The sequence below is a fragment of the Polypterus senegalus genome, chromosome 18 (assembly GCF_016835505.1).
Source record: "Polypterus senegalus isolate Bchr_013 chromosome 18, ASM1683550v1, whole genome shotgun sequence".
Lineage (NCBI taxonomy): Eukaryota > Metazoa > Chordata > Cladistia > Polypteriformes > Polypteridae > Polypterus > Polypterus senegalus.
The window spans coordinates 47,346,499-47,418,587 of NC_053171.1; the positions used below are offsets into that span (position 1 = coordinate 47,346,499).

At 38.2% G+C, this 72,089-nt stretch overlaps 2 protein-coding genes across 4 annotated transcripts; one reads left to right on the forward strand and one right to left on the reverse strand.

Moving 5' to 3' along the window:
- The first annotated feature begins 370 nt into the window (after positions 1-370).
- On the forward strand, positions 371-27,088 carry styx (serine/threonine/tyrosine interacting protein). 3 transcript variants are annotated; one of them, XR_005631266.1, is made up of 11 exons: positions 371-604; positions 1,015-1,047; positions 6,933-6,961; positions 10,691-10,788; positions 11,274-11,334; positions 11,499-11,535; positions 11,675-11,714; positions 12,348-12,352; positions 12,441-12,513; positions 22,262-22,355; positions 26,113-27,088. XR_005631266.1 is itself a non-coding variant. In XM_039741518.1 (11 exons), the coding sequence occupies exons 1-11, from the start codon at positions 436-438 to the stop codon at positions 26,184-26,186; spliced, it is 759 nt and encodes a 252-aa protein (XP_039597452.1). In that variant the 5' UTR covers positions 375-435; the 3' UTR covers positions 26,187-27,088. The 3 variants fall into 3 exon arrangements, 2 of the variants coding, with proteins under 2 accessions (XP_039597452.1, XP_039597453.1); XM_039741518.1 differs by having other exon boundaries at positions 375-604; positions 12,302-12,352; XM_039741519.1 differs by having other exon boundaries at positions 429-604; positions 6,908-6,961; positions 12,302-12,352.
- A 3,128-nt stretch (positions 27,089-30,216) lies between these two features.
- Positions 30,217-44,852, reverse strand: gnpnat1 (glucosamine-phosphate N-acetyltransferase 1). Its single transcript, XM_039741283.1, has 6 exons — positions 44,705-44,852; positions 40,297-40,463; positions 38,608-38,670; positions 37,781-37,908; positions 33,185-33,246; positions 30,217-31,807 (listed from the first exon to the last, which is right to left on the reverse strand). The coding sequence occupies exons 2-6, from the start codon at positions 40,448-40,450 to the stop codon at positions 31,660-31,662; spliced, it is 555 nt and encodes a 184-aa protein (XP_039597217.1). The 5' UTR covers positions 40,451-40,463; positions 44,705-44,852; the 3' UTR covers positions 30,217-31,659.
- Positions 44,853-72,089: the final 27,237 nt, after the last annotated feature.

Sequence of the window (72,089 nt, forward strand, 5' to 3'; positions counted from 1 at the left end):
TTCCATAAAAGACAACACCTCCTCACTAAAGGAAATAAACACACTCTAAATTTCGGCATTAACTAATATTTATAATATTTTAAAAAACGAATGTCGCTGGCGGGACGCCTGTCCATTATTTAGCCAGGAGAAGCGTTAACTTTTTTCAGATATTTGGCACGCAAACTAACCAAGCTGTATATGCGTACGATATGATGAGTTGCTTTTATCATTAAAAATCGCTGACAAAGTAGCTTTTCCAGCCTCACCTATTTCAAGGCATCTCCAGAAGACTGTCAAGCTGTTAATGTCCAAGCATGCACCACATACATGCATTCAGTTTCAATCAGGCGAGCGGCTGTAGGTCCCGAATCCACGCGACACTACGAAGTCGTGAAAGAAGGGACCGGGGGTGTCACGTGACATCGCTGATCGGAAGCAACATGGCGGCGATGCATGTGGAGCCGAAACAACTCGGACAAGAGTACCGCTTTCTGCTGCGCTTCGAATAACGGCACTCACCTGGCCGTGAAAAGCCGGCCCCGGGTCGGCCACGCGCCGTGCCATGGAGGACGAACTCAGGTTGGCGTTCCCATCCCTGCCAGCCCCGAGGGAGGACGCACTGGTGAGGAGCCGAAACCGGGAATATGAAGTGAGGGCTTCGCCGCTAGTTACACGGGGGGACTCGTCTTTTAGTGTATTCTAATCAGTACTTTTATTACCTCCTCCTTTAAAGAAAATTGGACACCCATGAAAAAAATATAAAGTTTCTCTCAGGGCATCGTCGTAGTTCTCAATGCAACATAAAGAACTTGACATGGATTCCTCAAATTAGAGAGTAGCTTGGACATTAAATCTAACGCCCGATCTTACCGAGACACATCACTGAGAACTCCCGGCCGCGGTAGCGGGCAGTTATTTGTCTTGGTCACGGTATTGTAAAAACCACGGGCAGCTGGCATTCTTGGTATGGTGCCTTTTGCAAATGACCTGTTGTCATTTCACAAGTTTTACTAGTGTTTTATTTCTTTTTAGGACTGGGCGTACCCCATGAGGAGGGAAATGCAGGTATGGCGAACACTTGAGCTCCTTCCCATGCGCATCGTTTAATTAGAACAACAACCTCTTCTTGCCTTATGATTTTTGGAATGATTTTATAATAACAAAAGAACATAATGTAAAGCAAAGTATAAATGTCATTAGTTTTAAAGTTACAGTTTTAAGGACTTCATGACATCAGGCGCCAATTACACTTATCCTACCTGTGGATTTGCTGGTTCTTAAGTTTGTATTTATAAATATGACATTTTGGTATAAGAGATGTAAAATCGAATGTACAGTGCATCCGGAAAGTATTCACAGCGCATCACTTTTTCCACATTTTGTTATGTTATAGCCTTATTCCAAAATTGATTAAATTCATTTTTTCCTCAGAATTCTACACACAACACCCCATAATGACATGAAAAAAGTTTACTTGAGATTTTTGCAAATTTATTAAAAATAAAAAAATTGAGAAAGCATATGTACATAAGTATTTACAGCCTTTGCCATGAAGCTCAAAATTGAGCTCAGGTGCATCCTGTTTCCTCTGATCATCCTTGAGATGTTTCTGCAGCTTAATTGGAGTCCACCTGTGGTAAATTCAGTTGATTGGACATGATTTGGAAAGGCACACACCTGTCTATATAAGGTCTCACAGTTGACAGTTCATGTCAGAGCACAAATCAAGCATGAAGTCAAAGGAATTGTCTGTAGACCTCTGAGACAGGATTGTCTCGAGGCACAAATCTGGGAAAGATTACAGAAACATTTCTGCTGCTTTGAAGGTCCCAATGAGCACAGTGGTCTCCATCATCCATAAGTGGACGACATTCAAAACCACCAGGACTCTTCCTAGAGCTGGCCGGCTATCTAAATTGAGCAATCGGGGGAGTAGGGCCTTAGTCAGGGAGGTGACCAAGAACCCAATGGTCATTCTGTCAGAGGTCCTCTGTGGAGAGAGGAGAACCTTCCAGAAGGACAACCATCTCTGCAGCAATCCACCAATCAGGCCTGTATGGTAGAGTGGCCAGACGGAAGCCACTCCTTAGTAAAAGGCACATGGCAGCCTGTCTGGAGTTTGCCAAAAGGCACCAGAAGGACTCTCAAACCATAAGAAACAAAATCCTCTGGTCTGGTGAGACAAAGATTAAACTCTTTGGTGTGAATGCCAAGCGTCACGTTTGGAGGAAACCAGGCCCCGCTCATCACCAGTCCAATATCATCCCTATAGTGAAGCATGGTGGTGGCAGCATCATGCTGTGGGGATGTTTTTCAGCGGCAGGAACTGGGAGTCTAGTCAGGATAAAGGAAAAGATGACTGTAGCAATGTACAGAGACATCCTGGATGAAAACCTGCTCCAGAGCGCTCTTGACCTCAGACTGGGGTGACGGTTCATCTTTCACCAGGACAACGACCCTAAGCACACAGCCAAGATATCAAAGGAGTGGCTTCAGGACAACTCTGTGAATGTCCTTGAGTGGCCCAGCCAGAGCCCAGACTTGAATCTGATTGCACATCTCTGGAGAGATCTTAAAATGGCTGTGCACCGACGCTTCCCATCCAACCTGATGGAGCTTGAGAGATGCTGCAAAGAGGAATGGGCGAAACTGGCCAAGGATAGGTGTGCCAAGCTTGTGGCATCAAAAGACGAGGCTGTAATTGCTGCCAAAGGTACATCGACAAAGTATTGAGCAAAGGCTGTGAATACTTATGTACATGTGATTTCTCCGTTTTTTTATTTTTAATAAATTTGCAAAAACCTCAAGTAAACGTTTTTCACGTTGTCATTATGAGGTGTTGTGTGTAAAATTCTGAAGAAAAAAATGAATTTAATCCATTTTGGAATAAGGCTGTAACGTAACAATCTGGAAAAAGTGATGTGCTGTGAATATTTTCTGGATGCACTGTATGTCTGATTGGTAGCTTAGTAGTTCCCCATGTTTTTAAAGACATGAAATACATTCCCACCGTGACACTTTTTGTGGAACACTGAAATTAATTTTAGTTAAGACATCATACATAGGTTTACAGTTTTCCAGTTCACATGTGTGATTGCATATATATTTCTTATATATTAAAAGTAGCAGTATAATTTAAATATTGAAACAAAGCAGCTATAGAGAAAATACTATCTAGAACTACATAGCGACCAGAAATAGTGCTGGAGATGAGGTTGATGAGAAAGTAAGCACAAACGCCTTCAATCCGTTTGCTGCATTTGACATTGTATAAAGACATACATTGGAAGTATAGTTTCACTAGGCTAACTGGTAGAGAAAAAAATCCAAGTGAACTTGATTAACGTTTGATGTAAAACTACAATCCACTTTTAACCAGAGAGAGAGTGAGAGGTTGGGAACGTGCGCCCAGAAATGGGTCAAATTAAATAACTGCTTGAGTGTACAATTTATATTTGATTACCTCAAAACTCAGGAGTGGAAACATTACACAGATTTCAAATGAAGCAACAACAAATGAGTCGCTGATGGAAGTCCTCATATGCCATCATAATTTTAAGCTTCACAGTACCATTGGTCCAGTGTTACATTTCATAGATCAAACATTAGTTGTCCCCAGGGGCAAATTAGTCTTTATTCAGAAGCTCTTTAAATAAATACATAAATAGATAAAGAAATATATGAACACACACACACACACAATGGTCTGAAAACACAACAGAATGACTAAAATGCAGGAAAATTAAAAATAAATAAAACTTGTGAGTTGGCTGTCACAGTCTCAGTGAGGCATTATGCAGATGTATTGCTATTGGTGTTTAGGAGTAGCATTCCCTGACACATTTCTGCTGAGTGATTCTGTGGCTCACTAGTTGGGAGCACATTTAAAATTTATGTAAATTTCACCATCATCACTCCTAAAGTAGTTTAGGGTTTGTGATATGTTTTTTTTCATGAAGTTGAAGACAAAGGAAATTATAATTTATCAACTGAGATTATTATCTTTATACTTCACGAATAGTCAACACAGTACCCTAGTTTTGTTTGATGGAGGAACATTTGGCTTCTGTTTTGTTACTTCTTTGCTTTGCACCACACAAGGCTTAAGGAAGTTATTTGAACTTTGTCTGCCTCTTTTCTCTGGCCCCAAAATGAACCATCCATCAATTTTAAAAGCTTCTTTATCCAATTCAGGAAGAAAGGGAACTGAATCCTATCCTAGTAGCATCTGGTGCACAAGCCACGAATCAGCATTGAACAGTGTGACATTCTCTTTCAGGATACATTCATGTGCACACTAAGACTCACTCAGACAGCACCATTTAACCTCAGTTTGGCCTCCACCCAAAGTCTAGAAATGATTCTTCCATTAATTTGTCATATAAAATTGTTTTTGAGTGGATGAATTCTTGTTTTTTGTCACTCTCATTCACAGAGCTAAGATGAAAGAAAGTGTCTTCTTTGCCAATATAATTTGCAATCACTCATTTTTTAGACCAAGTCTATTGCTGGGACCTCAAACAATCAGCAAGAAGTACTTTTGTTATGGTGATAAATTGATTATTGTAACATTGCTTGCTTGTTTTAGCTATACAGAAATGGGCTAAGTTGTTGTTAGCACCTTCTGGAGGTAGAATGGGTGTATTTGATAGCAGGCTAACATGCCAAAGTGCACTTCCTAGTAAGGATTACAAAGAAATAGATTGGTCAGTGTTTTAACTAAAAACAAACTTGTACTTTAGCAATTCTGAAATAAAAGTTCAATTACTTTGTAGTTATAGCTTTTTTTTAACTTCCTCCCACATATATATATATATTTTTTTAATGGCAATTACTGTTGGAAATGACTGGTTTTTAATTTATTATTCACATGTGACTGCAAAGCCCTATTTTCAACAGCCACTCATTCAGCATCCTAATGGCCATATACTTTACCTTATCTTTTTTTTAGTCATGTATAAAGTAAGTAATTATTATAGAAACCTTCATGATTGCATTAGTACCACTAACACATTATTCTTTTCAATTGGGTTGAATGTAACTGGCATTACTAAAGTAAAAAATGAATTCTCAAGTTATTTACAAAATGAAGAATATTACATGCTACTGATTCCCTAAAACTGAAGGTTTCATGCAAAGGTGTCTACTGTGTTGGAAAGAAGTGGGCAAACTGGATCTAATGGAAAGTTGAAGGCTCAGATGCACAAAAGGATAGATACATCAGAGTCTGTAGTTTGGTGTGTACTTAAAGAAGAAGCCAACTGAGGACCTATATGGTACTTGTTTCTCAAATACCTGTCATCTGCAGCAGGATTAAGATGACTCCAGGATGCTGACCATAATCATTTTTCCAGTTATCTTCTATCCAATGTCTATTATTTTTACTCATTTTAACCTTTTCTTTTTATTTGTAAGTTTCAGATACAAATTGTTTGAAACACTGCCTATATAAGACCAGCATTCTGGAGTTGTATTTTCTTTGTTGCAGAATGTACTGTAATTTGACTGCATGTGTGTTTAAGGAAGAAGCAAACCTGTAAGGCATTTGTTTCTCAAACTACAGATTCTGATACCCTTATCATCTAATGCAGTTGTTCATCTGGGCTTTCCCCTTCTTTTACTATCCTGGTTAGATGTAGTTTTCCCTTTTCTCTCAAGACAATAATAGAAACCTTTGTATAAAGTTTTCTGTGCCTTGGCAGTTTGTCACATGGAATAAACTTCATTCAGAATAAAAAAAATGGATGTTTCTTGACAAAAGATGTTTAATTTTGGCCATTTTTGAACCCAGAACTCCAGAAATACCAGTATCTTGCAACCTGATGAACAGAATAACAGGTTTCCACGTTGCTATTGCAATGTCAAAGGTTTCTGTATCAACTAATTAGCATTTATACATGACTAATTACAGATGAACTTAGGGAGTTCAGCATTGGAAAACTGAAAGAATGGCTGCTAAAAATGGGGCTTTGCAGTCACACGTGAATAATAAATTAAAAACTAGTAATTTCAAGCAAAATGGTCATTAGAAGCACTAGTAATGTCTTGGCTGTATTTTTGAATTAATTTACTGATGTCTTGGTTAACAAATTGTATCAATTTCTATGAAAAACATCACAGTTTCTGGGTGTGTCCAGATTTTGACTGGTAGTGTATAGGAGTTTTCATAAGGCTTTCCTGAGTGAGAAAAATCTGGGTCAATGAAGTTCAATTTGAGAAAAGTACAATAAATTTAGAACCAGAATCAAGAGTTATGAGCATTTGTTAAAAAATAGGACTTATTAAGGTTGGTGTAGTTTTGACATTATATGTTAAAAGATAAGAGCTGAATGCTGCACGTGTGGTGAGGTTGCCAGTATAGTCCCTTGGGATCTGTCCTTGGATCACTGGTTTTTAAAATTTACATTAATGACACACATTCTGGTGAAGTTAGTAAACTTGTGACATTCATAATTAATACACAAATTGGAGAGACAGCACCTGGAAAATGCGGTTTAACATAGAAGAGTGCAAATTTTTCCACATGGGCAAAAATAAACTTTGGTTGTAAATGCAAGATGGGAGACACTCTCATACAGGGAGCAACCTCTAAAAAGGATTTAAGATTCTGCATTGACAAAACATTCTCATCATTTAAAAGCTATGTGCAAAATACTGTAATTAGAAAGGCAACTGTTAGGTTATATCTTATATAGGTTTACAGAGTCATTATTGTCACATGTACAGAGCTTTAGAGTGAAATTTTTCCTAAGTTGCATTAACTCTGTAACAAAGACTCAGCGTGGACACCACCAGGGCATTAATATACCATCACAGACATTGTTTCCTGTCAGTTTAACTAAGTTGCAACCCCAGTGTACACTTTAGAAACCCTTTCTGTGTAATGCATGTAGCAAGCTATTTTTATTTTTCTTTATTGTTCAAGGAAATTCTACCTGGCCTCTTTTTAGGTCCTTATTCATCAGCAATGAAAAGTAAGGTATGGTAATTTTTTATTTACATAATTGTTTCTTTTTGATTAATGTGCATGTTTACTTTCCTGTGTTGCTGGAAACATCAATATAAATGTAGCAAAACTGTTTTGTAGTCTAATTTTGTCTACTAATCACTAATAATGTAGGTAGGTAAATGCATCTTCTTTTCATAGTTTGCCAGTTGTTTTTCTTTTTTTTAAATTTCCTCTACCTGCCTAATACTGCCATGTTATATTAGTGCATCACCTTCAAACTATTCAAAGTGATTAGTTAAAATCTTAAAACGTAAAGGCATCTAAAGTTGACTGTCTCTACCAGCCAGTATAAGAGGGGGAAAAAGGCAGGCAGAGTGTTAAATATGAGCTCCCAGAGCTATTTTTGAACATGGACACCTTACTCTGCTCAGATGTCATATATATTTGGGGCAAAAGAAAGTGTATGTGTGTCAGATTGGGGCTGGTTGATTATAGGGTGAGAATGTTATTTTTAAATTTTAATAAAAGTAATTATTATTTTTTTCCCTTATTGTAATAGACAGTATTTCTTTTTAAAGGTGAATAAAAGTTTGAGTTTGTTCATTTCAGCCTTTACATCAAGCAAAATCATGAATTTTATTAATATGCATGTTTGTGTATGTATTTGACTGTGTAAGTTTGTATTTAATGATATAAATTCTGTATCCTTTTCATTTTTCTAATGGAATGGAAACACAGTTATGATATAGTGCATATAGGAACAGAGAAATTAATAGAATACTAATGACATATATATAGACGAGTGATAATTTTAAACTACCAACTAAGTAATTGTGCTGGAGTAAGACATATGTGAACTAATAAAAAAAACAGTTCAGGATAGGACAATCTTTTATTTTTATTTTTTTTAAATAATGGTGAACCGATAGATAGTGGCAGCACCCCTCTTGTCCTGGAGTGATGTCGCTTACTTTTGCTGAGCCAGGAAAATGATGCCCAGACACATATGTGTGACACAGCTACCCTACTTAGCTCATTCCAAGAGGAGCAGGTGGACCTAGCTGAGAGTTTGTATGCCCAGGAGAGATTGTTAGCGTTAGCATGGAGTGTTCCCCACTGGTGTTTGACCACATACTTGTATTGCTGTAGACTCAGCAACTAGAGGGTTGGAGACCCTATTGGAGCACAGCCACTATAGGTTGGCATGGTTATTTACCAAGATAAACTCCTACCCCAGCAAGAAGTACTTGAGCTGTGTTAGTGCCCATTTGATTGTTAAGGCCTCTTGCTCACTGTACAGTATACCCTTTCTTCTCGTCCAGAAGATTCCGTCTGAGGTACATGATGGGATATTCAGCTCATCTATGACATTGGCTGGTGTCTGAGATGTTGGTCTGGAAGAAAACGGGCAAAACACAGCCCAGAATAACACTTCTTGGGGTTGATCTGCAAACCAATGTAGCAAATAGCTTGGGGAACAACCGTGAACCATCCTGAAATAGATGACCTTGTCGTTGAGATAGGCAGTACTACTATCTGTCCATCAGATGCTTAATGGGTGCCTAAGCCCCGTGTATGCCAAAGGGTAGGATGCGAAACTGCCAGTGTCCACTGAGGGTTCTAAATGTGGTCTTTTCCTTTACTGAGTTTGTCAGGGGGATCTGTCAGTAGCCCTAGTCGCCTGGTGGACAGAAACTAGGCACAATCTAGTAGCCCTGGGAGGTCATCCACTCTCAGCATGGGATATGTGTCAAAATGGGAGACCTGTTTAAGCCAATGGAAATCTCCATCTTCCATCGGGCGTGGGAACTAAAACAGTAGGGCTAGATCAGAGGCTGTGGTTATCGTCATTGACCCAAACGTCTTGCATGTACTTTATTTTCAGCTCCATCTCTGCTTTATTTGCTTCTAGGAGGCAGTACGACCATTTCCTAACTATGAGCCCTGTTTGGTTGTGTATGTCGTGGGTAATGAACAATGTTTGGCCCAGCTTGGTGTCAACCACCACTGATTCTACAAGTGGGGGTGCCACTGATGCAGCTGGCATGATGGGCATACACCTTTCTGAAGTCAGCCTCATCATACTGCGTGGCCATGCCCTTCCCTGCTCTCTTGCTTAACAGGGAATTACCTTGGAGTGGCGGGGCACTATCCAGGACCAGGCCCAGTTCCCCCCTGGTATCAGGTCATAGTGGGTCCTCAGTGTATTTCCTTTGTGACCAGACTCTGCTCAGTTTGATGGCGTAAGGAGACAGTGGCAATACCACCACCCTCAACCTGTGGAGCTCTCCCTGAGAGCAAACCCAGCATGCTGCAGTGGAATACGACAGAATGTAGTGGCAGTCTACAAAAGTGGCATTGCTGGTAGAATCATTCAGGAAAAGTGAGAGGGTTAGGAGTGGCCGCATAACAATACCTTTTTCCATAGATCCACCCACACTGAATGGCTTCATCCTGCCCAGAACAATTGGTGAGCAGATGTCCTGGTTCCTCACACTTTTAACATCAGGTGAGGGGGACTGACTGGTCTCTTCTTCTTGGCCTGGCATCCATCTACTTGCTGACGGGTTCTAATTTTGGAGGCCATGTCACTCTGGACCATCTCCTTTCCTTTGGCCTGTCTGTCTGCTTGGCAGTCTGGTGACTTTTTATTCTTTCCATCAGACCCACCATGTTGACCCAGGATTCCCAATGGATTGGATGGGCCAGGTGTTTGTGTAGCATATGGAAAAGAAAATGGCTAACCCTCATCTCGACCACAAGCTCAACCATGTTCTTTCTGGTGTGGAGCCATCAAGCTATCTTCCCCCAAATTTCAAAGGCTTGCGCTCAGGCAGCTCATTTAGGTCTGACCGATCTGACAGGTCATACGGATGCAGTGAGAAGTATTGGGGCACCAGTAAGGCAGCCCCTCTTAATAAGCAACCAAAAACACAAGGGTGCACAGTAGCACAATGGAAAAGATGGTTGAAAAACCTGCCTAAACAAAAGATTCTCTGACTGGAGTATGCTATCAAGGTTCACAGATGCTCTTTCTGATTCTTGATCTGGGCCAAAATTAGATGTCACCTTGTATGGCTTTCTGTTTTCAAAAATATCTGACCAGAGTTGTTGAGGTCTGCTCTGAGTGCCCTGGGTGAGGTTAGGATGCCCTCAGTGGGTGTCTTCTCAGAGCAGTGGGATAATGAAAACTTACTAAACTACTGATTTGTTGTTTTTTTACATTGATCTAGACATTTGTGTCCAGCTACAGTTGATCTAATTTAGCTTCATGTTCAACAGAAAATATCAAATGTATTTTGTTGCATTTTCCCAGAATGATTTTACAGGACATCACTGGAAAGTGTCTGTTTAGTTGCACTTTGCATGTGTCATCTCTGTGCTAGTTTTGATCTTCTACAAATAAATGGCTAACCTGTGTATGGAATGACACTGAAACATCATATGGTGTTTTGTAGCTCAGTTCATGTATGTAGTTTATTGGAAATGGTTTTGATTATGAAGCTGGCAGTGGTACTTTGTTTATGCAGCATAATAGTTTCATGCTCATGGTAGATGGCCTGTTTACACAGTTAGTTACTGCAGCATAGCAAGATGTAAAGTGAGTAATTTTAAGTCTGACTCTGGACTATCGGTAAGTCTTAACATTATATTTAGGTTGTTTGTAAATTAGTGAAGTATTATTAATTAACATCATATATATTTTCCCCCTAATGAAAATTTATAAATACATTTTTTAATTCGATTTCTTTTCTGCAGCTCTCATTTCTTGAAAAACATGGAATAACTCATATAGTTTGCATCAGACAGGACATTGAAGCAAACTTCATTAAACCAAACTTCCCAGAAAGATTTAGGTGAGCTCTGTTATACTTACTGTGGTATTGTAATTTGAAATATTTCACTGAAAGATCATTGAAAAAGTAAAACACTGGTTGAAAAACTGTACATTTTAAGACTACAGAGGTATGCGTACTAACCTTTAAATATTAAGGAAACATAGGTCTTATAAGTTAATCAAGCAAATGTTTCCAAAACATTTTGAAGATAGTTGAAAAAATAACAGGGTTTCTCACATTGATGAATGATAACAGTCGGTCTAATGGTTTGTACAGAGTTAAGAGTACACACTAACACCTGTTTAGAAACCCATTGCTTAATATATAATAAACACTTGTTAGCTCTTACAGGAATACAGTGTAACTCGATATACTTGATATAACTAACTGTCGAAGTGTGTCCTAATGCCTGTCAAAAATATACTGTGAACTTATAGGTATGTTATTGAGTCTGTTATTATTTTGCATTTGAAAAATAGCTTAACAGATTTCTCTGTGTCTAGGTATTTGGTTTTAGATATTGCTGATAATCCTGTGGAAAATATTATCAGGTATTTTCCAATGGTGAGTGTTAAAAGTAATCTTCATGTAATGTACTTTTAGAAAATCTATATTCAAATCAAAGGTTTAATGTGAAGATGGCATGAGTTCCTCTTGTATAAAGTATTGCATGCTTGTATATGTGTTCTTAAACATTACAGGATCTTAAACTATTTTTTTCCTTTCAGACAAAGGATTTCATTGACTCAAGTTTACAGAATGGAGGTAATCCCCATTATGCTTTGAAAACGAAATATTTCTCATTGACTTTATTCTTTTTTAATATTTCCTTTAATTCACATATTACCATCTAACATTAGGTAGTCGGAGACGTGATGAAAATAAAGTATTTTCTATTTTGCAGGAAAGGTCCTTGTCCATGGAAATGCAGGGATTTCCAGAAGGTATGCTTCTGTTTTTCTGTATGTTTCTCTGGGTTTTGTTGAAGACTGAAAGCTTCAGTATTTAAAGTATTAGTCAGACTTCATAACCTTACATCTTTCTGCATTTCTGTTTTTGATCCAGAAGTATTTTAATTTACAGGAAGGCAATGAATGGATTTCCCCCCCTGATGTTTCACTGTATTATACTATTTAGTATACATGATAATAAGCTGACAGGTGTAAAATACTGCATTGTCAAATTTTAATATTGTAGAAAACAATTAACTTTCCCTTAAAGTAAAACAAAGAAGTATATAGTTCTTTTAAACTGTGAGCTGTAGCAATAAAGAGCAAATCTTTATATTTGACTGTAGTCTTGTAGCAGCAAAAAAAATTCTAACCGTCGAGTTTGAGTTAACAGTCAGATGTTAACTTTTCATCCCACACTTGGTTCAAACAAAATCCATTCCAGTAATATTGAAACCAGTTTTTAATCCACCAGGTCACACTTTTAATTGTTGCTATGTTTGTTACTGCTTGAACATTTCCTATATTGGTCAAAATTAGTCTACATTTACTTTTTGTTTGACTTGTGTATTCTATTTCAGTGCAGCTTTAGTAATTGCGTACTTAATGGAAACATTTGGTTTAAAGTATAGGTAAGTTTTTTTTTATGTCTTGTTTCCAGTTTGTTGGCAGTAAAGTCATATAGTTAATTTTACCCTTTCTTGTTACTTATTCATAAAGGGATGCCTTCAGCCATGTGCAGGAGAGGAGGTTTTGCATCAACCCCAATGCTGGATTTGTACATCAACTTCAGGTGAGCTTTCTGGACTGAAAGGTAATGCTACTTATACTCTTGTTAGTGGCCTCTATTTTAAATATTTCGTGTAATTCTCCAACTAGATATACTGCAAACTTTTAGATAGTTAACCAGCTCTACATTATAAACTAGCACTCATTGCAGTTCAAAATCAATTCTATTTTAAAGCAATCTTAATATAGCATGAATTAAAGATTGATTGAAATCAGAACAGCACCATACACCTGCAAACCTGGAAATCGTATTTGGTAATACAGGCATTATTCTATTTCAAAGTACAAAATTATGTATTTATGGACCTCCTGCTAGGGTATGTATTGTTTCTATTTTTATTTCTAATATTATAAATGTTACCTAGTATTAGAAGTGATTTAACTATCCATGTTGTACTATGACATGTAAACTGTCCCAATTGTTACATAGGCATTATTTTCACTTTTGCTTTAAAACTTTTGTAAAAACAATATTTGTCCTTTATTTCTTGCCCTGGGCGTAGTTAAATCTCTTTCTCGTGGGAACAATAACGCTGCTTGCATTGTGAAGGGGGGGAACTGAACGCAAGCTAAGGAGATGCAGATGGATCAGCTGCTGCTGCCGAGGTGCATGTTCTGCCTGTTGTGCTGTGCGTCGATCATTTTAAAGCCTGTACTGCAGCTGTCCTTCTGTCTCACTGCCTTGTCTCGTGTGAGGTTAATGTGTCTCTCGTGGGATGTCACATTGTCTTCCGAGAAGATCACGTCTTGTCTACCTGGTCTTCCTGCTAGGATTTTTTTTTATAATGGAGTGAAATCAGTTGTTATATGTGAAGGGCATCAGATGTTTAAAAACTCAATACCTTCAAATTAAACGGTGCACCAAATAAAGTACAAACCGGATTCCAAAAAAGTTGGGACACTAAACAAATTGTGAATAAAAACTGAATGCAATGATGTGGAGATGGCAAATGTCAATATTTTATTTGTAATAGAACGTAGATGACAGATCAAACGTTTAATCCGAGTAAATGTATCATTTTAAAGGAAAAATATGTTAATTCAAAATTTCACGGTGTCAACAAATCCCAAAAAAGTTGGGACAAGTAGCAATACGAGGCTGGAAAAAGTAAATTTGAGCATAACAAAGAGCTGGAAGACCAATTAACACTAATTAGGTCAATTGGCAACATGATTGGGTATAAAAAGAGCTTCTCAGAGTGGCAGTGTCTCTCAGAAGCCAAGATGGGTAGAGGATCACCAATTCCCACAATGTTGCGCAGAAAGATAGTGGAGCAATATCAGAAAGGTGTTACCCAGCGAAAAATTGCAAAGACTTTGCATCTATCATCATCAACTGTGCATAACATCATCCGAAGATTCAGAGAATCTGGAACAATCTCTGTGCGTAAGGGTCAAGGTCGTAAAACCATACTGGATGCCCGTGATCTCCGGGCCCTTAAACGACACTGCACCACAAACAGGAATGCTACTGTAAAGGAAATCACAGAATGGGCTCAGGAATACTTCCAGAAACCATTGTCAGTGAACACAATCCACCGTGCCATCCGCCGTTGCCAGCTGAAACTCTACAGTGCAAAGAAGAAGCCATTTCTAAGCAAGATCCACAAGCTCAGGCGTTTCACTGGGCCAGGGATCATTTAAAATGGAGTGTGGCAAAATGGAAGACTGTTCTGTGGTCAGACGAGTCACGATTCAAGTTCTTTTGGAAATCTGGGACGCCATGTCATCCGGACCAAAGAGGACAAGGACAACCCAAGTTGTTATCAACGCTCAGTTCAGAAGCCTGCATCTCTGATGGTATGGGGTTGCATGAGTGTGTGTGGCATGGGCAGCTTGCATGTCTGGAAAGGCACCATCAATGCAGAAAAATATATTCAGGTTCTAGAACAACATATGCTCCCATCCAGAGGTCATCTCTTTCAGGGAAGACCCTGCATTTTTCAACAAGATAATGCCAGACCACATTCTGCATCAATCACAACATCATGGCTGCGTAGGAGAAGGATCCAGGTACTGAAATGGCCAGTCTGCAGTCCAGATCTTTCACCTATAGAGAACATTTGGCGATCATAAAGAGGAAGGTGCGACAAAGAAGGCCCAAGACGATTGAACAGTTAGAGGCCTGTATTAGACAAGAATGGGAGAGCATTCCTATTTCTAAACTTGAGAAACTGGTCTCCTCGGTCCCCAGACGTCTGTTGAGTGTTGTAAGAAGAAGGGGAGATGCCACACAGTGTTGAAAATGGCCTTGTCCCAACTTTTTTGAATCTGAATTCTGAATCAAAATATTTTTCCCTTAAAATGATACATTTTCTCAGTTTAAACTTTTGTTCCGTGATTTATGTTCTATTCTGAATAAAATATTAGAAGTTGGCACCTCCACATCATTGCATTCAGTTTTTATTCACGATTTGTATAGTGTCCCAACTTTTTTGGAATCCGGTTTGTAAAAAATGTAATTTTAAAAAGCAACACAGAAAGGACAGATACAATCCTTTAGTTAAATATTATATCTTAGAGACAAGCATTGTGTTTGAGTCAAAACCTAAATGAACACTACTTTTACCCGAGGAGTAAAGAGGCAGGGTAGTGACAAAGCCGGTTTCAGTTGTCTCATCCATTTTGTGATGAATAAGCAATGTATACAGTACTAGCAGAATACCCGCGCTTCGCAGCGGAGAAGTAGTGTGTTAAAGAAGGTACCAAAAAGAAAAGGAAAAATTTTAAAAATAACGTAACATGGTTGTTAATGTAATTGTTTTGTCATTGATATGAGTGTTGTTCTCATATCTATCTATCTATCTATCTATCTATCTATCTATCTATCTATATGTTGTTCTCATATCTATCTATATATATATATATATATCTCTATCTATATATATATATATATATATATATGTATATATATATATATATATATATATACCCGCGCTTGGAGAAGTAGTGTGTTAAAGAAGGAAAGAGAAAGAAAAGGAAACATTTTAAAAATAATGTAACATGATTGTCAAAGTAATTGTTTTGTGTATTAGGCGGCAGCGCCACGAAGTTGTTTTCGTAGCTGCATCAGAAAATGTACCACGACGCCTGACACGCCTCCTTTTACTGTTTTCTCACAGCTTGGATTGCTGCTGTCATATATATACACACACACACATACATACATACATACATACATACATACATACATACATACATACATACATATCTACATATACACATATATATATATACACATACATATCTTCATATCTACATATCTATATACATATCTACATATACACATATATATATATATATATACACATACATACATACATACATACATACATACACACACACAATTATATATATATGTGTGTGTATATATATATACACATACATATACTTGTGTGTATGTTTGTATGTGTCTATATGTGTGTGTATAGCTTTGGTCACTGAGTGCAAGGGAAAAATAATAAATTATAGTCTATAAGTTATTAAACAGTAAAACATTAACGCTTTTAAGAAGTACAGGTACATTGAAATTACATTTTCTATGTGAACGCTCAAATTTGTGCCTCTGGTAATGTGCCTTACCGGCATTTAAAGAAAATTAGTTTTGTGTCCTCTGCAGTGTTAAGAGAGAAAGGCTTTGGTTTGGGATAAAAGGAAAAAAGGTGTAAAGAAAGGAAAGTTGCCTTTTCTTTTATATAGTATAGAGAGATGTGTTCGCTGATGTTATGATCGCCTTTTGGGGACAGTCGCGGTGGGTCTTGTGTAGACTGGTGAGATGTCCCCGCCATTAATCGGCTTTGATGGCACTGTCAGTCCTCTACTCGAGTGCGTGTCTTCATAATCCGAGGTGAGGACCTCATAATCGTATACGTGCAAAAGAAAGTGTGAATCGCCTTAATATTATTTTGCCGTGGTGTAGAAAAGGGGTCCCGTGTTTGCACTTGTCTGAGCTATAGCGCAGGGGGAGGATGAAAAAAATTAAAAGTGCTCACTTTGACTTAAGGCAGAAGCGCAGTCAGCGTCTCAACGGCCGGCACAGCTATGCACGCGCTGGCTGCTCGCTTTTGCTGGGCAGGAGACCCCAGTTTTTGCAGACACGTTCATGATATCAAAAGTCTCAGAGGTCATTCATATATATATATATATATATATATATATATAGCAAAATACCCGCTCACAGCGGAGAAGTAGTGTGTTAAAGAAGTAATGAAAAAGAAAAGGAAACATTTTAATAATAACGTAACATGATTGACATTGTTACGAGTGTTGCTGTCATATATATGCCTGCCTAAATAAGTCGCCCTCACTTTGCTCTTTTTTACCGTTCATTTAATCATGGCTTGTGGCGGAAAAATCTGTTTTTCTGTGTTTCATACTTCTCAAACCAAGGTGGTGCGAGGGTAAAATTAATTGGGATGCGCTGATCAAAGTAATCTGTGTACCAGGAAATCATGCATTGACAAAAGTTCCCCTTTGTTTGTAACGCAAAGTGTGATTAAATGCATTTTTTTAACGCGTTATGGAGCACATGCATCGAAGCTTCTCAGCTGTGCTTGTGCTAAGAAAAGGAAAGATTTTAAAAATAACGTAACACGATTGTCAATGTGACCTTTTGTAAGTAGTGCCTGGAGGATTCAGTGTGTAGAAACTCTAGAGACAGCGTGTGTATTAACTTGTGGATTTTTCTGTGAGTATTTGGTGGCAGTCTGACGAAGTTGCTTCGGAAGACGGCGTTAGCCGCGGAGCGCAGCTCAGAGCGAAATCAGATGAATGGGAGGAGATGATGACGCCACTCCCCACCCGTCCTTAACTGTCAATCCCCACAAACACAGTCTCGGAATTTGCATAAGCACACCCCTTCACCTACAATTTTAACTTAGTTACAAAGTGATCAAAACTCTCGTTTATATCCTGTGTCCTCTCATTAAACTTGTATCCCGCATTACCTGTGGGCATGTGAAACGCCAGCGGTAGCCTGTCTATGAACTTAATTTAAAGTTTAGGTTTACACCTTGCTTTCTTTCCGAGGTAGCAGCACTCATGAATATGGTAGTAAATGTCACTCGCTCGCTTCTTATTGTTTCGCTGCCTTCTCAATTATATAATGCATGTTTTCTTAAGCGCTTTTTGGAGGTCTTCCTGGTTTTCTACGCACTGCGTTGACAGTCAGTTCACGTGATTACGTGGGAGGCGTGATGATGTCACACGAAACTCCCCCACGTCTTTCCAGCTCAACTCTATTACAGTTAATGGAGAAAAATACCTTCCAGTTATGACCATTAGGCGTAGAATTTCAAAATGAAACCTACCCAACTTTTGTAAGTAAGATGTAAGGAATTTCAGCCTTCTACCTACACAGGAAGTTGGAGGAGTGAGTGAGTGAGTGAGTGAGTGAGTGAGGGCTTTGCCTTTTATTAGTATAGATTAAAGGTGTGTGATAGTATAAATGTTTAATAGTGAAGCGCAGTGTCTTATTCTTAAAGGAATAGGATTCTAGTTTGGCATATACAGCTGAAGCTGGTTTTAGTACGTTAACATCACAATACCAGCAGCATTTTGAGTCTTTCTCTACTTATTGCAGGCAGATTTACAAAATAACATTACAGAAATCCCACCAAGAGGTAATGAGAGTAGAACAAATTAGATCTACCACTGAAGCAAAGAACTGGCATGGATGCTCACCATCATTTAATCCAATCAACAACTCTTTTAAAACATCAGTTCCCAGGTTGTCAGTATTGTTGTTTCACTGCGTTTTGGTCTGTAGGTTAATGCTGCATCTCGTAGGTATCTATCCACAGGAAACTGGGACTAAGGATGGCACTGTGCTAGCCTGGTGGGATGGTACTCGAGTTAGAAATATAAATCCTGTGTTGAGTTTTATTTAAAGTAAGCAACTGTATAAATGAGGGGTTTGAGTATTATTACTCTTGATCTGTGTTAATAACATATAGATGCTGCCTGGATATATATTTAGAAGATATGCAAGATTGTAGATAACTTAAGGAAGGAAGTATAATATGTACTTTAGTGATAAGTCAAACTTACTTGGCATTAACCTGTACGTCTCTTTTCAGTTTTCATGTACAACTCAGGGCTTTTAGTTTCAGTCCAGTAAGGCCTTGTTCACACGGGCATTAAAATCGAGCATTTTTTTGCGTTCGTAGCGTACGGTGAGCGCGGATCAAGCGCCGAGTGTTTTCTACACGTAGGAGTCAATGAGAGTGTTCACACGGGCTTTGGTGACGTGCGTTTGTCCGGCTGCGCGTTTATACGGCATCAAAAAAACGTTGCATGCATCTTTTTCTTGGCGTTCAAAACCCAACGAACGCAAGGAAAACCGCTTCTAGTTCGTTTTCTACGCGTTTATTTTACGCTTCGGAGGAGCGGAGGGGGGGCATTTCATTGCATAACACCGGTGTAAGCGCACACGCGACTACTGTTTCCTTACCTCAAAGTGACAAGTAGTCTCTCTTCGGGGCTAACACCAAGTCGCATATTGGTTGATCGGCGTGCAATGTGGCATTGCACCAGCTGCAGCAGACAATCAAAAGTGGAAACCAACATCCGACAGTAATTAAAAAACTTTCGCGTAAATTTTCGCATTTCCTCATAAAGCACAAAAAACTTCCTTTAACCCGACGTTGTGCAGTCAGAGGATGAACCCAGAAGCGGCGGCGATTTTTTCTCTCCCTACATCGCCATATTACGAGTATTTTTAAAACAAGAAGATTAATATTTAACATAGCAAAATGGTCCATATTGAAAGGAGGCACCTCAAATAAAACGACAAGGGCTTTCATATCCAGTTCCCGACACTGCCTCCACAGGTTAACACACAAACTACAATTTGGGCTGCAGGCTGGCGTTAGACAGAGACAAACGAACGCCGGTGTAGAAGTCAATCGATCGCCACCACAAAATGCAACATAAACGTCTAGGACGTTTAGAGCAAGTTCGTTTATCCAAAAACTTAACGCCCGTGTGAACAAGGCCTAATTGATGACTTTGCTTTATCTTGTTTTTTCTTGACCAGTTAAAAAAAGCTGTGATTAGCGAGTTAGTTAACCTTGATTTGGCCCCCTTTGTATGTGTGCTTACCTCAAAACAGTTAGTTGAATATGTCATTCTCTTTCTGTTTGCTGAAGTGCTGTTAATCGCTGTAGCTGTTATCTTGTTCCAGGTGTTGTCATGTTGTGCACATAAGTTTGGGGAGTGGAAGGTTGTGATGGTCTGCAATTTAAAAGTCCCAGGGTAGAGCAGGTCGGCGGCTATGGTGCTCCAGCATTTCTGGCGTTCAGTCACGTTATTTATAACTTTAATATTACTTTGTTACAGTATACCAAGCAGTGTTTAACTTTGTTCTTTGGTCCACTTTTGCTAGTAATGTTTTGAAACAGAACTTTCTCTGGATTTCTCCTGACAAAACCAAAAAACATACTTTGTCACAGACTGATGCAGCACGATGGAAACAAAAAGTATGAATAATTTTTTAAAAAGGCGAGCAAGAACTATAACTCAATAGTAACAATAAGCAGAAATCAATTATAATGTATTTTATAAGAATAATTTTTCATAAACCAAGTATGTGCAGTAGAACTTCTATTTACCATTTTTCTAGGGAATGTTTAAAAAAGTATTAAATGCAGGAAAAGAGTTCAGTGAAGGAAACTATCAAGATCCCATTAGTACAGAGTCTAGGTTCTTTGTATTTACGTTTTTTTTTTTTTTTTGGTTTTTATAGTTTTAAGATTACCACTTATGTTACAGTTTGAACATGCCCTTATTTGTTTTATTTGTGGAATTATTTTAGTTTTTTCAGATTGTTACTAATTATCATGAACACTGCTATGTTATTGGTAGTAAACTCGCCATTTTTAAACAACGAAAGCCTGTACTCGATTACACCACAGTGTGTATGGCTTTGTGTTTGATTTTGAAAATGCTATGTTTACCCTGCATTTCATCTCCCAATTTTTTTTAACTCATATGTGACACATCTGATCTTTTAACAGAAATGTGATCAGCAACAATTGACATGGAATCGCTCATTTCAGATCTCTACTTTTGAACACAAAAGTATACTTCACATCTCGCTGCTACCAGTGATAATTGCACTCAAAGCGATACAGTAGCTATGATTTTGTATTTCTCTTCCTTCCATCCATTATCCTCTATATCAAGAGTTCCCAAAGTGGTCGATATTGACCCCCTGGGGTCGATTTGAACTTTCTAGGGGTCGACAGCAAAAATAGACCCTCTTACTACTGCTATTTGTTTGTTACTTCAAAATATCTATGATTCCAATAGGTACCTAAATTAAGAAGTAAAATAATTTAAAAAAAAAACACATTTTTGATATAAACACATTACATACCAAACTTGCAAACGAAAAGGTAAAATGTGTCATTAAAAGAGTCACACGTAAGAATGCATGTAGCACAAACATGTCTGTGCATTGTCTTAATGAACGTATCAAAGCAAGTGCAGACATGAAAAACCGTTGCATGTGACTAGGGGGTCAACGGTTTTAAAAGTTTTTGGTAAAGGGGTCTGCGGCCAAAAAAAGTTTGGGAACTCCTGCTCTATATGGCTGCCATCCCTGACAGAAAGTAAAAAGACCTCCTCTTTGAAGTGCTGCACATGAGGAACGTAACCTCAAATGATTAGACTAGCTAATCTACACACATGATGTTCGTGTCTGCTCAAGTGACTTGACACAAGTCCCCAAGGAATCTTTGTGTAGAGAATCTTCAGTTGTATCTTATATCTGTTAACATGAATACTTTCACAACACTAAATGGTTCAAGGCATTTTAGCACTTATTCCTTCACTTCTGATATCAAAATTGAAGTTGCTGATATCAGCAGTTTTAAATTTAATATTAAAATTTTAAAAATCTGGTATTTTTTTTGAGTACAATTGGTGTTTTTTATTGTTGAGTGTATCACTAAATCATGAAGGACAGGTATACAATTTTTGTTTATTTTTTGCTTTTTTTGTAGTATTTGTTGTTGTAATGTTTCTAGGACACCAATTCAATGTACTGGAATTTGTAAGACATAATGCCTTGTTTTATCATCCAACAGTAGCACAGCTACAGAGAGTTCTGTACCAACTGCTTCGTCTATGTGAAGCTTTTTGGTTTATTTTGGTTTTCGCACTGTGTTACAGCAAAGAAAGCATGAAGTATACAATTTGTTAGAACTGGTCATGTGTAAATTAAGTAATGCCAGGGCATTGAATACTGGAAAGGAGCTCTTGGCATTGCACTCACTTTAGAAGTCATGAACTTTTGTAGTCAAAGAGAAAAGTGGAGAAGCAGAAATATTTTAATGGTTTTTACAAAGTCCTGAAAGGTGGAAAGAAAGGCTGCTGCTGGGAATAAGCAGTCTATGTTTGGATTAAATACACTGGCTATTGTATATTTGAATAGATTGTTACAGAGGGAAGAAAAAAGATGGACTCACTCCCTCTTCCAATGTGGTTTATGTGCTTATTTTTAAAACTGTAGAACTTTTCTCCCACCCAAAGCGTTCCTGTTATATTTTATAATAGACTCCAATAGGGCAGTGTTATGCTATGTTAAAATCCACTAAAACACTAATATGCATTTCATCTCCCTTGTCCTGTAGCTGTGCCTGAAGGGTGATTGTTTTTAACACATTTCTTAGCTTCAATTTTTAAACTAAATTTTATTTTTTGTTAAAATTGTAATCAATACTGACAGGCTTATTTGATATTTCCCACAGGAGTATGAGGCAATTTATCTTGCAAAGCTAAGTGTGAAGATGATGTCTCCTGTTCATCTTGGACAGTCCTTCTCCATGGAAGCAGGGGCACAAGGTAATTCGCACTACAACAGCCTTTCCTTCAGCTTTTTATAATGCATATGTGATATTTTAGTTAGCTGTCAACTCTGTGCAAAAAGATGTCGTTAACATGTTACTATGGAGGAGAACACATAATGCAAGAGTATTTGGAATAAGCACCTCAGCCAGAATGCAAAATGGCAGACCAGTGGTGTATTGTGATCATGACCTTTAATATATCTAAACAGTCTTGTATAGTAAATTTGACCAATTACCATCTCAAAACTATAGTGTTGGATTTGAGAGGTCCTGTTTTTGATGTGTTGTTACTGTAGAAGAGTAAGATGGGCAGTCCCTTACCCCTGTAATTTATTGTGCTGGCTAACACTTAGCTCCATTTGAGCAGAATTTAAGAGTAGTTGTTATCGTAAGGAGCCCCTGGTTTGTACATAACACAGGGTAGCTATGAATGAGCCTGTCAGTTGACCCATATTTATCAAAGAATAAAACTGTGAAAGGTCTTGCCCATCTCTCTTACACTAATTTATATTTAATCAAGTGTAATTTCATTTTGCTTTCCAGATTTGTTTTTTCCTTTGTGTAGACTAGATGACATTTAATATGTTTAACTACATTTCACTTCTTAAAAATATACTGAGGAATGCAGTAATAGTACCAATTAGATGTAACTGTTTCTGCTTGTTTCATTTATGTGTAAGTATTAGCAAAAGAGGAGTTTTAATAAACTGAACCAAAAAACGTATATTCTGCAAAAAAATGTGTAAGGTTCATCTCCAAGTGGTTATGTCTTTGAAAAGGACAACCAGAAAACATCTCCGCTATGACCACATTGGGCTTGTAAAGCCCTTAGTAGGAGATGATGAAATAACTAACAGGTGTCTTCAGCAGCCAGACGGGAACATCAAGTGCAAGTGGAATGTTCATCTGAAGCTGATAACGTATTTGTCATTCACCTAGGATTGATATTGTAAAGTTAATTAAACAAGTACATTTTACATTAATTTGGCATCTTTATATATAATACGCTACAGTGGCTGTCCGTTTTTCTGTCCAGGATTTTAAATCACCTGTAGCTCGCAAACCGTTTGACCTGAAATTTGGTACACATATACTACGTGACGTCTACTATCCACTTTCGAGGTGATGATTGACCTCCAAGGTTATTCCTCTTTTTATTTTCATTCTGTTTTATTGTAAAATCAACTCTCGGCCGGGACCAGCATGCGTGCCAGCGCCATTTTCATTCCATACCTCCTTCGCCGTCACTTCCCCTACCTCTTCATATCTTAAATCATTCTTGAGGCAGATTGACTACTTCAGTGCCAGCTTAAGTGAAAAATTAAGGAAAACGTACTAAGTAATTGCAACACAAACACTGACTTAATCAGTTTTAATGCAAAAAGATGCAGGCGAAAGAAGAGATAAAGCGAGCTGCTAGGGTGGAGAAAAGAAGAGCTGCTCAGGAAGTAGCAAGCGCATCAACCGCTGAGCAAACGAACAGTAAACATACAGAGAAAGAGGATGAAAACTATGAATGCTCAAGTCAAGTGTATTCACTGCATGTTATCGTGCCATGCACCGTTACTGGTATTTAATAATGTTGCATTATCTGTGGAGCAGTTGTTTCCATTGCAAATTAATGAGTTAAACTACAACTATGAAAAAAATGTACATTATTATTATTATTATTATTCCTTTTGCAAAAGGAAAAAAAGCAGTGGATTTGTAGGCCTCTAAATTCTGCCCAGTGGGTTTGTTTGCAGACTTTGCTTTCCGTCACTCTTTCTAAATCTTGGCAGTTTCTGGCATGCAGGCAAGTGCTCACTAATACATTTATCACAGGTGTGAAAGTCAGTCCCTGCCTAAGACTGTGACTTCGCAAAAGCGGGGTGCTTTTGTGCCTCACTGATTCATTGAAGTACGGAAACTCTGTAGAGATGTGCTTGTGCAAGAGCTTTTCAAGTACTGGCCAGATATATTCTGACTTGCATTGGAATACTTCTCAATCAGGGTGGTGTCTCTCCTACTCTGTAATTGCTGCACAGGAGAACCCCCCAAGATAGTGTGGTGATACATATAAGACCTTAGCAAGAGAGTTGCAGAGAAGAAACCTTTGCATCTTGTTTGGATGTGTGTACCAGTTTTTTGTCCTTTTTTAGAGACACTGGAAAGAGTATAATCCAGTAATTCTGTAGTCCTATTTTGAGACTGTAGTGCTCACATGGAGAATGGCAGGTAATCGGTAGATAAGTCTGCATGTGGTTTATAGATTTGTGTATCCTGGAAGGTCCTGTGGAAGGTGTGTCAGTCATTTGGGGTTACAAGGCCACGTGTGCTCCTTGATCCCTGTGTTTGCAGAGCAACAATCATTGTCATACATTTGGTATCTAAGTGTACTGTTTACCATTGTCTGTTGAGACCACTCGATCTCCTCTGTTCAGAATTGTATTGTTTAATATTGTATCCATAACGCCTCTAGGACTGTGGTGGATCTCTCCATCCCTTCTCATGACCTTTTTACATTTCTTCCATCTAGTAGATGGTATGAAAGAATTCGGGCCAGCTCTGTCAGACTCAGTAATAGCTTCTTCCCCCAGATTGTCATTCTCCTCTTCTGTACTCTTCCTCATTTGTCCTTGGACCATGGAGCCCTTTTCAATTTGTGGCTTTCTCTGATCTGTTTGGGGCGTTTGAAGCACACTTACAAAGCTGAGACTCAGACTTGCAAGATTTATTCAGCAACATCTAGTCTTACAATTAAAGTTCAGTTGGTCCTACTAATGTGATGTGTTTCTCATGAATTCAAGGTGGGGTTAGGCAAACCACAATTCTGTAGCTCAGAGAAGCAATCGTCAAGAACATCAATCATAGGTCAAAAAGACAGACGAGAATGCAATATGTACAGTTTGAGTGCCTGTGACTTTAAGTGGGAAGCTTCTAGCATGTAGGCACTCCAACCTGCAGGGAAAAAACCTGGGGGTTGGTGGCAGAATTGGCACTCTGGCCACCAGAAAAAGCCTCACACTGTTCCACTCCATCTGGACTAGTGTGGTGCTGAGGTGACACCCTTTGAATGGCTGCACTATGGTCTTAATCTGGGATCCTGAGTGGATTTGTCATGTGGTGGGTGCTGCAATGCGCAGTATCGGCGCATACTCCTAACCTCTCTCTATTCTAGGATGTATGGGGGATTATAGAATATCTTAGAAAAGTTAAAGGACGAGAGTTACAGAATTTGAATTTTATTTCATTGATGTAAAATAGAGGAACATTCAACAAAGTGACCCAGGGGTATGGTAAGCAGGTAAACAAGAAATGGTACCTCAGGAAAGATTAAGGAGACCATTGCTGAGGACAGGTTGGCTTGTGACCCTTATCAGGACCAGCAGCATACAGACTAATAACAATGTTAACAAAAGTGTTTTTATTACTGAGTTTACATATAAAGGATTAGCATTCAGCTGTTACAATGACTGTTTTGCAAGGTTTTATAAAAATGTTAATGGCATAGGTTTTTCCACAGTGTGACCTAAATTGGGTCTTTGTGCCACTTTACCACACATACCAGGAACAAGAATGAGGAGGTTACATTTGTGACATCACAGATGCAGTGCACAATGTCATAAAACTCGGGCAGGACCCATACTGCGGCAGCACTGCAGCCTCACTGAAAGCAGTTCTTGTTTTCTAGTGGAAAGTAGCATTTGCATTATTGGATGGAGAAAATGTCTTTATGAAATTGTAATCAATTGATTTTATTTCTGTGGCAGGAAGCTTGAAGCGAACTTTGGAGGATGACGAAGACTTTGGAAGCATGCAGGTGACAGCAGCCCAAAATGGATAATTGAAAGATTGAAGCCATCAGATTCACTAGATGACTTGACAAATTTTATGGGGTTGAGGAATTGTTTCTACTATGGAGGGGAATTAGCGATAATTTCAGTTATCAGAACACTTGTTTTAATGAAAGAAATCCTCTGCCATGGACTTGTGAGGTAGGAGTTTGCTGGAGGAGATATCAACACACGCATGGTTGAAGGAATGGGTTTAATCCTTCTTTTGGGGGGTGTTGGGGGGGGGGTTGGGTTGGTATTGAGGTAGAATGCACTGATTTAATATTGCTATTTTATAGCGTTTAATACATTTAACAAAGGGGGAGACACTGCAATAAGGCTCCTTTTATACTTGAACTCGCTTCTTTTTTTTCTTTTCTTAAAGAATCTGGCCCCATTAAGATGAGTTGTTTCTTAGGTTTCTAATGCAAACATCACAAACAGCTTTTGCGTATGAACGCTATGTTTACTCAAAGTCAGATGCTAAAAGATGGAAGTGATGCATCTTGAATTGCAGGGTTATTATCCCCCCACCACCAATCCATGACTAGAATGGCAATCCTGTATATCACAAGCAAATTTCAGTGGTTAGGCCATCCCATATGATTTTAATTTTTGAAAGATACGAGGTGGTGATGTTTTTAATTGGGACCCTTGCTGTCCTGTTTTTTTTTTTCTCTCTCTCTCTAAATTGCACTCATTATAATGAGACTGAAAGCGGGATGAACTTGGTTAGTAATAATGACTCCATGCATTCTGGGTCAGAACCCCATAGTGCATTAAGGGACACGGAACAGTGTAAATTAGGAGGCGTTCTGCTTAGAGCATTGTGCAACAGCTTCAGTTTGTAAAATCAATTAATATGTTAATGGTATTTATACATATTGATTAAATACAGTTTGCTATAAAAGTGTATTTGTTTCCTTGTGCTTCTACAAATGGTCTTTCAAAGTCTACAAGCTTCTCTTTTGCCATTTTTAAATTAAAATTGTATTTTAACAAGTGATAGCATGACAGTCGTTCCAGATGAGGATGATAAAATTTGAGTTATGCTGAAAATCACATTTAGTCACATTTGACGGTAACAAGCATTGACGTTTCAGATTTCTTTTTGTGCTGATAAAGGGTTTAAATCTACGTTTGGATGCTTTTTCCAGTTTATGTAATTCGTCTTCAGTAAACGGAGAATGTTGGCTGATCTGTCATGCCATACAAGCGTCAAGATATTTACTTGGTATTCGGTGGTAAAAACAAAATCGCAGAACATAAGAGGGCTGCATATAACACCATGCTAAGGACACACATTTGTGAATGCAGTGTACACAGTCCAGAAAAGGCACATTTAAATGGCAATTATCTGTCTGCCATTTTATTTGAGCTAAAAAAGAAAATAATTTAATTACTTTAGTGTTAGTGGTTCATAAAATATGCTCATCTGTCTATATAACACATTCAAATAAAAAATACACCAGTATACACCATTAAAACTACTGCCCAAGTGATGATCTGTCAAGCAGTGTGCACCGATCTATCTCAAAGATTACCAACTTTTTTTTCCCTTGTTTTAGGTAGAAATGACTAAAATAAGGCATCTCTGAGGTGTGATCAAAAGTATGGTGAATGTTTTAAAAAAGAAACGTTTATTGCTGTAAAATATTTACAACTACTAGTCGCCCTCAAAACACTCTCCTCCACTTTGAGTGCACTTATCCCAATGCTCCTGCCATCCCAATGCCTTTCATGGTCATTTTCAATGTAGGGAACAGCCAGAAGTCACACTGCCAGATCCAGCGAATAAGGAGGATGAGGACACAGCGCAATGTTTTTATTCGACACAAATTGTCGTACTAGAAGGGATGTGTGACAAGGAGCGTTGTCATGATGAAGAATGAAACCGTTTCACCCTTTTCCTCGGTTATTTATATTGAAGGACGTCCTGATCTTTTCTCTTTCAACAAACCGAGTCGGATCCTTTACGAAATCGATCAGACCACTTATAATCAGTCTTAATTGTCGGTGCAGTGTCACCATAAACCGATTTTAACATCTGATGGGTTTCCTGAGCTTTTTAGCATTTGAACCAAAATTTCATGTTAATGCGTTGCTCGATATCCATTATTAACGACAAACTTGAACTCAACAGTGGCTCACAAACGACTGACAGTATCAAACACTTGTCACAAACTAGGCTCTAAGATGGACATGTCAGAACCTGCATTGAATTGTTTTGCGCTGCTCTTGGATGGTGCACTGAATCAACATTCACTATACTTTTCGATCACACCATATAATAAAAGAATAAATAGCTTCTGGTAATTTAGTTCCAGATTTAGCAAATCATACATTACATATAATGAATTATGTGAATCTCTCTTCTAATTATGAAATTCTTTTCATTGATCCATAATTCAAACTTTGTAGTTCATTCAGGACTGACCGAGGATATGGTGCCAGTTCAGTGCAAGATACACACTCATCCTCACTCCTACAGGGCCATTAAAGTTGCTATTTTATATACAAGGTATCCTTGTGCAGCTCCCACACAGCAGTGGCAAACACTGAGCTATATCTTATCCTGGCAGAAATGGCACAAGGCCAGTTCCAGGCTATGTCACACGTGCACATGCATGCATACATCAGGCTAATTTAGAGCCAATATAAAACTCTTAACACATGTGTCTTTGGGATGTGGAAGAAAAACAGGAGGTAGAAATGGATGCAGAGATGGGGTGAACATGCAACCTCCCCAAACGTCAGTGATGGCCCAGGACTTGAATCCAGAACTACGGAACTACCAGGTGGCAATGCAAACTCCCCCAATATGATTCAGTTGATGGCATGTGCTAATTCTTTATCATTTGACACTAAAACCACTAGCAAAAATTAGCCAATGAGACACTGGCATCTTTTGATGACAAAAAACATAACTGACATATAAATACTGTAGGTGCTGACTTGATACAAAAAGCATCACTTATTCCATGTGGTGTAAAACTAATTTGGGAGCACAAATGTTTACAGAAAATGATAACACAAAAGGGTCAGTTTTCCAGTAAAACTGAATGGCCTCCCTACTGGTGAGAAAAGAACAGTTTTGACAATGCTGTCTTACCACCCAGTAGACATGCTGATAGCTTAAGAAGCGGCGAGTTAATATGATAATCAAAATTTGTTATTAACTGTGAAAGACTGAAGTATTTACACACAGACTGTCATTTTCATATTATGGCAACTGATCAACACACTCCTGGGTTCAACCTTTGCTAAGGTGTCTTCCACTTTTTTACTGCAATGCAGTTTTTCAGTATCACAAAGCCCTACAGAAGCCGCTCATGGCAGCTATACTACTATTAGTGGCACAGAGCTCCCCAGGACTTGTTACTTTACTCATTCAATTCACCTTTGTAAAGACCGTGGCCATCCTGTACAGTCGCGTTTCTCCCTCCTCTGTTCTGGCTAATAGTACAGGACCATGAACAATCACCCTTCTATTCTTCTGAGATTATGTCACTCATATGGACAACTGAGTGATTATATATGTACTGTATATTGTTTGGTGCAGTATTCAGTGTCTGTGTGTACTCATTTAGGAAACACGAGTAGGAATATCATTGTACAGTGTGCACATGATAAGGTGCAGTGTAATTTTGTCTGTGAGGAAGGCCAGCCCATGCCAAGTATATTCTAAGTTTAAAATATGTGTTGACCATTTTTACAGAAGTGGTTGGAAGAGTAACAAGTAAATCGGACCAAACAATTTACTTTATCCAAAGTAGCAGAAGAAAAACATAGCAATAATTCTGAGCATAAACTTGTCTTCAATGTAAAGCAACATGCCATGGATTTTTTCCATATATAATCTCTACTGTCATTATTTGTGGGATGCACAACGTTACGGCAGGGACTGTCTGATTACTACAATTATGAGTGGCTTACTCCAGCTCAAGGAAAGATTTTTATACTATCATCGAGTATAAATGACACAACACATTAATACCACCTGGTAGCAATTTGCATCACATTTTATGAAGAAACGAGGCATTAAAATATTAAATAGCAATTTTATTTGAAGTTACAGAAACAAAAATCCCCTTAAATAAATAGTGACATTTAAAATATTCTTCCGTCTTCCTAGCATTTTAAAAAGTATCCCCAATACCAAAAGCAGCACTCCCAAGATACCCCCCATGAAAACAAAATATCAATATTTGTACATAAATGTCAATGTTTTACATAAATAAATGAACTTATTCATTTAAAGTCCTTCAGATGCATCTGCTGGTGTGCCATTACAAAAATATCTTCAAACTTGTTTTAAATATACATACAATTTTCATTATACTGGTAGTCTTGTCCTTCCTTCACATTTTCTAATTAGGTGCAGCATTACATCATGTATGGAGATACTACATTCATCTTTATGGTTTGCTTGATTTTTACCACATCGGGGCAATAGAGTAAGAAAACCAGGGTACATAATCCACAAACTGGAGACGTACAGAATGAAGGGTGTGAAAGCAGCATGATTCTAAGCGCGTTAGTCCTGTTCCTGTCTTCACCGGCACGAGCACAGCTCGACAGCAGCTGTTGCTGCTGTTGTCGCTTTCTGTTAAGGCAGAACCACAGAATAATACAAAAAGTAAAAAAATACTTTCTGAAAGAAAAAATAAAATCTGAAGATCACGGACAAAAAACAGTTTTCATTCACTGACAATACAGATGGTTTCATCAAACTATCAGAACTGATATTCTTTTAGCATAAAATTTCTTTGTTGCTGGTATCTTCTCGTACCTTTTGATAAATGCAGCAGTTGTACCTTTTCTTAATAAAGGTAGTAGTTTCCAAAAAAAAAAAAAAATCCAATTTGAACTTGTGCGTTATTAGCCAGATAGCTTTATCTAGCTTATTCCAAAGAGCAATTTGTAAAGATTTTACAACAGTTTTCAACCTGTGCCACGAGGGGCTGACATTTACATGTAGCGTATCATCATCATCATTCCACCCATACGACTACCAATGTGGCCAGTTCTGAAAGTATTACACAGCACTTTGAATTGCCAAGTACAAAAATTAAGGCATTCAAGATCACTGTGACACAGCACACGCACACTACACAGGCTCTCAGCGAGTCTAAAGACTTGTCAGTGTGATTTCTTACATTTAGCCACTGAAGTGTTACACTGGCGAGCAGTAGTAAATGTGGAAATCTAAGTCATTTCACAAGGGTTTACTGATATTTCTGAAAATGTGTACAAATGAGGTTTCTAATCATAAATGAACACTTGTCAAATGAAAGTATGCATCATTTTCACTTAAGAGGTTTCTACACCAAAAACATCCTTAATTTTAAAAACTTGACAATGCATCTCAAAAGTAGCTCCCAATGTTTTATGATAGTTCATTGAGTTCCATTCTTTAAGCAGATCTTCAGAGAAGCAGGGGGAAGAAGGTCAACTCAATGCTTTACCTAGCATGCTGGAAGGTCAGTCAAAGAATCGATGTTGCATGTAGGCTTCTGCAGAAGTGCAATAACCAAATTTTTCATAGAAGGCCACATTTTTGGGTAAACATTCAAGTGTGATTTTGTAACAGTTGAGTTTCTTGCTCATTAGAGTTAAAGTTGACACTAACCTGTATCGAGAAGAAAAAGGAAATGAAGCAGTAAGCATGGGTGAACTTGAGCTTTGATTAATGCAAAGGCATGGGGCAGATGAGATAATGAATGGAGCTTCCCACATTCCAAAGGATTTTAACCAGATTAACACTTCATTCTTTATCTTCTTATATAATACGCTATCGTGGCTGTCCATGTGTCTGTCGAGGATTTTAAATCACCTGTAGCTCGCAAACCATTTGAACTATTGACCTGAAATTTGGTACGCATATACTATGTGACATCTACTAAACGCTTTCAAGGTGATGATTGACCTCCAAGGTTATTCCTCTTTTTATTTTATTGTAGAATCACTTTCGGCAACAGCCAGTGTGGCGCTTCCGTACGGGCGCCGTTCTCATTCCCTACCACCTTTGCTATCACTTCCCCTAACTATTCATATCTTAAATCATTCTTAAGGCAGATTGAAGACCTAAGTGTCAGCTTAAATGAAAACTTAATGAAAACATTGCTAAGTAATTTCAACACAAACACTGACTTAATCAGTTTTAACGTGAAAAGATGCCTACAATAGAAGAGAAGAAGCAGGCTGCTAGGGTGGAGAAAATGAGAGCAGCTCAGGAAGCAGCAAGCGCATCAACCTCTGAGCAAACAAATGCTAAACAGACAGAGAAAGAGTCTGAAAACTAGGAATGCTCAAGTCAAGTGTATTCGCGCCGTTACTGGTATTAGATAATTGCTAAGGTCACAAAGAGGTAGCAATTAGGATTTGCTCATGTGAGTCTCTGCTGTTAAGTTCCAACTTTGCCATGTCTCATTGACTACACAATGGAACTCTGACTTGCTTAACAAATTACTTTTTTGCCTAAGTGAAATATACTGTTGCTTTAGGGCACCCTGATGCATTTGCAATACCATGACTTTTCCTTTAATAATGGAAAAAAACATGCCAGTTACTTAACTACCTTAACAGCACTTTTAAATATTTAATGACACATTAAAAATTACAAAGTGGATTTGTGTGCAAAAGATCAGCTTGAAACAAGAGAAACTGTAGCATTAATTATGCTGCTTCTTAAAAATAATTAAGTATATCAGTATTCTAAAATCAGAGGTTTAGGATAAGAAATTACTGAGATTAGTTACACTTTATAGCCTTAAATATAATATCAGTATATTATACCAATTGTTTTAAAAAAAAATATAAAATAAAAATGTAATATTGAAACATCAGTGTAAAGCTATTTTGCAACTATTTAGGCTGAAAGTACAGTTTTTGTTTTTTTTAATTCTGTTTTTACAGGCTGCTTGCTGTTGAGAAGGAGATGATGTCAAACAATCCTTAAGTGATAGGAAAACTACTTTCAAATACTGATACAGAAGACAGTACTCACAGTTTTCCAAGTTGCTTTCCACGGCATTCATCAGTAACCACAACTTCCTCAATTCTCCCTCTCTGTGGGGATGACACACACAAAATGGTAAATGCATCTCTAAGGCTTCCCATGCTATCCAAAGCTTTACAAATACATATGTAGACTTGGGGTCGGCAAGTAAGCTATATGTTGTTTTCTATATGAAAATTTAACAGCCATCAAAAATTCAGAGCATTCATTTTAAATACCTGTGTGTTGCAAATACAAAATGATACCAATAACAAATGATATTGCATACAGTGTTATTAAGAATGAGCTATTATAGTAGAATAGTTGGTACTTTGTTTGTAAAGAAAAACAAGTGGAATGTTAAGAGTATGTGTGTTCAGTATAAGGGAGAGGATCTTTATCAAATATTTGTATAAAAATACTAAACATACTGTATGGTAAAACATTTTATGATAAATTGTCAAAAACAAAATAATATTTTAGCAAAAGAAAATGGCACAATGGAAAACAGATGCTAGTTAACATCATTAAAATGATTTCCGTTTATTGACAAAGTGCATTGAGAGAGGAGTGTCATCTATAAAGCAACACCATAATGCAGAAGACAGCAGCTGAGGCATTTGTTGTTTTCCACTAAAGTACTACAAACAGTTTGACTGGGGATTCCAGAGGTTTATTTTCTCAGGTATCTGTGCAATCAGCGAATACTCCTAACCTCTTTCGCTCTGTCTAGATTGGAAATTTGTTTTTGCTTTCTCTGCTGTCAGTTGGTCTTAGCTTGCTCAATTCACACTCATGAAACATTAACAATAATATTTATTAATCTAAATATTGTACTAAAGTTATAAATTTGTACAAAACTCCTAAGCAAGGAAAGTTTGCTTTATAAGACCATACTGTACAGAATTGAGCTGGTTAGTAGAAGAGCTCATGAGTTTACTTCCAATAATACATCAAATTAAAAAAGGGCTTTAAAAAAAAACAAAACATTAAAGTCTATCAAAACAAAGTGAGATGTTTGTAAGCCTGCAGACCATTATACAGACCTCACAGTTACATCCTCATTATTTTTTTTTTTATTCTAGTTCATTTCTAATTAGAAATTTAACGAAGTCTAAGGTGACATAGATCACTTCCCTGAAATAAAAGAACCAATCACTTGGCCATTTAGCAGCAAGTGTGATAATGTGGAAGCAGCATTTCCCAGTGCACTTACTGCAAATCCATACGCTGTTGATATCACATTTACAAGGTGTTACCATAAATGATAGGGAGTAATTATTTCAAATGATTTTGGGAAGAAGTGAAATTATCCCCTTTGATTTAAGGTCCAGAATAAACTGTTCAAGAGAAGTGTTTAACATCTTGTGTCTTGCCTTCAATATCTAAAATCGTTCCCCTGTTCATAAACATGACAGCATCTGACTCTTTCAACATTAAGATAGCCATGAGAAACTTTTTGTTTTGTTTTAAGGAGGCAGCCCAGTATGAGCAAGTAGCAAGTATGAAAATACAAACAATTACATATAAATAGACTTTTCAGTTTAAATTACTATATAGTTAAGGAAGTATGTCAATTGATTTAAGCTTTTTAATTAAAAAGATTAAAGTAAATGAATTATTCTTGCTTAGCTGGTCCTAACTGGTAACAGTCGTACCCTTGCTGTAACCTCTTCCATACTTAAATAATTTTGCAAGAAAAAACACTTACACTTTTAACATTAGTTGGAAAACCTCTTATCGGCAAGAGATTTTAAGTGTTTTATTTTAACCCCAGAACATTTTCAAGTCGAAACGCAAAGGACCTCAAAAAGAAATAAATACTGCTTATGAGGCTGTAACATAGCTCAACAACTTGCTGGATCCAGCACTTTGGAAAAAAGTCATTAGGTTATAATCCTTATTACGGAAATTCTTATCACTCTTGACAATCGCCTGTTTTGTATTCTGTTATGTACCTAATGTTTAAGAATTAGCTCTTAGCTTCATTTGTCAAGAATGATCAAATTGAAACTGGAATTAAATTCATCTATAGTCCTTGCACATTCCAGATGTCTAACCATATATCTGAACATATAGATTGGTCACAAGCTTTCATATGCACCTCCCTTTCATTCACTGTCACACTCCCGAGTATGGTGGTATTGCAGAGTTGCTTTGATCACATCCACTAAGGTAACACTTAATCTTTACACAACATCTATCTTCCTAACGTAAGTCAGATCTTGAATTACCTATGCCTTTGGACTGATCTAAGAGTCTTCCTAATATGATTTCTGCCACCCCCATTCAGGGAGGAAGTGAAGGTGGTGTAGAGCTACAAGTACTCTGGGGTCCATATAAACAGCCAGCTGGACTGGTTTGACAACACAGTGTTGTTGTATAAGGACAACCAGAGTACAGTAGACTGTACAGTAGTTGTGTACAGCAAGCTGATGGAAAAATCTTACCAGTCTGTTGTAGTCAGTGCATTTTAGTATGCTGTGGTCTCCTGAGGAAGCAATTTGAGGTGATGCAAAATGACTGAACAAACAAACCGATCAGTAAAGCCAGCTCCATCACAGGACTGACGCTCGACACTCTACAGGGGCTGTTGTGGAGAAGAGGATGCCATTGTGAACAATTCTGCCTATTCCCCCCATATTTTGCTTCCACCACAGTGTAATGAGTAGCGTCTTTTGGGACCTTTTCTGCCTGCTGCCATTTGGCACTTCAACACAGTCCTCCCAACATCCTTTCCTTCACTCCAGCCAGAAGGCACAGACAGATGGTACAGACTTCAATTTACTACAGTTACTTTTGCCATAATATTTACTGTATTGTGTGTTTTGCAGACCTGAAAGCATCTAGTGCCACTAACCATGTCAAACAGATCACCACGGACCCAGGTCATTACTTGTTCCAAAAACTCTTCTGGTAAACAGTTTAGGTCTATTAAACATAGTTTCTTTCCCAGAGCCACAGTCCCCACAAACCAGTAGTTAAGCATGTCTTCCTTGCATATACACTGTATACTCACATCTTCACTTGTACATCATCATTTGCATATCTCTTTTATAATTACTTTATTCTGCAACTGTTGATAATATGTTATTTAACATGTTGTCTCTGTTATTTGTTGGTTATGTTGTGTTATAAGCAGCTACCAAGTTAAATTCCTGTACATTAAGTACTGGCAAATGAAAGTGATTGTGATTCATCTATTGCCTTATATTGTACTTTAGTTGTTATCTTTGTATTCTACATTTTTTTGCTGCAGTATTCATTTGAATTTCCCCTTGGGGATTAATAAAGTACATCTAATATATTCTAATCTAAATCTGAAATTAGCCATTGAATTTGACTCTTAAGGAACAGTAATTATTCCAAACTAGAGATGGCATCACATCCACCGTGTATTTTCACAATTGTAGCTTCTATTGTAATAAAATACTTTTCTTTCCAAAACTCTAAAACAGAAATTTAGTATTTAATAGTTACAGGAAGTTAATCAGGTATGATGCAAGTCCCTGCAATTAACATATTACACGTCATATTGCATCACTGGCAGGGTTTGCCTTGTACTTCAAAGCATAAGGAGCCGAGTCATATGAATGTCTGGCCAGTGTGTAAGTTTTGAAGCATCAAATAAATTTTATTTTGAAATTAACATATTTAGTAGTTCATTTTGTCACAGTTGTAAATAGATGTGTGCAAGGGTAATGTCCTGTCCAAGGTTTTATCTTGTATCGCAGCCAGGATAGGCACTGGCTCCCAATGACACCGAAATGGATAAATCAAGAATGGATGAAGGGTTGGTTGAACAACTGTTAACAGTGTTTATAACAATCAAAGGATAAATGTAAAGCCGTTTCTTTATTGTAGCTATCTGTAGCATATTATTAAAGAGCTAATAATCTCTTCATTATTTCTATTTAAATCATTTAAATCCTCAATGATTGCAACTAACAGATAACTGATTACATCATCTTGCTCTTGAATCATGCAAGAATCTTGGGGAGAACATGCAAAGTGCCTTGAGCATAAGCATGGTGCTAAATAAATAAAGTGTATTATTATTATTATTATCACTAATAAACTCCACTCAGGGAACACCCAAGAAGCATACCCCTAGTCCCTTTACTGCAAAGCAGCAGCTCTAACACAGGGCCAAGGCACCAGCCTTGATAATCTTATTGTAAGTAAACTAACCCAAATGGGTGATTGTAATACTAGTCCTGCACATTTTTTCTACACATATTTGTCACCGTGCTCTTTAGTCACACCCACTTCTGTTGTGCCAACTACCTTAACATCTTTACATAAAGACACATTAAGTGATTGGACAAATTATAATAGTTTGCCAGTGACATATAAATAACCTCTAACTAGCTTGAAAGCTTTCATAAACAAGTGTAAAAGTTTTCTATTTTTGTAAAGTTAATTATATGAAAAAAAGTGCCCAGTCAGACTTTGAAATTATGGGGTTCCTCTCCATTTTCAGAAAAAAACAGTTAAGTCTACAAAATACCATATGTCATCCATGTAAAATTTTTACAGTACACAGTGTACAGGTAAATTTAAAAAAATCATGATTTTGAAGTCTGGGCACAATGTAACCCTTACCTTTGCACATGAATGAATGAACTTATGTTCAATAATTAGTGTTGCGGTGGCAATAATTGTTCCTATATTGACATCTTCAACTACTACGACATAATAATCTCCAGTCTTCTTCATGTGTTCAAACTTCTCTGAAAAGACACAAGCCAGATGATGCAAACAAAAGAGTACCAGAATAAAAATAGAAAACTTACCAATAAATAAAAGTTTAAGTAAAACCATGAATATTTACTATTTATCTATGGCGTGTTGTCTTCTGCTGCATCTCTCACTTGTAAGAATTGTATATTGATAAAAAGGCCTATCTGTTCTATGCTATATTTTATATAGCTGTTCTGATGTCTTTTGGGTTTTAACTTGCAATGATAATAACAAATGTGTTCTGAGATTTTTTTTTATTTTTTTTAAGTAAGGAGGACAGATGTTTCAAGGTAATGGGATTTATACTCCCTGACCATGGCACTAGAGAGGGTGACATTAGCAGATTCGAGTATGAATTTAACTGTACTCATGACAATACTGACCACATGAACCCATTTCTAATCATTGTTTATATTATCCCCACTATTTATTTCCCCGTCTATGTTTAAATAAAAGTACTTAATAGCCAAGTATACAAGCATACTTGACTAGGTACTTCTGCAGCTGTTATTTAAAAGTCTTCAAAAAATATATAAAAAAAAAGGTATGTGTTACACTTTGCTTTAACCACAAACCCAGCAGTGCTCCTATTTATTGAACTTGGGTGTTGAATGAGCGGAGAGCAGTTTAAACTTTAAATTCCTAAATAAGTATCATTATATATAAGATGTAAATGTTGTTCTACTTACTTATAAACTGTTCAGGAGTGACATCTCCTGCTTTTGTGAGTTGTGACAGAACTTTGAAGAAACCTGTAATAGACATAAGAAAATATAACTATATTGCACTCTTACTGTTGAAGCCCAGATTCTTTATAGACATCAAATGGCTAAAGCTAAGAACACAACATATACAGAGGCCCAAAAATGAAGAAATGCATAGTTGGGTTGTGGCAATGCACAACAATATTTGACACCAATAATGTTATAATTTCAGTACAATAACTCTACTTAGTTTAAATCCAAACCACTAACCACCAGAAAAATGCATCTCAATAAAGAAAACGATAAGTGGCCTGTGTAGAAAATTCATTAACATGACCCTATATTTTTATTTTTTTTCCTAGTACTTTAAAAGAATTATTAATCAGGAATTTGTCAAGCATTTTTACATTAACCACTACTGCATTATTTTCTAATTGATTCTTTGATTTTATATTAAAGCTGACTAATATATACAACTCTGTTTTAGAGCATAGTAATTTCAGTTTACAACTGTTTTCAAGAGGGTTACAATTATTTAGTAAAAGAAAGAAATGTATATTTTTATCACGTAACTTTTACTGCAAATTGACATGGAACTTCATAAAGGACATAAATACACGAAACAAAAATACAATTTTATTATAATGTAATGAAAGATTAAAATAAACAAAAAAACTTTATAATGTAAGTCTAAATGATAGCAAAGAGAATTTAAAATCTCAGCTTTATATTCTAAACAGCAAGTCCACATTACAATAATAAAAGTATTTATAAAGTAATCTGGTGTCACACATGTACGACTGGAAGTCATCTTCCTGGCTCGACGTAGGTAAGCGATACCACTCCGAGATGAGAGGAGACCCTGCTGCTAACAGTATCTTCTCTTTCACCTGCAGCCCTGAAAACACACCCAGTGTGGGCCCCCAAACGTGGTCGTGACACCCAGAGCTGGCCCCACCTTCTTTGGTTATGGCGCCATGAAACAGAAAGGTGGCAACTCTTTCATGAGTTGAGACAGAACAAGGTCCTGTACAAGAACTGAGGAATAAAGAATTATGTGTGGGCTAAATTTATGGTCAGCCATTTTTTTTCTGTTGTGCCACAGTGCACCCTTTTTAGTTTGCTTACTAGACAGGGTTACCCAATGATTTCTGCTGGGTTGCTTTGCTCTGTCCAGTAGGCACTGGTGCCACCATACTAGAATTTATTAAGTTGCTCTGTCATTTTCTGCATGTCCGTATTGTAATTGTTAAACAGTTTATTTTAATGGCAGGTCTAAAGTGGGTGCCAAGAATGCTGTGGTAAGATTAAGATAGCACATCTGAAAACAGCAAAACCTTCATCACAAAAGAAATATTTATTGAAAATCCTGTTATCTACAAAAATAAATTAAAAAAATGCATAGGGAACTCTATAAAACAATAATATTGAGTAACAACTTCATTTTCAAAAATAAGAAAAATCGCCCATGTAAAATATGTTTTACTCAGAAAACTTAACGTTCTGCTAATGTCCTAGTTTATTCTCTCCATTTTAACTACATCAAAAAAAAAAATGTGTTAAATATGTAAAAATATGATACTGCAGTCTTGAGATCAACCAAATCTAGCTCTGTATGATATATGCAACAAATAATTATGAATTGGTGTAATCAATAATGTACAACAGACATGCCTTTGTTAAAGTCTGCAGTGCAGAGTGGTCTCAGTAAAAGTCCTTCTCCAGGCTGAGTGGGTGAAATTTCAGGAGAAAAGGAAACAATGTTTTCTTTCCAGTCTAACTGATGTAGAAGGGCAGGATCAAAAAGTGGTGTCTGGTCAAGAATCATCTTCTAAAGGACGCTAAAACAAGAGAGGTAACAGACAAAGTTAGCAGCAGCTACCAACCCTTAGTATGCTAAAAACAAAAATATACCTAAAAAAAAAATCAGAAGAAGCAAGAGAAGCATGGAAACTTCCCAAGTACAGAGATAAAGCAGAATAAGTGAATCACCTGTCCCTCATTTCACTGAAAGGTTTCAGCTTATCCTTGCCCACTATTTTAGAAGTACACAGTTAATGCACCACAAATCCCCTACCAGCCAAATGCTAAAATAATTATACTTGCATGGAAAATGGAACACATGGGGGACAAAGTACTCTAAAATGTTAACATATACACACAAAAGGGTGACACTCTTCAACTAATTTCATTTATTTGTTCATCTTAAACCTGAAAGGCCTGAGCACACTTGAAAGTAGGGGTTTTGATTTAATTACCAGAATCCTTCTATATAAAAGCGGTCAGGATTGTCCTTCCATCCCGTGAGTGGAAAGTGTAGCGGTATTCCGCTTATCACAGACTTACTACTTGCAGCTTGCGGTACGAAGCGACATGATGTGAGCAGAGTTCTGGTGCTCCCATCGTTCCCTTGCTTTTGTGCGCGATGCGCTGGAAAAATAGACAAAATTATGTCTCTGGAAATAATGTTGTACAATGTGAGTACAAATGCCTCACCGCGTAGTAAATATCAGGGGGGTTCAAAAGGGCGACCTCAATATAGAAAAAAGTTTAAATTTCATCACAAAAATAACAGAAACTACGAGTATTAAAGTAATACCGCTCAAATACAATATAACCAAATTAATGAGTTTGTATAAAATATCAAATTGATCTACATATTGAATTGCCTTAAGAAGTGGTCAACTTAAAACTCGGTCGCCTTAAAAGGCGGGTCAGCCTAGTACTTAATAAGGGCACTGTAATTGAAATATTTACTCTGTTTATTCTTCTGTAAGAAGCTGCTATGACTTGGAAGGTTTTTATTTCATTCCATACTTAATACATTTATTTTCCATTATTACTAGACTTACTATAGTTTTTGAATGTCATGAATTCAGTTCTATTCGAATTTTATGCTTTTTGTTTCACTCTATTATGTTGCAATTTTGTTTTTTGTGAAACTTTGTTAACAATAGAGTTTGATTACTACCATGTCACTGTTGGAGTTGCATTATGTAGTATCATATTCCAGAGGAAATATAAGATGGAGGTGTGTGGCCTTCTACATCCAAAACTGTAGTTTAAAAAAATAAGCATTATGGTGCAGACTAATTAGGGAAAGAATAATGAGGCAGACAGGATTTTTGCTTTAGTTATTTTTGACTTTGACTTTCAATTAGTGTTTTGGGTTTTGACGATCAGCTTTCTGACTTTCTGATTTTGACCTTGCCCTATTTCACTTTTCTTTTTCTCTCATTTCCTGGTCCATCTTCCTTAAATTTGTCCTTTGGGACATTATTTCCATCAAATCACATCAGAGCCATTACAACGTTTTATATATATTTAAAAAGTAGGCTGAAATGATAAAGTACAATGTTTACATAATACAGATATCATTTAGATACGCAATTTATTATCAATACATTTTGCTATTCAGTTTAAGTATTAAATTGGAAGCATTGCATTTATAATGCTAATATAAAACATTTCAATGTGATTCATTTATGAATACAGGTAACCCATCTATTTATTTTCAAATCCACTTATCCAGGAGTCTGGTACCCATCTTGGAACACACTCATGCGCCCTCTTTAAGGGGTGACAATTTATGGTAACCCTAAAGTGGATTTAGGAATATAGAGTACCAATCTGTTGTCTCATGTATCAGTGAAAGCTATTACCTAATTTGTATGATGTCCCTTGGAGAGGAAAACGTCTTATTGATTCTTTGTCAAATTCAATGCATAACTGTGTGATGTACGTGTTTAGAGATGTGGTTTGTACTTATTTAATCTTTGCAAACTTGTAAAGTGACTATAAAGTTTACAAGAATACCTTTACTGTTTAACTAAAGTTATCACAGTCTGCCAAGTAAGCTGGTATGCGTTACGTGTATATATTTTTTATTATTATTGTTGTTTCTGTCCTAGTTATAAGTGAAACACCTGGTGCATCACCATGCAGTATAGTAAAAGAAATTTCATTAGGGCCATGTGACACCCATATAATAAAGTAATAAGATCAGATTATGCTTATTTTGCTTTATACCTTTTGGTAAATACAGTACTGCTGATTTGTCCACTACTGACAGAATGTGTGCTAAATAAGAATTTTAATATACAGTATCTGAAATTAATTTCAGCCAAATATATCACAGACTTGACTTACATTCCATGTAACACCATTTTTTATACAATACATAATTTCAAAATATGTTTTTTTTTCTGGTATTGCAGTGACTATGCAAATAGAAGAATCAGTACAAAAGGTCAAAGTCAATGAATACAGATACAGCAAATATTTATTCTGTTGCATAAGTACATCAGTCAAAATCTGGATGGCTTTTAAAGCGTTTTGTGATATAATTGTGATTTGCCCTCTGCTGCTATCTGATCATTACAACAAACAGACATTTAGAACAATTAAACTTAAGAAGCTGTTAAAAAAAAAATACTTAAGACAACTAAACCCCAAAACCTAACACTTGGAACACTGCTAGATTTTTAAAAAGTTATTACCCGATCAAACAAAGCCATTAATAAATTATTAGTGAGTTAGAAAAATGTCTTATATTTTATTGTCTAGAACTCAACTCAGGAACACATTGCACATGAATCAGTAGTGGGTATGAACTGTTTTTTTAGACAAAATATATTTTCCTCAATATACTCTCTTAATTCTTGTTTTGTATTAAGATTTGCACCGATGGTTAGCTTTTAGTTTCAGACTTGCCTACAAATACACATCCTGAATAAGATATCATTAACCCATTCATTTCATATACTTAGTAATAACTGACATAGATCAAATATCAGCTCTGTGCAGGATACCAACAACTGGCTCCTAAGGAAGAACCATCACGCTACACTCTTTAGAATCAACTGTTCTTTAATGGCATTTTACTGGGTTGTGTAATTCTGTGTGGTGCCATTGCTTGACAAAAAACCACTTCATCCTCGAAAGAGTTCTTTGGGCTTTGAAAAGTTCCTAATATGTGGACAAAACAGGAATCTTAAAAGTGCACTAAGTTACTTAACAGGATGCTGAAGATCAAGAAACCTGAATTGAGACGGTGTTATTGTGTGCAGCAACAGTCCTTTTTAAATCACGAACCTATTGGTATTTCACAAATCTGTTATTGTCTATTCATGATTATTTATACAACATATTGGGAATCTAAATAAAAGGTCCTTTCTGGAACGTATCTGCGAATGTTTCCCTTTTGGCATCATTCTAAAGAATTGCTTATATATCTGTATATCACTCAAACAACATTTCACTTCCATAGTTAAATAATGTGACATATACGAGATAAAAACTCAGCTTCTTAAATGGTTCCTGCTACTTAAACAGATCCTAAAGTCATCATTCAATTGAACACGACAGACGTGTCAATGCTGTGGTGAGGCCAGGTGAATTCAGAAAGGTACATTTTGTGCTATGGCAACTTTCTGGCATTCTTAGTGTATCCTACACTTTTTCATAAATACTAAGATGTACACAGCAGCCGGAAAAACAACGCGAAAAGCGTTTGCACTTTATAAGTATCCCGGCCAATCAGAACTACAGTAGATACATCGCTAACGTCTGTTAGACAGCCAGGATAGAACGCTTGCTGGTCTCGTAGACAGTAGTTACCAAAAAAAAAAAAAGTAGCAAAATCCGGAAGTAATAATTCATATTACGATATGAATCAGTAAACAAACAATAAGCTGAGTGTACCTTACAAAGACACTTTGGGGTACTACCGACATGCTTTAAGGAGTTAACTGGGCCCAGCTGTCAACTTGTCCCGTTGGCTCCTTACACTTCGCTTTTTGTGTAGTTACGATTGAACGAACCGCGATATACATACCAAGGATTACTGTTTGTTTTAGTTTTGCTTTTAAACGTCTCCTCTTCAGTTATTAAATGTGTATGAGCGAGTAGATAAACGATTATTTCTAAGACCAACATATATACGTCAGGTATCTATTTTGCCCTGCTAAAGTCGATCTACTAAAGAGTCGGCTTAGCGGTGCCGCCGGACAGCTAGTACATGTCTGCGTGTTGTGGGATGTCGGAAGCCGCAAAGCCAGAGAGTAAGCGAGGTTCTACTCACAGCACACCGGCGACTCGTACAATTCTTCGTTCTTTCCCTGACTCTATGTTCCGACCGTGCACGGCTTCTTCAGCTCGTGCGGCTCCTAGCACAAGACGCCAATGCTCAGTGACGTGGCAGAGGGTGAGCCGCGATACACGCCCACCGGCTTGCGCGGTTCTGTGACAGAGGGGTGTGTGCGCGTGTGTGTCACTGGGAGAGAACGCGGCGATGACGTCAGACAGCGTATGCAAATTAAAGGAGTGAATGAAGACGAGAACAGGCGTTTCATTTTCGTCCTTTTCCGATCGTAGAAACACGTCTAGCCGGTCATTTTAAAGCCACAAATATTTACGCGTTAGATTTTCCAAGCAATAGGGCGTAACACGGAATAAGGGTGTGATAGATTATTCATATATGTGCTCAAACCGGACTGCAAAGACCTCCCGACAGGCACTGTGAGTGACCTTTTCTATAATAAAATATGCCCAATAAAGTTTTTCACGATCAATTTTTTAAACAATTAAGTGTAGAACTACAGAAAAAAATAATTAGTTCAAGTGGAACTTGCCACTGCCGTGCTAAACTCACAGGCTGAACAAATCTGAAACCCACTTAATCCAGAGCTGCTACAATTAAAATGCTGCCTTGAAGGATTGTTACTGAATTCAGACAGCAGGACCAAATACAAGTTGGGCAAAAATGGATTTGCCCCATTCATTTATAAGAACTTCTCATAATAAATAGGCAGGTCCAATTGGCGTCTATGTTATGAAAATGCGTTAAGTTAGAATATGCTATAATAACAATGATAATAATAATAATGATAATAATAATAATAATAATAATAATAATATTTTATTTTAAAGCCTTTCATGATATCCAAAGCCACTGTACAACAATACACATAAAATCAAGCAATCTAATATACTAACAAAATTGGTAACAACCAAAGGCAATATTAAAGAGATAGGTTTTAAGTCTAAATTTAAAAATGGAAACGAAGTGCATGCACGGAGCTCCAAAGGAAATGCATTCCATAACCGCGGCCCTCATACACTAAAAGCCCTGTCGCCCATAGCGCGCAGTCTGCATAATGGATTGGTCAATAGCAAGGAGTCAGAAGAACGAAGTTAGCGTGATGGAGTATATGGAAAAATTAAAGAAGACAAGTGAGGTGGAGTAAGATCACTTACAGCCTTAAAAACTAAAGGAAATTTTATACTGAATACAGAAGGGAACAAGTAGCCAGTGCAGTTTTAGAAGTGCAGGAGTAACATGTTCCCAGGGTTTTAAGTGGGTAACCTCCCTTGCTGCTGAATTCTGTGCATTTAGTAATTTATTTGGACTCCGAGCAGGGATACCAAACAGCACTGCATTGCAATGGTCAAGTCTCAAAACAACAAAAGCAAGAATAAGCATCTCAGTTGCAGTATCACAGAGCAATTGAGGCAGCCTTGAAATTTGCTTAAGGTGGAAAAAGGCAACCTTGGTAATATTATTAATATGAGGATCAAAGGAGAGTGTATGATCAAGAATAACACCCAAGATTTTTAACCTGTGCAGAAAAGGATGTAATAAAGCCAAGGATTTTTACTGAGGAATTGTGTTGTTTTTCTTTAAAGTGCCTGAAGATGCAACAATTAAAGTCTCAGTTTCATCACTATTCAGTCTGAGAACATTTTCAGACAACCAGTGTTTGATGTCAGCCAAACAGTCAACCAATGCAGGAGGAGGTCATGTTTGGGCACACCCTGTGTGTAAATAAATCTGTGTATCGTCAGCATAACAGTGAAACTGTAGGCCGTGCTGTCTAATAATGGCACCAAGAGGAAGCATATAAATGATAAAAAGCAGTAGGCCAAGAAATGAGGGACGCCCTGGAGCAAGTAAGAGGGGTTAGACCTAAACCTACTAACAGCAACTAATTGCTGACGGTCCTTAAGGTATGATCTGAGCCATGCAAGAGCTTTTCCAGCAATATTTAACTCATTCTCAAGTCTAAACAAAAGAACATCATGATGGACCATTTTAAAAGCAGCAGTGAGGTATAATAAAATCATTAGTGTTAAAAGATCTGCCGCGATTAAGAGATCATTAGTCACCCTGACAAATGCTGTCTCCGTACTGTCATAACCCGGAAATTCCATAATGTGCCAGTGAATCGCCTAATACAATAGAGCATGCCTGAAGAGCTGCCTTATCATGGAATGAACCAGCAAAAAAAGTTGCTGGCCAGTAAAAGTACAGTGCCTTTAAAAGTATTCACCCCATTGGGAGTTTTCACATTTTTTTTGTTATGCAACATTGAATCATAGTGGATTTAATTTGGCTTTTTTTGACACTGGTCAATAGAAAGAGACTCTTTAATGTCAAAGAGAAAACAAATTTTTGTAAAGTGGCCCAAATTAATTAAAAAATACAAAACACAAAAATATTGATAAAAATATAATTGAGTAATTGATTCAATGTTGTATAACAAAAAAAATCTGTAGAATTCCAAATGAATGAATACTTTAATAGGTGATAGATTTCAGGCTCTGCGTCCATCCATCAAACCCACTTAAATCACTTCAGGATCAGGAGGGTTGGAGCCTATCATTGTAGCACAACAGGAAGCAATGCTAGCCAGAAATATTATTACTTCTAAAAAAGACAATGGTGGACAAAACTGATTAATTACCACCACCAATAAATATGTGTTTAGTCACCATTACAGGAGCCAGAGACAGGGTCAGCACAGCAGGAAATGTGGAGATAACAGCAGGGTGTTAGTACACCTGTATCTGTGCTAACCAACACCACATTTTTGGAGCTGCTTGAAGTAAGTCAATGGTTTTGTTTTATTATCCATTCACTTCTTAGCCATGTTATTCATTTAAAGTTGTGAGGCCACACTTGGATCAAGAGAGGAATCATGTCAAGGGAAACTTGCAGTTACAGTTACAGGATAACTTAATGCCTTTAGGGTATGGGAGGAGAACCACACGTACAAGAGGGAGACGTACATGGAAATGGATACAAAGCCCTGGCCAAGATTCAGTCTGAACCCAAGATTCAGGTGCTGTGAAGCATCAGTGCCAACCAGCTACTGTATTATTATCTGCCCCCTGCTCGCTTCGCTCACCATCCACCAGGTTTGGTTAACCGGATATACAATTTAAAGAGATTTTTATTTTCATGGGAATTGTTACATATGCATTATTTTCACTTTTACTTTAAAACTTTTGTGAAAACAATACTTGCCCTTTATTTCCGGTGCCGGGCATGGTTAACTCTCTTTCTCGCAGGATGTATAATGCTGCTCATGTTGTGGGGTGTGGCAGCTGAATGAATGCTAAGAAAATGCCTGTCTTTCTGCTGCTGCTGCTGCCGAGGTGCGTGTTCTGTTTGTCGCGCTGCACGTCGATCATTCAAAAGCCTGTATAGCAGCTGTCCTTTTTCCACTTCATGTCTCTGCTGCTTGCGTTGTGAAGGGGGACTGAACGCACGTTAAGGAGTTGCAGTTGGATGATCTACTGGTGAGCTGCTGCTGGCGAGCTGTGTGTTCTGCTTGTCGCTTGTCGTTGTTTTAACAGCTGGGAGCACATGATGTCTGTCTGCCAAAAGCATTCCAACAACTGCTAGGTTAGATGTCTGTGAATTTGTTTTAAATGTTTTCTTGCTGCCTTTTCTCATGTGACGTTAAAGTGTCTCTCACGGAATGTCAAATTGTTTTCCGAGACGATCATGTTTCGTCTCCCTAGTCTCCCTCCCGAGATTATTTTTTTTATAATAGAGAGATTATTATTATTATTATTATTATTATTATTTACTGGTGCTTGCAGAAAGACTTTCCACAGTGTTGCTGGAGACTATGCATTGCTTTTTTTTTTTTTTTTTAAAGTATTCTTTGTGCTACTGTCAAACAATGTGACCTGCAGAAGGCACTCCAGCCACCCAAACCCACCATAAACAGATGCAGGACACACGTTCAGCACATACTTCTTTATTTTTTTCTTTTGGGTAACGCTTTCCCCAGTTTCCCACCTGCACAGCACAGTTAAAGCACAAAGTACACTTCTTCTTCTCTCTTCGTCTCTTTTCTTTCTTTCTCCCTTGCTCTCTCCGGCTCCACTCCTCCTGACAAGCTTCATCCTCTACCACCCAGCTCTGGTTCCCTGAGTAGTGGCGGCCGGCTTCTTTTATAGAGCACCCAGAAGTGCTCCAGGTGTTCAGCGATGATCTTCTGGCCTCACTTCCGGGTGTAGTGGAATTGCTGCAACAAAGGGGGGAAAACAAGTCCTATAGTGAAGCAAAATGAAAGAAAGATTTAATATGGTGATTTCCATATTTCCATCCATGCCTAAAAAACAATCACAGTAGATTGGGCCTTTAGCTACAGGACCTCATATTGTGGAGTGATCTACTGCTAGTATAAGTGTTTCTCCCTGTTCAAATATCATCTGTGTATTATCTGTGTTATCTTTCCAAAAAGTATTGTTTTTCAGTAATAAATGTTATTAATTCTTTCCCGTTCTGCTTTACTTTCCAGTGTCCTACTTTGGCACTAATATAACAAAAAGTATTTATGCACTTCGATTTTATCATGTGATGTACTTTACTGTTGCAATGAATCAAAATCTGTGCAAGTACTTTTGATCTTATATTGAATAGATAACTTGTAAGAATAAACTGCAGCTGAACTAAAATACCTGTTGTGAGTTAACCTTTTTATGGCAATGTATCTGACTAGAGTAGGGCTAATGATTTGCATATCTTTTAACTTGCTGCCACATGGTGTGGCTGTCACTGTCTTGGTGTTGATTGCCTTCTGAGTGTAGTTTATAGTATCCTTCCATATTATATTTTTCTTAGTGTGTTTTTCTCCACCTTAAAATATACAGATGTGAAAGTTATGACTCCTTTTTTAGCTTGATGTACTTATTGTACTCACATCACTTCAGTCACCCTATAATTGTGGGGAATAAATAAAATTACTACAGGCATTGGAGTCTTTAAGAAAGCTTGGTGGTGCAGCAGCTAAGGAACTTGATTTCAAATTTCAAAGCTGCCAGTCCCCACTTCCTTCTCCAGATCCTCTTACGCTAGACTTGCGAAAAATGTATGTGAACAATTTTACCTATGCTCAATTTTGTAAGTTATCTCGGGTAGGGGCATTAGTCAGAAATACAATAGTAAATAATTGGCAACATTATGTAAGTAGAACCATGGACTTCTAAACCTTGGAATAAAAGATCTGCCAGCATTTTTAAGGGATACCCCACTGAGGTAAAGTAGTTCTACTCACTAATCATGTTACCAGAAAGTGACGATGTGCGCATGTTAATTAGTACATAAAAGTCACTTTGTAAAAGTGTACTTTGTACACATCACCATAATGACCCTATAAGCCTATCAGTCTCAATATGTAAATCAGAGCACAAAACACATTTTTGCTCTTTTCTTATTTTTGAAGTTATGACTGCAGCCTGTGGTCAGTCAACATTCCCGCATTGCAGGTTGTGATGGCGGGGGAAAAAAGCATAATTACAGTTTGATCCTGGTAATGGACCTGCTTCTGCTCCCCATATGTCACTGCTATGGTTTTGAATGCTTGCCTATATAATGTAGGAGATATATAATGTTGGGTTTCTCCCATACCTTACTCACTTAATTCTCTGGCCAGATATATTTTTAGACTAGCTAGAGGTGAATTTGTGAATTTCCCCTTGGGATTAATAAAGTATCTATCTATCTATCTATCTATCTATCTATCTATCTATCTATCTATCTATCTATCTATCTATCTATCTATCTATCTAGGTGAACTAGATAGCCACCCATCTTAGGTCTGTTTGAAATTTACTTTATTTGAGAACTGTGGATCTCAGTGTTTTGAAAGTCGTAGTGGCCGCAGGTTTTTGTTCAAACTCAGTTGCTTAATTAGAAGGCAATCTTCACAAATAGCAAGTCTTATTTAATGTCATGGCTTATTAGTGTTTTAACTCCACCATGTCAGTTCATTCTTAAATTATAAATTTTGTTTCTTTATACATGATACATGTATCATCCAAGTGATTTGAAAAGTAAAACAGAGGAGTAATTTTCATTTCTTCACTTTCTCTTCAGTTTCCTTCTGAATGCTTAATTAAACCAAATAGTGAATGATTAATGCACACAGGTGGGTGGAAATGGAGGCAAGCTAGATGTAGAATTGCTGTTCCCTTTCTCATTTACATCAATTTGGTAATAAGGAGCAGTTAAAACATTGAATACAGCTGTTTAAGACTAAAATTAGCAGTTAAGGGTTCAAAATCTTAACAAGTGAGGCACATCTAAAATAAAGCAGAGAAATGTTACTTGAGCAATATGTGCTTCATCTGCAATTAATGATTTCTAATCAAGCAATTGGGTTGGAACAAAATCCTGAAGCCACTGAAGCCTTCCAGGGCCGACGTTGCTCAGCCCTGATTTAAAATGTCTGAATCTTAAATAGAAAAACCATTACATTAAGTTAATTAGTAGCAAGCCAAGAACTAGTCACTAATTAAGAAAATGGTTAGAAAGAAAACCTGTAGCCACTGTGGCTCTCTAGGATCGGAAGTGGCCACCCCTGTAAACACAAAACAACCCCACCACCCACACATAAGAACGTCTACTTGGTTAATGAAGAGCTTCTGCTGTCAATAGCAGTCTTGTAGTTGGCCATAAGATGGTGAGACCTGTCCAGATGTACCACAGGTTTACGTTTCAAGGCATTACCATCTGAATACAGCAGGTCCAGCATGCTGTGTCCACAAAAGAAACATGTCTTCAATGATACAAAAGAAAAATGTAAAGCACATATTAGCTACATTATTTAAAGTTTATGTTTAAACAACTTGTTCTTGTTCTCACTGCTTTGGCCCCAGAGAGAACATACCCAATTCATTTCCTAGGTCAAAAACATAAAATTTATATACCCATTTTCCTTATTTTTGTCCCATATTTCTGTGCTGCTTGAGCTCTACATCTCTAAAGTACAGGTGCCGGTCCTAAAATTAGAATATCATGACAAAGTTGATTTACTTCAGTAATTCCATTCAAAAAGTGAAACTTATATATTAGATTCATTCATTACACACAGACTGATGTATTTCAAATGTTTATTTCTTTTAATTTTGATGATTATAACTGACAACTAATGAAAGTCCCAAATTCAGGATCTCGGAAAATTAGAATATCAATTAAGACCAATGCAAAAACAGGATTTTTAGAAATGTTGGCCAACTGAAAGTTATGAACATGAAAAGTATGAGCATGTACAGCACTCAATATTTAGTTGGGGCTCCTTTGGCCTGGATTACTGCAGCAATGCGGCGTGGCATGGAGTCGATCAGTCTGTGGCACTGCTCAGGTGTTATGAGAACCCATGTTGCTCTGATAGTGGCCTTCAGCTCTTCTGAATTGTTGGGTCTGGCGTATTGCATCTTCCTCTTCACAATACCCCATAGATTTTCTATGGGGTTAAGGTCAGGCGAGTTTGCTGGCCAATCAAGAACATGGATACCATGGTCCTTAAACCAGGTACTGGTAGTTTTGGCACTTTGTGCAGGTGCCAGGTCCTGTTGGAAAATGAAATCTGCATCTTCATAAAGTTCGTCAGCAGCAGGAAGCATGAAGCGCTCTAAAACTTCCTGGTAGATGGCCGTGTTGACCTTGGACCTCAGAAAACACAATGGACCAACACCAGCAGATGACATGGCACCCCAAACCATCACTGACTGTGGAAACTTTACACTGGACCTCAAGCAACGTGGATTCTGTGCCTCTCCTCTCTTCCTCCATACTCTGGACCTTGATTTCCAAAGGAAATGCAAAATTTACTTTAATCAGAGAACATAACTTTGGACCACTCAGCAGCAGTCCAGTCCTTTTTGTCTTTAGCCCAGGAGAGACGCTTCCGACGCGGTCTCTAGTTCAAGAGTGGCTTGACACAAGGAATGCGACAGCTGAAACCCATGTCTTGCATATGTCTGTATGTGGTGGTTCTTGAAGCACTGACTCCAGCTGCAGTCCACTCTTTGTGAATCTCCCCCACAGTTTTGAATGGGTTTTCTTTCACAATCCTCTCCAGGATGCGGTTATCCCTACTGCTTATACACTTTTTTCTACCACATCTTGTCCTTCCCTTCGCCTCTCTATTAATGTGCTTGGACACAGAGCTCTGTGAACAGCCAGTCTCTTTAGCAATGACCTTTTGTGTCTTGCCCTCCTTGTGCAAGGTGTCAATGGTCGTCTTTTGGACAACTGTCAAGTCAGCAGTCTTCCCCATGATTGTGTAGCTTACAGAACTAGACAGAGAGACCATTTAAAGGCTTTTGCAGGTGTTTTGAGTTAATTAGCTGATTAGAGTGTGGCACCAGGTGTCTTCAATATTGAACCTTTTCACAATATTCTAATTTTCCGAGATACTGAATTTGGGACTTTCATTAGTTGTCAGTTATAATCATCAAAATTAAAAGAAATAAACATTTGAAATATATCAGTCTGTGTGTAATGAATGAATCTAATATACAAGTTTCACTTTTTGAATGGAATTACTGAAATAAATCAACTTTGTCATGATATTCTAATTTTATGACCGGCACCTGTATAGTTAATGCCCTAAGTGAAACTATACACTATGCTTAGAATTTAAGACATCTTTTTCAATTGGCCTTCACTTGCTGATGTCATAACAACTCTTTGGTCTTGAATTACCTGGTATGTTTTTGCGTTGTATTTTGTATACTTTGTAAAGCATTTCGTGATTGTATTCACAGTGAAAGGTTGTCTATAAAGTGCAGAGTCATTAACTCACAAACATTTCAAGGCTGCGTGCGGCCTGTGAGACCTCAGTTTTATGTTGGCTAGCTACGTTTAATATCCTGTGGCATTGAGTACTGATCTGACACATGATATTTAAAATCCACCAATCTGCTTTCACCTTGGGTCACTGATACATTCTCATATCCTTTTAAATGTATATCTCTTTTACAGCCTACTAGGAAAGTACAAGTCTGAAATGGCAAAATATTTTGAATGTCTCTGTCATTACATTGTCTTTGTGTTTACAGCTCTTATGAAAAGTTGGAGATTTAAAATTAGATACTGAAACTGCATAACAAACCTACTTGGGGTTCTGTCCACTTTCAAACTATTGTCAAACTCCTGCTATTCAGCTCTCAACAAAAGGTTCAGATTTCTTTCTTGTTTTCTAAGAATTGACATTTTTATCTCAATTCTTTCCTCATCACTTATTCCAGGTATCTGAGGCAATACCCATTTTACTATCACATTGCTTACATCTACTTCCATGTAAAACTACTGCAATTTCATCAGTAGAGCAAAATCTCTTTCCACAGTTCAACACCACGGTGTCTGTCAGAACAGTGACTTTAAACTGGTTTTGTGCGTGTGAGAGTGCAGTGCTTTGGCATCTCATCTAAGGATGGTATTCTGAACTTGTACACGTTGCTATCTAACCAAAAAAAAAATCTGAAAGTAGATTTAGAGAAAATAAGTGTTGTTAAAATTGTCAAAAATATAAATTGAAGGCTTAACATTTATTATGAAGGGATCTATAAAAATATTTTAATTTTTCATTTCAGTGAATTTCCATCCATCAATCTATTTGCTTAATTCATTTTGGGGTTGTGTAAAAACCTAAGCAAGTCATTCCAGGTTTATTGTAATACATGTTTTTAATGTAATTTTGTCCGCCTTTTTTTTTTTTGTTTTTTGCATGAACACCTAAAAGCACAGCCAATTCTCTCTCATTGCCAGTTAATAAGACCTGCATGTTTTTGGGATAGGAGAAGAAAATTTAATAAAATCCATCCATTATCCAACCCGCTATATCCCAACTGCAGGGTCATGGGGGTGTGCTGGTGCCAATCCCAGGGCACAAGGCAGGAAACAAACTCTGGGCAGGGCACACACCCACCAAGCACACACTAGGGACAATTTAGAATTGCCAATCCTGCACATCTTTGGACAATGGGAGGAAACCGGAGGAAACCCACGCAGAGAACATGCAAACTCCACACAGGGAGGACCCAGGAAGCAAACCCGGGTCACCTAACTGCAAGGCGGCAGCGCTACCCACTGCGCCACCGTGCTGCCCAAATTTAATAACATTTATTTTGATATCTCCTTGCAATTTATAATACGTAAGATAAGGCTGGTGCAGTGTTTGAAGGTGTCAGCAGGACTGAGGTGTGGGAAAAATGTAGGGAATGAAGTTTTTAATCTGTTGTTCATTGCAAGATCCTTTTTCATGCTATCTGTTCATGGCTCCAATTCCATCCTTCCTACTATGAGCGTGGCTGTCTAGGGCCTAAAAAGAAGGGTTTTTTTTTATATATAGTTATGCATTCCAGATTAAACAAGAAGGAGGCATCAGTTGAGCAGAAGACAACTCTGAGAAAATATCTTTATTATTCTTGTGAGAACACAGCCTACAACAATTCATCAGTCAAAGAAGCAGCCATTAGAATATACAATTGCTGTACTTGTTTTACTAACAAGCTATTTCCAGGTGGATTTATAACTTACACTCATCAGAGTGGCACAGTGTCTAATACTATGCCTTTAATTTGCACATTCTGCTCAAGTCCTACATACATTTTCTTGGTTTAGTTTAATCTCTAGGACATATATGGGAGCCAGTAATAGTAGTATTAATATTAGTTCCATCACTAGTACAAATTATAGTGAAATTTTTTCTTGCATTTCCAGCCAACATGCATCACACCACGGTTGTAAATTCAGCAATAATACAAAGGCAAAAAGGGTATAGGCCTCAAGAACTAAAAGACAGACCTGTGCTCCACCAAGTCTGGCTCCTGAAGGCTGATTATGTTTTATACCGGAAGTAAATGTTTCGCTATAGCAGTTGTTGAAAAACATCCATTTCTTAGACTAATTTAAACTAAACGACATGCTTTGACATGATCTGGACTTCACAGGAGAAGCATCATTACTGCTTCAACATGATTTAGACTTCACAGGGACCCCCCCCCCTTACTGCTTTGACACATTTAGTACTTCACGGCTATCAAGAGGGAAGCTGTGCGTAATGTGGCACAATAGCACGGTGCACTATATATGGGGAGGCAGCATAAAGAAGAAGGACGCCTCACACCTGGACAAACTTGTGAGGAAGGCAGGCTCTATTGTAGAAATGAAGCTGGACAGTTTAACATACGTGGCAGAGCGACGGGCGCTGAGCAGGCTCTTGTCAATCATGGAGAATCCACTGCATCCACTGAACAGGATCATCTATCTATCTATCTATCTATCTATCTATCTATCTATCTATCTATCTATCTATCTATCTATCTATCTATCTATCTATCTATCTATCTATCACTAGGGAGGCTAGAGTAAGATAGGAAATTTTGGTGTTTATCTGTCGTTTGCTTTGGAACCACTTTCATACCAGTACTGTGGTCTGAAAGCCGGTACTGATATCAAAGTCAAAAGTTTAGTACCAATCCAACACTACTCCACACTTGAATGACTGGATCCTGTCTGCACAAGCCAAAAAATGGGGTTGAAGATTTTAAACTCTAAATATCACAAAATATCAGAAGGAGAAAGGAACAGAGTGTAAAAAACCACTTGCCTAAAAAATAAACAAAGTTCCATAAACATTTGTTACAGAATTAATAAAGATATACAAAACACATATCAGGAACAAAAATTCACAAAAAAGGACAAAAATCACAAAACCAAGTATAGTACCTTTACAAATATCAGGGGTCAAAAGCCAGGAGATCCAAACATCAAAAAAGGAATCAAAATTAATACCAAAGCTGCTGGGAGAACAGAAGTTTCCTCATTTATACTGCCACTTGTAGTCTCGTACCTGAATGATATGGTGGCCCACCTCCTTGTGCTCCACAAAAAGGAGAAAGGGCCAATAACAAAAAATATTACAATGAAACTTAACATAATCTATATATATAATTCACTAAGGCAAGACACCCATGGAAAGCACGCCAGAAGAGGCGTGGATACACTAAGCTGCCGACAAGTAAGACACCTATGGCGCACGCAGGGAGGAGCCACGCCCACCAACTCCAAAACCATTGGATACAACGACAACTCGCAGAGCCACGCCTACCAACTTGGACGCGACAACACAGAAAGAACGGCGTCATTTATATTCGTCTATCGTAGAGGCCTCATGTACCTCCGAGCCACCTTGACTGTTCATAGAGGCATGTTTCTCGCGGAGGTGAATCGACATATGCAGCGTGTAAAATGGTTTGCGAGGGGTATCCCATGGGATCCTTAAAACAATCCTTTACAACTGAGGTTAAAACACAATGAAGTAAGCAGTCTTTAAAAACCGAGTTTTCGGTTACGACGCACGACCCCATGCACCATAGCAAACTGTTTTACACGCTACATACAGCAATTCACATCCGCGACAAACATGCATCTTCTTCACTCACGGACAATTATATGTTGCTCTCTCCAGAGTTCCATCTTTTCATTCACTTACTGTTGTATTCTCACACCAACCCGTTTTAGACAATTGTATCTTTCCAGAAGTGTTTAGCATTCAATAAATAATTATGCATGAGATTGAGTGTGTGTCTACCCGGCGCAGAGAGGCGTGGGTAAGCCGTTGAACCCGTTTGGGCTGCAAACCGTGGAATTCCCACTAAGTGCGCCTCATACGCTCCCACTGGTTGCGTCCCAACCCTTTGTACACACCCCCCTCCCACCTCGCTACTACCGTGGTCGGGTGTCTTGGTGGATTCTATATAGAAAAGCAGCCAAAACCGCACAGAGCAATGAAAAGTCTACGTGAGTCACAGGTGCATCTTGACTGTGTAAAAACGACAGCGATTCCAGTGACGAGTTGGAGGTGGGCACATGAGCGGGCAGTGCATACTAAACGAGAAATCAGCAGACTAGCATGACGGAGAGAACTGAGTGGACGTCCTTCTCCTCTCCTGCCGTTCCACACTCCGTGCCTGAGCGCAGTGCACTTGCATCCCTCCGTCTGGCAGGAGAAGGCGCGATGAGGGTCCGCCAGTTTTCAGTCACAGACGATTGTGTGTTGGTTCGTTCCGTGCATTGTTACAATGTTGCTTTTCTTGCTGATTTATTACATTACCGATTTTTCAATTGTTAATTTTCTCCCTGTGCTTAAAAATCATTTAAAAACTGGCCTGATTATGCGGCGTATGGTATGCTGCGGGTTGGCTAGTACAAAATAGAAAGGTAAGAGAGAGAGAGCCTTACCATCATTATAAATAAATATCACCATATTAAATGAACAAAATACAGAGAGAACAAAATTAAAGACACAATAACATCCATCCTTCAAACCTGGTTATCCTGAGCAGGGCTGCAGGGTAGGTGAAGCTTATACTAGCAAGTGCAAGGCTAGAGCAATCCATGGACATGTTGCCAGCCCATCACAGGGTGGTCACACAGACACACATACACACACTAGAGCCACATTGGCAACACCAATCCATCTAATCTTCATTTCTTTAGACTGTGGGAGGATGGAGTGCCTGGGGGAAATCCATGCAGACACAGTGAAAATGAACAGACTCCATGCATGGAGCAACTAGCACATGAACCCCAGCCTCTTTCCTGCAAGGCAGCATTGCTACCACTGCGTCACCATTCCACCCGCATAATTAATAACATTTAAAATGATCTATTATAAAAAAATCTTGGAAGAAAGAAGACGAGACAAGATTTTCTCAGAGAGACACTTTCACATCCCGCAAGATGAGTCTTTGTGCGAAGAGATTTAATCACACCCGGGGCCAGAAATAAGAGTAGATGACAAAGTAGAACATCGTAAAGAATTCAAAAGTTGGCACAGTACACATGCAGAGCAGGTTAGAAATAATGGAAGTGCAAAAATTCGAAAGTCTCAAAAAAAGGATAATAAAGATTGCATTAGCGCAAACATCCATCCATCCATCCATTTTCTAACCCGCTGAATCCGAATACAGGGTCACGGGGGTCTGCTGGAGCCAATCCCAGCCAACACAGGGCACAAGGCAGGAACCAATTCTGGGCAGGGTGCCAACCCACCGCAGTTACCGCAAACAAATGGAAATTATTACTGGGTGAAATAATGGAACAGCGAAAAGAGATTGAATATATTGTTCGGATTTAAACTTGAAGTTGAAACTAATTTGTATTGCCATCAGGGAAAAAAAGTGGTGTTTCTTCCCAATGATGAGGTGTATCCGCAAGAATAAAAGATTTGTTGTTTGGTGAAAGTGAAATCCTGTGAGAGAAAATTTCAAGTCCTGCAAGACAAGAGCTTATGCAAAGAGATTTGGAAAAGTCCTGCCCAATAACCATGCACACGGTTCAGTCATTTCTCATTTTCATAAATGCTACTGTCAGACACATTTCTTGTACAGAGAAAGAAACGATATTCACTCACGAGCAGTTAGTTATAAGTTGCGTTGTCACGATGTAATTCCAAACATGGAATCAAAATTCAATGTGATATTGATGAAAAGGTAATAGCAAAAAGAGATCAAATATATGAACAAGCCAGCAAGCCAGCAGCTGATCGAGCAAAGAGGAGGTAAAAAAAAAAAACTGTACTTGTTTCCCATTGTATCACCATTTAAGAGGAGGTTTCGAAGGAGCGACTGCTTCATTCAGCCCCCCTCTTCACAACGCGAGCAGGTGAAACGTGAAGTGGATGGCGCGTAGCGTAGGCTGGGGAGGGTGGTATAGGGTTGGCGAGTGAAGCCAGCAGGGGGCAAAGTCCCCTAGTATTTAAATAACATGAATGCTAAATAAACAGTTAACCAGAATCCTGGGTTTGAATTGAACCATAGCACCATCACTCTCTGACACAATAATAATCAGGAATGTAGTAAAATAAAGAATTTACATTTATTAAAAACACACATACATTTACCTAAACTAAATTAAGTGTACCCTGTAATGAACTGGTGCCCCACTGAAGATGATTTTTGCTTTTAAACAGAAGCCCTCTTGATAGACACTCTTTTCTTTGTCATGTTTGTGTTACCTGGCGTATGTTTCTTTTCTTTGTTTGTGCCTTTTTAGTTTATTTTAACATTTTATATTTCATATGTTTATTGTAATTAGTCGTTTTTTGTTAATGTACTATTTTTGTTTTATTTACTATTTAGTTTCTATGTATTTGGCGTTGTTCTCCTATGCTCCCTGTGCTTTGTAAGTGGGACTAAAGGACCACCCTCAGTCATTGTATTCTAAAGGTGGGATCAGATCCTTCAGTGGTTCATTGAAGTTCAGACAGTTCTGTTCCATTGTGAGTATTGATTTTCTGATTCTGGATTTTTTGCTTCTGTTTTGAGGTTTTGCCTTAGAATTTCATATTAGAGGTTGTTCACCTTTGAAGTCATTTGGCCTAATTTTGCATTTTTTCTATTTTTGTTTTCTCTTTTGTTTATGCAAGTAAATTCTTTTTAAAAGATTCTTTGTAGGCCCCTTTCTCTTGCCAGACATTTTGATATATTTTGGGACATTTAAAGTAATATGAACGGTGTCCCATTTTTGGGGACTTCATGGAGTTGGGAGGTCAGGCTTGGAAGGCCTGGTTTTTTGTTTTTTTTAAGAGCCTTACATTCTTTTTCTAATTAGTGTGCTGCTCCATTACAGCACTCTCTCTGACTTTATCTCAATATATACAAAATCCAACATCTGTCTGTCTGTCTGTCTGTCGACTTTTCACAAGAGAACTACTTAATGGATTTAGATTGGGTTTTTTTCTATAATTTGCTTGAACATTCCGGTTGATTTTGTGACCTCTCTCATTGTGCTAAGTATCATAGTCCGCTTTCTGAGGGATTAGTGGAGGGGAGTGTGGCTCTCCTCACTCATGTGCCAGCCTTGGGGCGAATCTTATATCTGTTTAACTAGTGAATGAGAGAACCACTTAGATTTAGATCAGGCTTTTTTCTATAATTTGCTGGAACATTCCGGATGATTTTGTGACTTCTCTCATCACACTAAGAGTCATAGTTCGCTTGCAGGAGCGATATATTTGTGCTAATCTGAGACAGACGGGAAACCATGACGTCAGGAGTAGGGAGCCAGGCTGGGCCCTCCTCGCTGTCCTGTTTCTCTTCTACGCAGACGAATCCACGAGGAATGGCTAGTATAAGATAAAGTGGATTCATGAACTGGTTGAATGCGTAGCTGGCATTGTATATCTTTCACAGTTTTGTCACCTTTAAATTGACCCTAGTTTGAGTCAGTGTTTTTGAATGTGTTGGTGCTAAACCTAAGGCTGACTAATGTCCAATTCAGAGCCGATTCTTACCTTGGGTCTTTCTGTTGCAGGGATGGTCTTTCCCCCCTTTGTAATCACTGAACAGAATCAAGCCAGTAGATGGAACAATGATAACTCACTTGGTTTAATCACTTGAGATACTTTAGTTACAAGTCTGTGCCACGGTAATTATATTGTTAGCAGGGACAGTTCCTTGGACAAAGTTAATCAGATTACTTAGAAGAAAAGTGCTGAAAGGATAAACTGTAACTATTATCTTCAAACCAAAAAAATTGGCTAGTGGTGTCACCACTTACCACCTGCTATCAAGATTCATGTGTCATCAGATAAGACTAAAACAGTAAGTGACTCACCTCCCCTTATTACAGGAGCAGACTTTTCTGGAACTTTTGTACCATCCTTGTTTGTGTTTTAACATGAGTTCCTTATCATGATAGTATGGCTCTGACTAGCACCATTCATTCCCTAAAGTTAACATTTACACAACTAAATACTTACAGTATGCAAACACAATTTTGTCATATAATAAATTAAGTTGTTATTTTATTTCTGCCTGATGTACTCAGCGGTAAAGGGCTAAAGGTCACCTTTTACAAAAGGGAAATTCCACATTATGTATTATAGGTTCATAGACAGTAAATCCAGTCCAAGGTTCAAGAAGAGGTATTTTCTCAGACTTCCATAGATGCTGAGGGCTTGTACGAACGTATCCACCAAGCTGTAAAAGAGTCAGGGCATGGAAATGAAGAAGTGCAGCCATGGTAAACTGCACTAGGATCACCCCATATTCCGAAGACTTTGTTAAAGGTATGACAAACCATATGTTTTACTTTAAGCTTACAAGGGGATATTTGGTTTTTTAGGACGCCTCAGAAGGAAGCTATAGCTTTAAGCCACGAGGAAGAGTTAAAATATAAATTTTGGTCTTTAAAATGTCACACATTTGTTAGGTTTATTTCTTGCATTATGGGCCACATAAGCCACTCTGAAAAAAATACATTTTTTGTACTTTACTGGTGAAAAAGTCAGAATGTGGAAACATTTCAGGCTGAAAGTGATGTTGTTGCTGACTGATTTTCATTTAAGTTTTAATAAAGTCAGTGATTACAAAAAATATATACATTGAAATAAATCATATAATAATTTAAATGAAAGCCTGGTAACAAAGTTCTGTGGCATTACTGACAAACTTTAAAGAAAAATGTGCTTGTTTTCATTGATAAATCCTTATTTTATATAGAAAATGTATAGAATACTATAGAGAATAAAGTGTACACTTTCCCTTTAGAAATAAATTATTCTAATTCTAAAATATTAAAAGCTTTCTTGTCATTATGTCAAAGTCAGGTTACGCATTTTAGGATCACAAACTGGCAGCCTCCCCAGGCCTGATGTGTTATGGTCTCCTGCTTAGCTTTGGCTTCTTCTCTTTGTGTTTCAGTATTTTGTTTGATTATGTTCTAAAATATATTTGTGTTTTCTGTCTTTTGTATTGTATCCTATTTTTACTTATTATTTTCTTAGTACACTTTATCATTTAATAGTATGTATTAATCACTTTGCATGTTACATCTTGTTCTTTTTAAATGTCAATTCTGTTAGTATATTTCTTGCTTTGTTATGTGTTGAGTCCAAGAGGATGGAACCCTTGACACTGAAGCTGTTGGGACCACCCTCCACTTATTTAAAGTGCTGAGATATCTCCGGCAATTGCTGTTGTTGATCAGCTCTCACTCTTAGATCTTCAGTTTCTGATTTTGGATTTTGTAAGTTTTCATTTAGACTCTTTGATTTATGGACTCATATTTGGGCTGCCTGTTGGTGGCAACATTATATGTTGTGGAGCCGACCCGGACACAGACAGGCGGACATGTTGTCTTCAAACCACCACACGTTTATTAAATACACTATTTATAATAAATGGTCACTAAGACCCAGTCCAAAAGTGCACAATACCCCAATAAACACAATCCTGGCCACAAATGCCTTCTTCTCGGGCCGCCTCCACTCTCCTCTCTTGCCTCGTCCTTCTTCCACCCGACTCTAGCCCCGAATGAACAGAGACGGCCCCTTTTAAACAGTCCCCGGATGAGCTCCAGGTGTTCCCAGCATGCCTCCTCTGGCCACGCCCCAGCGTGGCGGAAGTGCCGGCTGTCCTCCCAGCAGCTCTCCGGGCGCCCTCCTAATTCTTCTGGGGTAACAGGTCCCCAAGGCATTGGGGCGCCTCCTGGCGGTGACCACAGGCCCCTACAGGGTAGGGCTTCCATGCCCTGTACCCGTGGCCCCCAGAGCAACCAGGAAGGCGACCCCCACGTGATCCAGGGTGGATGCAGACCCACATCCGGTCCTTCATGTCGTCCCAGCCGGGTCATGGCCCCTGGCATCCCTGACACTGTGTCCTTACTCATTTTTTTTTAATTCTTTTCTTTTTTAGTCATTTAATCAAGTTGATTATAACAAGGATTGTTTTGTAATTTGTGCCAAAGTTTTTAACGGTTCAAATTTGATATTTGTACACTTAGCCTTTTTGGTGTGTTCAGGTCACAAGCTTACATGGAAGTTTCACTGCTTTTATGCTTCTGGGCCTTACTGGAGTCTTAAAATGCAGTGTTTGGACCGACGTCCATTGTGAGATTCATGAACCCTGAAACACAACAAGATGCTGCTGGGACTGTAAACTGTACCAACATAATGAGACAGGAACTAAATGGAAAGTGATCAGAAGATAAAACATAATAATTACACAAGACAATAACCTAAACCAGAAATCAGTCCTGTCCATCCATCTTGTAACCCATTTATCCAGAACAGTGATGTGGGGAGCTGGGGCCTAACCCAGCAAGCACTCGACACAATGCAGGACCAATCCCCCAACTAGGTACCATTCCATCACAGGGTGAATGTACACACACAATAGGGACAATTTAGCAATGCCAGTCCACCTAACCTGCTTGTCTGTGGATTGTGCAAGGAAACCGCAGCACCAGGAGAAAACCCACACGGACATGCGGAGAACATACAAAATTCACAGAGTGAGCACATGGGACTTGATTCCCAGTCTCCTTGTTGTGTCCATAAAAACCAAAACTTGCACACTAAATCATTTTCAAGAATCAAAGCTTTAAATTGTCAACCAGAAGATCAAAAATTGAAAAAGCACATGCCACACATACGGGCTTCAGTGAGGTGAATTTCAACAGGTTTCACTCCTTCTGCCCAAAGAAATCTCACAATGGTGCATTGTTCAACAATGGTGCAATCCAGCAGCGGAGAGTCCATGTTCATTTGATCTTGGCTTCATCTCGACTAACAGCAGAGGCCTGCACTGTGCATGTTTAAATTACCCATAAGCCATTGCAAGCATGTTATATTGCATCAGCTTCAGATTTACCAATTAACGTAACTCACACATCTTTGAGTTGTAGGAAAAGCCAGGCAAACTCAAAGAGAACATTCAGACTGCACACAGAGAGTGCCTAGGCCGAGGTTGTGGAGCCATGAGGGATCAGCACTAAGCACTGTGCTACCATGCTGCCCCAACCTATATATCGACACGCTCTGGGAAATGGAAAATGAAAGAAATAAATAAATCAGATTATAAGGGTGGATCTTGATGCTCATCTAAACATTTTATAAAAATCAGACAAAACCCTTGGCTGTCTTAATCCACAAATATCTATCCATTATAGGAGTATATTTTTTATCAAATAAAGCTAAAGTCAATCTTGCATTTTTTTTTTGTTTTAAAACATTTTTTTTAAAATTGGACTAATGAGAAGTCAAGCAAAATGGCAACTTTTATTGGCTAGCTAAATAGAATACAATATGCAAGCTTTTGAGGCAATTTGATTACAAACTGTCTGAAGAAGGGGCCTAAGTTGCCTCGAAAACCTGCATCGTTAGCGTCCTGTTCGGTTAGCCAATAAAAGATGCCATTTTGCTTGACTTCTCGTTGCATAGATAATGGCTAACACGGTACAACGCCCTACTACTACAGACATTGGACTAGAAGCAAATTGGATTTAAATTTGCTTCCAAAGAAGCCAGTGGGCAAAACAGAAACCGAGAAGCAACATTAAACCTAGCTTTACATTCCTAACATGAGATAATAGATTCATTTTTTTTGCTGCATTTTGTAACGCCCCAAAAAATAGCATAACCTTGAGCATGGGAAAGGGGCTATATAAATAAAATGTACTATTATTATTTCTTGCCCCAAAACACACACATACACCCCAAAATGGGTGAGTAAGTGCAAAACACTTGAATGTTAGAGAAAAATACTGTTTAGCTTGGCTTTTACTGCTGATAACAGCTGTCAAGACACAAGGAGGCAGCACCTCATCAGAACATGAGAAGAGAACGGCACGTGTATTGTTTGTCTCTTGTTGTTTGGCTCTTCATCTGCATCCATTCAGAGTTCCAATATCAAAAGACAAAACAGTTTGATTATTTTCAGCAAAACAACCCTGAAATGTTAAACCACTGTGACAGACAGCAAACTACAGGGTGCATTTCTTGCTCTTTTTATGAACTTATTTAACTATTCTTTACAAGAATTAGTGAAATGAATATTACAAATCCCAACATGTGATTCTTCTCTCTTTTTTCTTCCCATAGAACATTCTAACACATATAAAAAAAAATAGTATGTCCAACCTTCCTCTCTATTTTGTTTTGTAGTTTGTCTCTGGTTATTTACAGTTGAAAATAGTCTTGCCTTGTAACTCATGCACTATTGTGTATTCCTGATAAAAGTTAAATGATTTTATATGTGCATATATGCAAACAGCCTCGACACAAAGTCAAACCAGCGGACCTACAGGATTTAATGAGCAAGTGTCACAGAAAGCGACACTTCCTCACAGGACGATCTCATTCATTGCATTCGCAATTCCACTTGTTGCCATTGGGGTCACTATGTAACTATAGAGGAAACAAGTCACAAATGTCTGCATAACCATTTACAGCATAAATCACAGTGACATATTTGATTATATTTGCTCCATACTACAGTACACCTTTGACAGACAGTCATTCAATCCAGACTTCATGACTGATATGGAAATCCCTTAGAGATAAGTAGGGAAGAAGTCAAAAAGGCATTATAAAGAATGAAGAATGAGAAGGCAGCTGGACTAGATGGGATCCTGGCTTGAGCATCAAACAGTCTAGGGGAGGAAGGAATAGATTTGTTATGGGAGCTGATGTTAAAGATCTGTTGTGAAGAGGAAATGCCATATCAATGGAGAAATAGTGTGATTGTTTCATATATACAAGAAGAAGGGAGACATCCAGGATTGTGAATACTAGAGGGGTATAAAGCTGATGTCACATACAGTGAAAATATGGCAAATGATAATGGCTAAAAGCCTGAGAAAAGAGGTGAAAATATGGGAAGAACAGTTTGGATTTATGCTGGGAAAAGGTACAACAGATGTTATTTTCACCTTTAGATAGACTATGGAAAAATAAGAGAGAAACAGAAATGACTGCACTTGGTATTTACAGATTTAGAGAAGGCATATGATAGTGTTCCCAGCAAGAAATTTGGAGATGTATGAAAGTAAAAGGAGCACCGTCAATGTTAGTAAGGATTGTTAAGGATTTGTATGAGATTGCCTGCACAAAAGTGAGAAATAGTGTTGTAATAACGGATGGATTTAAAGTTAAGACTGGATTACTCCAATGATCATCACTAAGACCATATATTCTGCTCTGGTTAAGGATGTTACTGCTAGCAGAAGAGTAGATCAGGCCCCATGGTGCAAGCTATTTGTGAATGAAATTAAGCAATATGGCAAAACTAAGAATATTGGGGAAAGGAAACTGGAGCAAGGAATAAGAGCAATACAACAACAACAACGTTTATTTATATAGCACATTTTCATTCAAATAGTGTAGCTCAAAGGGCAATAGAGTAAAGACACCTTAAGATTAGTATTGAAAAATGCAGAATATCTCCGTTTTAAGAGAAAAGAACATTATGGAGAGTTAACATCCAGGTTGAAAGGCTTTAAAAGGTAGAAAAATTCAAATATTTCCAAAATTTTCAACAATAATGGAAGATGGAGGGCTTGGTCTAGAAATAAACCATAGAATTTAAACAGGTTGTAAAAACTGGAAAATGTTATTAAGAGTGTTATATGACTGAGGAGTCTATGCAAGAGGGAAGGGTAAGGTGTCAGTTCAGCATTGTTGTGCGCTTCAGAAACCACATAAAAGGAAAGAGGATGCTACAGAAACGAAGATGTTGAGATGGATGCTTGGAGGTAGTAAAGCTTGATAAGCTCAGGAATGAGACAATCAGAGGCACAGTTAAAGTCGGGGAAATCTCAAAGAAAATATAAGAAAGAAGGTTAAAGTGCTATGGGCTTGTTATGTGAAAAGAGGTTAACAATATGGGAAGAAGGATCATGGATATGTACAGTGGTATGAAAAACTATTTGCCCCCTTCCTGATTTCTTATTCTTTTGCATGTTTGTCACACAAAATGTTTCTGATCATCAAACACATTTAACCATTAGTCAAATATAACACAAGTAAACACAAAATGCAGTTTTTAAATGATGGTTTTTATTATTTAGGGAGAAAAAAAAATCCAAACCTACATGGCCCTGTGTGAAAAAGTAATTGCCCCCTGAACCTAATAACTAGTTGGGCCACCCTTAGCAGCAATAACTGAAATCAAGCGTCTGCGATAACTTGCAATGAGTCTTTTAAAGCGCTCTGGAGGAATTTTGGCCCACTCATCTTTGCAGAATTGTTGTAATTCAGCTTTATTTGAGGGTTTTCTAGCATGAACCGCCTTTTTAAGGTCATGCCATAGCATCTCAATTGGATTCAGGTCAGGATTTTGACTAGGCCACTCCAAAGTCTTCATTTTGTTTTTCTTCAGTCATACAGAGGTGGATTTGCTGGTGTGTTTTGGGTCATTGTCCTGTTGCAGCACCCAAGATCGCTTCAGCTTGAGTTGACGAACAGATGGCCGGACATTCTCCTTCAGGATTTTTTGGTAGACAGTAGAATTCATGGTTCCATCTATCACAGCAAGCCTTCCAGGTCCCGAAGCAGCAAAACAACCCCAGACCATCACACTACCACCACCATATTTTACTGTTGGTATGATGTTCTTTTTCTGAAATGCTGTGTTCCTTTTACGCCTGATGTCACAGGAAATTTGCCTTCCAAAAAGTTCAACTTTTGTCTCATCAGTCCACAAGGTATTTTCCCAAAAGTCTTGGCAATCATTGAGATGTTTCTTAGCAAAATTGAGACGAGCCCTAATGTTCTTTTGCTTAATAGTGGTTTGCGTCTTGGGAATCTGCCATGCAGATTTTGCCCAGTCTCTTTCTTATGGTGGAGTCGTGAACACTGACCTTAATTGAGGCAAGTGAGGCCTGCACTTCTTTAGACGTTGTCCTGGGGTCTTTGTGACCTCTCGGATGAGTCATCTCTGCGCTCTCGGGGTAATTTTGGTCGGCCGGCCACTCCTGGGAAGGTTCACCACTGTTCCATGTTTTTGCCATTTGTGGATAATGGCTCTCACTGTGGTTCGCTGGAGTCCCAAAGCTTTAGAAATGGCTTTATAACCTTTACCAGACTGATAGATCTCAATTACTTCTGTTCTCATTTGTTCCTGAATTTCTTTGGATCTTGGCATGATGTCTAGCTTTTGAGGTGCTTTTGGTCTACTTCTCTGTGTCAGGCAGCTCCTATTTAAGTGATTTCTTGATTGAAACAGGTGTGGCAGTAATCAGGCCTGGGGGTGGCTACGGAAATTGAACTCAGGTGTGATACACCACAGTTAGGTTATTGTTTAACAAGGGGGCAATTACTTTTTCACACAGGGCCATGTAGGTTTGGATTTTTTTTCTCCCTAAATAATAAAAACCATCATTTAAAAGCTGCATTTTGTGTTTACTTGTGTTATATTTGACTAATGGTTAAATGTGTTTGATGATCAGAAACATTTTGTGTGACAAACATGCAAAAGAATAAGAAATCAGGAAGGGGGCAAATAGTTTTTCACACCACTGTAGGTGTTGGAATGGAGGAGAAGTGAACAGCAAAAGAGAAATTGGATGGACTGTGTGAAGGGGGACCTAAAGGAGGAAGGGGTATCAGGTGAGGAAGTGTACAACAGATGAGAATAAAGGAGGCTGATCAAACATAGAGATGTCAACATGAAAGTTGGAACAGCTTTAGAAGAATAAGAATAAAAAGAAATAGCCATCGGAATTGAAAATGGGTTCATGGACTTTATTGTAAAGTGCTTAGCTGCCTGGACAGTGTTAATGAATTCTGACAAGAACATTTTAAAATTCTATTTGGTATGAACCTTAATTTGTAACACAGAAATGCCATAGGCTTAAACCCACAGTATTCTCAATGTCTAAGGGGTAAAGTGTCACTTTGTGTCATACTGACTGACACCTTGACTCAACATTACTGATAAGCAGTGAAAAGAGGTTTGAGCGTATAATTTTAGCATACTGTAAAATGTCTGCTTACGGCCTTGGTTTTCCTTCCTTTTGTTAAATGACTGTCTCATGCATTTCTCTGTGTTATTGTTGCCATGCAGGTCTGATTCCTGTAGAGAGGGCCTTGTTTGTTGGCTTCTTTTTGATTGCTGTCATCACCTGCGGCATCTTTATTGAACTGTGGGTGTACCTGCACAAGAATATCAGCTGCCAAATCATCAAGGATAAGACACTGATGGTACTTGGCCTTTTCCCGGTGTGTATTCTGTCTTGATAGAAACATGGAAATCTGGTTAGTGAAGATTAAGTATTTCAAGATGGATATCTGTTTCTTTTTTGTATTTTCTGGCTTGTCTTAGAAAGAGAAATGGTAATCCACGTATCTATAATTTTGATCAAATAACCGTGAAGTGCAGTCTGCTTGACAGAAACCCTGTGAGGCATATTTGACTGATTTGGCCTATTTAAGCAGATATGACATAAACAGAAGTGATGGGGTCTGTTTTCACTGGATCTGCTTTGTTTTTTAGTTTCCTACAATAAACCATGCAGGTTGAGAATGGTTCAGCCATCATTTTCTGTTATAGTAACAGGAACTGTGTTGACAAAATGAACCATTTCAAAAACTTCTAAATTAAAATATGAGCCACAAAATAAAGCAGCCACTTAATGCAAAAAATCACCTGATTAAATTGCAATTATAAACAACAAAGGCTCACCAAGTAAACTTTTCTATCCATTTTTCTAAACTCGCTTATCCAGGAGGGGATCATGGGGCAGTGGGAATTTTTCCCAGCAATCATTGGGCACAAGGCAGGAACAACACCTGGACAGACTGCCAGCCCCTCACAAGGCAAACACGCACACAGACATACTCTCCAACACTAAGGCAAATTTATCAACACAAATTCACCTAACATGAATGTGTTTGGGAGGAAACCCAAATAGACACGGGGAGAAATCATGTAATTTGGAATTGAATATTTTGATACTATGAAGATGAATAGGTGGCACAACCATTACATACTGCTTTCTCATCCTGGAGGGTTGACTTCAACATCTAATTTGGCATGAAACTGTGTTGCCTTGAACTTTTGGAATAAATCATGAATGTTTTGCACTTGTGTTTATCTATTTTGCAGGCAGTATGGCATAGTGGTTAAGGCTTTGGACTTCGGACCCTGGGGTTATGGGTTCAAATCCTGCTACTGACACTATTTGACCATGAGCAAGTCACTTCACCTGCCTGTGGTCCAAATGGAAAAAAAAAAAACAAAAGAAATATAACCAATTGAATCTCAGATGCTGTTAAGTCCCTTTGGATAAACGTGTCAGCCAAATAATAAGAACAAGAAGAGCAAATCCAAAGTGTGCAAATGATGAGGCCATTCCAATACATGACATTTCACAAATAAGAGAGCATGAAGTCCATCAGGCTGATCATTTGTTTGTAGTCGTGTCAAAAGCTACAGCACCTCTGTTGAAGCAGATGCTCCAGAGCCAAGACCAAGCTGCTTATTTGAGGAGCTCAACGTCCACAAAGGTGGCCTGACTTCCACTGCAAGCACCACCACCACTACTGCAAGCTGTATATGCCTTTGACCTTGCTGAAGGCCATGTATATGACAAGTTATGGGTCCTCTTTTCCCCAACAGGTCATCTCTATTGCATGCCAGCTGGGCACCACTGTTCCCCGGGCAGCTACTTTGGTTGATCTCGTAATTGCTGTGTAAGTACTACTTCTAATGTGACAAAAGATCTACCTAAGCCACACAAGAGACTGAATTATTTAATGTAACACTGTACAATATGCATACTGCAATAAATAGAGTGTTTATCAGCAGTTATATTGCCAAATGAGCGTCATAGTTGAGAAAGTAAATGGACGGAACATTCAGCATTACATGGCTATCTGGGGCATTATTCTGCAACACTAGTGCCCTACTGCATATGCAGTGCCTATTACTAATCTATGTATATTCCACAATATGGTACTGTCATGGATTTCTTTTAAATAAATGTTCTAGAGTCACTCTGCATTGGGCTCGGTATATACTGTATATATATATATTTTATTAATTCATTAAATGTTTTGGAGCGCAGCAAGTGAACTCGTATTCATCTTCAGACACTCTGACTAGGCAGACACCCTAAGCTTACATAGTGTGATGAGCGTCAGCAAGTCCCACTCCCCAAAACACGAAAACAAATAAAGGGTGGTTTATTCACCAATTCCTCCACAAAGTAGCACAAGCACAAAGACAGGTTGTTTCTCTCCTCAAAACACAGTATCTCTTCCCAATTCCTATCACCATCACACTGCCCTCCTCCAGTGTCGGTCTACATCCTCCCAGCTCCAACTTGCCTGGGCAAGGGTGTGTGGTCCCTTTTATTAAAGACCTAGGAGTACCTCCGGTGCCAGGGCGTCTGCCCGATGGAAGTACTTTCGGGTCACACGGAAGTCCCATAAATTAGGGAGCGCATCTCCCGACAGCACCCCCTTGTGGCACCCATGGTCCCTAGCAAGGCTGTGTTGCCAGACTTCATCTCCCAGCATTCCCTGCTGGTTTCCAAATGGACACCGATACAGAGTGCTGCTGCCATCTAGTGTCCTGGGAGAATAACACATCCC

Bases quoted from the DNA above. Each gene is read 5' to 3' on its own strand.
- styx (XM_039741518.1), top strand. From the start codon at position 436: ATGTGGAGCCGAAACAACTCGGACAAGAGTACCGCTTTCTGCTGCGCT. The intron at 6,962-10,690 runs GTATGGTAATTT...TCTTTTCTGCAG, and splicing joins CATCAGCAATGAAAAGTAAG to CTCTCATTTCTTGAAAAACA. The intron at 12,514-22,261 runs GTGAGCTTTCTG...TATTTCCCACAG, and splicing joins GATTTGTACATCAACTTCAG to GAGTATGAGGCAATTTATCT.
- gnpnat1 (XM_039741283.1), bottom strand. From the start codon at position 40,450: ATGATTCTTGACCAGACACCACTTTTTGATCCTGCCCTTCTACATCAG. The intron at 38,671-40,296 runs GCATGTCTGTTG...TGTCTATTACAG, and splicing joins CACTGCAGACTTTAACAAAG to GTTTCTTCAAAGTTCTGTCA. The intron at 31,808-33,184 runs GTGAGTACTGTC...TTCTCGATACAG, and splicing joins GGAAAGCAACTTGGAAAACT to GTTAGTGTCAACTTTAACTC.